General features: G+C 46.5%; 1 long non-coding RNA gene across 1 annotated transcript; it reads right to left on the bottom strand.

Annotated features, from left to right (window-relative positions):
* Positions 1-32,975: 32,975 nt before the first annotated feature.
* On the bottom strand, positions 32,976-40,054 carry LOC142567896 (uncharacterized). The gene is made up of 3 exons (XR_012825290.1): positions 39,804-40,054; positions 35,856-36,000; positions 32,976-33,063 (listed from the first exon to the last, which is right to left on the bottom strand). It is a non-coding gene; the product is annotated as an uncharacterized LOC142567896 (long non-coding RNA).
* Between the last annotated feature and the right edge of the window lie 29,201 nt (positions 40,055-69,255).

The raw sequence follows: 69,255 nt of genomic DNA on the forward strand, positions 1-69,255 counted from the left end.
TCTACCAAAAGATGCATGTGCATGCTTAAAACGCGGTTTGGCACAAATCCATGTGCAGGTGCTAAAAAGAGCAGCATCGGCATGCTTTTCACGTCGTTTGGTAGAAATCCACGTGCGCGTTCTGCCAAAAAGCACCATTTGCATGCATATCGTGTGGTTTTGCAGAAAACTGCGTCCGCGTCTATCAAAAGATGCATGTGCATGCTTAAAACGCGTTTTCGCACAAATCCATGTGCGCGTGCTAAAAAGGGCAGCATCGGCATGCTTTTCACGTCGTTTGGTAGAAATCCACGTGCGCGTTCTGCCAAAAGTACCATTTGCATGCATATCGTGTGTTTTTGCGGAAAACTGCGTCCGCGTCTACCAAAAGATGCATGTGCATGCTTAAAACGAGTTTTGGCACAAATCCATGTGCGGGTGCTATAAAGAGCAGCATCGGCATGCTTTTCACGTCGTTTGGTAGAAATCCACGTGCGCGTTCGGCCAAAAGCACCATTTGCATGCATATCGTGTGGTTTTGCAGAAAACTGCGTCCGCGTCTACCAAATGATGCATGTGCATGCTTAAAACGCGTTTGGCACAAATCCATGTGCGGGTGCTAAAAAGATCAGCATCGGCATGCTTTTCACGTCGTTTGGTAGAAATCCACGTGCGCGTTCTGCCAAAAGCACCATTTGCATGCATATCGTGCGGTTTTGCAGAAAACTGCGTCCGCGTCTACCAAAAGATGCATGTGCATGCTTAAAACGCGTTTTGGCACAAATCCATGTGCGGGTGCTAAAAAGAGAAGCATCGGCATGCTTTTCACGTCGTTTGGTAGAAATCCACGTGCGCGTTCTGCCAAAAGCACCATTTGCATGCATATCGTGTGGTTTTGAAGAAAACTGCGTCCGCGTCTACCAAAAGATGCATGTGCATGCTTAAAACGCATTTTGGCACAAATCCATGTGCGGGTGCTAAAAAGAGCAGCATCGGCATGCTTTTCACGTCGTTTGGTAGAAATCCACGTGCGCGTTCTGCCAAAAGCACCATTTGCATGCATATCGTGTGGTTTTGCAGAAAACTGCGTCCGCGTCTATCAAAAGATGCATGTGCATGCTTAAAACGCATTTTGGCACAAATCGATGTGCGGGTGCTAAAAAGAGCAGCATCGGCATGCTTTTCACGTCGTTTGGTAGAAATCCACGTGCGCGTTTTGCCAAAAGCACCATTTGCATGCATATCGTGTGGTTTTGCAGAAAACTGCGTCCGCGTCTACCAAAAGATGCATGTGCATGCTTAAAACGCGTTTTGGCACAAATCCATGTGCGGGTGCTAAAAAGAGCAGCATCGGCATGCTTTTCACGTCGTTTGGTAGAAATCCACGTGCGCGTTCTGCCAAAAGCACCATTTGCATGCATATCGTGTGGTTTTGCAGAAAACTGCGTCCGCGTCTACCAAAAGATGCATGTGCATGCTTAAAACGCGTTTTGGCAGAAATCCATGTGCGGGTGCTAAAAAGAGCAGCATCGGCATGCTTTTCACGTCGTTTGGTAGAAATCCACGTGCGCGTTCTGCCAAAAGCACCATTTGCATGCATATCGTGTGGTTTTGCAGAAAACTGCGTCCGCGTCTACCAAAAGATGCATGTGCATGCTTAAAACGCGTTTTGGCACAAATCCATGTGCGGGTGCTATAAAGAGCAGCATCGGCATGCTTTTCACGTCGTTTGGTAGAAATCCACGAGCGCGTTCTGCCAAAAGCACCATTTGCATGCATATCGTGTGGTTTTGCAGAAAACTGCGTCCGCGTCTACCAAAAGATGCATGTGCATGCTTAAAACGCGTTTTGGCACAAATCCATGTGCGGGTGCTAAAAAGAGCAGCATCGGCATGCTTTTCGCGTCGTTTGGTAGAAATCCACGTGCGCGTTCTGCCAAAAGCACCATTTGCATGCATATCGTGTGGTTTTGCAGAAAACTGCGTCCGCGTCTACCAAAGATGCATGTGCATGCTTAAAACGCGTTTTGGCAGAAATCCATGTGCGGGTGCTAAAAAGAGCAGCATCGGCATGCTTTTCACGTCGTTTGGTAGAAATCCACGTGCGCGTTCTGCCAAAAGCACCATTTGCATGCATATCGTGTGGTTTTGCAGAAAACTGCGTCCGCGTCTACCAAAAGATGCATGTGCATGCTTAAAACGCGTTTTGGCACAAATCCATGTGCGGGTGCTAAAAAGAGCAGCATCGACATGCTTTTCACGTCGTTTGGTAGAAATCCACGTGCGCGTTCTGCCAAAAAGCACCATTTGCATGCATATCGTGTGGTTTTGCAGAAAACTGCGTCCGCGTCTATCAAAAGATGCATGTGCATGCTTAAAACGAGTTTTGGCACAAATCCATGTGCGGGTGCTATAAAGAGCAGCATCGGCATGCTTTTCACGTCGTTTGGTAGAAATCCACGTGCGCGTTCGGCCAAAAGCACCATTTGCATGCATATTGTGTGGTTTTGCAGAAAACTGCGTCCGCGTCTACCAAAAGATGCATGTGCATGCTTAAAACGCGTTTTGGCACAAATCCATGTGCGGGTGCTAAAAAGAGCAGCATCGGCATGCTTTTCACGTCGTTTGGTAGAAATCCGCGTGCGCGTTCTGCCAAAAGCACTATTTGCATGCATATCGTGTGGTTTTGCAGAAAACTGCGTCCGCGTATACCAAAAGATGCATGTGCATGCCTAAAACGCTTTTTGGCACAGATCCATGTGCGGGTGCTAAAAAGAGCAGCATCGGCATGCTTTTCACGTCGTTTGGTAGAAATCCACGTGCGCGTTCTGCCAAAAGCACCATTTGCATGCATATCGTGTGGTTTTGCAGAAAACTGCGTCCGCGTCTACCAAAAGATGCATGTGCATGCTTAAAACGCGTTTTGGCAGAAATCCATGTGCGGGTGCTAAAAAGAGCAGCATCGGCATGCTTTTCACGTCGTTTGGTAGAAATCCACGTGCGCGTTCTGCCAAAAGCACCATTTGCATGCATATCGTGTGGTTTTGCAGAAAACTGCGTCCGCGTCTACCAAAAGATGCATGTGCATGCTTAAAACGCGTTTTGGCACAAATCCATGTGCGGGTGCTAAAAAGAGCAGCATCGGCATGCTTTTCACGTCGTTTGGCAGGAATCCACGTGCGCGTTCTGCCAAAAAGCACCATTTGCATGCATATCGTGTGGTTTTGCAGAAAACTGCGTCCGCGTCTATCAAAAGATGCATGTGCATGCTTAAAACGCGTTTTGGCACAAATCCATGTGCGCGTGCTAAAAAGGGCAGCATCGGCATACTTTCACGTCGTTTGGTAGAAATCCACGTGCGCGTTCTGCCAAAAGCACCATTTGCATGCATATCGTGTGGTTTTGCAGAAAACTGCGTCCGCGTCTACCAAAAGATGCATGTACATGCTTAAAACGAGTTTTGGCACAAATCCATGTGCGGGTGCTATAAAGAGCAGCATCGGCATGCTTTTCACGTCGTTTGGTAGAAATCCACGTGCGCGTTCGGCCAAAAGCACCATTTGCATGCATATCGTGTGGTTTTGCAGAAAACTGCGTCCGCGTCTACCAAAAGATGCATGTGCATGCTTAAAACGCGTTTTGGCACAAATCCATGTGCGGGTGCTAAAAAGAGCAGCATCGGCATGCTTTGCACGTCGTTTGGTAGAAATCCGCGTGCGCGTTCTGCCAAAAGCACCATTTGCATGCACATCGTGTGGTTTTGCAGAAAACTGCGTCCGCGTATACCAAAAGATGCATGTGCATGCCTAAAAGGCTTTTTGGCACAAATCCATGTGCGGGAGCTAAAAAGAGCAGCATCGGCATGCTTTTCACGTCGTTTGGTAGAAATCCACGTGCGCGTTCTGCCAAAAGCACCATTTGCATGCATATCGTGTGGTTTTGCAGAAAACTGCGTCCGCGTCTACCAAAAGATGTATGTGCATGCTTAAAACGCGTTTTGGCACAAATCCATGTGCGGGTGCTAAAAGGACCAGCATCGGCATGCTTTTCACGTCGTTTGGTAGAAATCCACGTGCGCGTTCAGCCAAAAGCACCATTTGCATGCATATCGTGCGGTTTTGCAGAAAACTGCGTCCGCGTCAACCAAAAGATGCAAGTGCATGCTTAAAACGCGTTTTGGCACAAATCCATGTGCGGGTGCTAAAAAGAGCAGCATCGGCATGCTTTTCACGTCGTTTGGTAGAAATCCACGTGCGCGTTCTGCCAAAAGCACCATTTGCATGCATATCGTGTGGTTTTGCAGAAAACTGCGTCCGCGTCTATCAAAAGATGCATGTGGATGCTTAAAACGCGTTTTGGCACAAATACATGTGCGGGTGCTAAAAAGAGCAGCATCGGCATGCTTTTCACGTCGTTTGGTAGAAATCCACGTGCGCGTTCTGCCAAAAGCACCATTTGCCTGCATATCGTGTGGTTTTGCAGAAAACGGCGTCCGCGTCTACCAAAAGATGCATGTGCATGCTTAAAACGCGTTTTGGCACAAATACATGTGCGGGTGCTAAAAAGTGCAGCATCGGCATGCTTTTCACTTCGTTTGGTAGAAATCCACGTGCGCGTTCTGCCAAAAGCACCATTTGCATGCATATCGTGTGGTTTTGCAGAAAACTGCGTCCGCGTCTACCAAAAGATGCATGTGCATGCTTAAAACGCGTTTTGGCACAAATCCATGTGCGGGTGCTAAAAAGAGCAGCATCGGCATGCTTTTCACGTCGTTTGGTAGAAATCCACGTGCGCGTTCTGCCAAAAGCACCATTTGCATGCATATCGTGTGGTTTTGCAGAAAACTGCGTCCGCGTCTACCAAAAGATGCATGTTCATGCTTAAAACGCTTTTTGGCACAAATCCATGTGCGGGTGCTAAAAAGAGCAGCATCGGCATGCTTTTCACGTCGTTTGGTAGAAATCCACGTGCGCGTTCTGCCAAAAGCACCATTTGCATGCATATCGTGTGGTTTTGCAGAAAACTGCGTCCGCGTCTACCAAAAGATGCATGTTCATGCTTAAAACGCTTTTTGGCACAAATCCATGTGCGGGTGCTAAAAAGAGCAGCATCGACATGCTTTTCACGTCGTTTGGTAGAAATCCACGTGCGCGTTCTGCCAAAAGCACCATTTGCATGCATATCGTGTGGTTTTGCAGAAAACTGCGTCCGCGTCTACCAAAAGATGCATGTGCATGCTTAAAACGCGTTTTGGCACAAATCCATGTGCGGGAGCTAAAAAGAACAGCATCGGCATGCTTTTCACGTCGTTTGGTAGAAATCCACGTGCGCGTTCTGCCAAAAGCACCATTTGCATGCATATCGTGTGGTTTTGCAGAAAACTGCGTCCGCGTCTACCAAAAGATGCATGTGCATGCTTAAAACGCGTTTTGGCACAAATCCATGTGCGGGTGCTAAAAAGAGCAGCATCGGCACGCTTTTCACGTCGTTTGGTAGAAATCCACGTGCGCGTTCTGCCAAAAGCACCATTTGCATGCATATCGTGTGGTTTTGCAGAAAACTGCGTCCGCGTCTACCAAAAGATGCATGTACATGCTTAAAACGCGTTTTGGCACAAATCCATGTGTGGGTGCTAAAAAGAGCAGCATCGGCATGCTTTTCACCTCGTTTGGTAGAAATCCACGTTTGGCGTCCTGCCAAAAGCACCATTTGCAGGCATATCGTGTGGTTTTGCAGAAAACTGCGTCCGCGTCTACCAAAAGATGCATGTGCATGCTTAAAACGCGTTTTGGCACAAATCCATGTGCGGGTGCTAAAAAGAGCAGCATCGGCATGCTTTTCACGTCGTTTGGTAGAAATCCACGTGAGCGTTAGGCCAAAAGCACCATTTGCATGCATATCGTGTGGTTTTGCAGAAAACTGCGTCCGCGTCTACCAAAAGATGCATGTGCATGCTTAAAACGCGTTTTGGCACAAATCCATGTGCGGGTGCTAAAAAGAGCAGCATCGGCATGCTTTTCACGTCGTTTGGTAGAAATCCACGTGCGCGTTCTGCCAAAAGCACCATTTGCATGCAGATCGTGTGGTTTTGCAGAAAATTGCGTCCGCGTCTACCAAAGGATGCATGTGCATGCTTAAAACGCGTTTTGGCACAAATCCATGTGCGGGTGCTAAAAAGAGCAGCATCGGCATGCTTTTCACGTCGTTTGGTAGAAATCCACGTTTCGCGTCCTGCCAAAAGCACCATTTGCATGCATATCGTGTGGTTTTGCAGAAAACTGCGTCCGCGTCTACCAAAAGATGCATGTGCATGCTTAAAACGCGTTTTGGCACAAATCCATGTGCGGGTGCTAAAAAGAGCAGCATCGGCATGCTTTTCACGTCGTTTGGTAGAAATCGACGTGCGCGTTCGGCCAAAAGCACCATTTGCATGCATAGCGTGTGGTTTTGCAGAAAACTTCGTCCGCGTCTACCAAAAGATGCATGTGCATGCTTAAAACGCGTTTTGGCACAAATCCATGTGCGGGTGCTAAAAAGAGCAGCAACGGCATGCTTTTCATGTCGTTTGGTAGAAATCCACGTGCGCGTTCTGCCAAAAGCACCATTTGCATGCAGATCGTGTGGTTTTGCAGAAAATTGCGTCCGCGTCTACCAAAGGATGCATGTGCATGCTTAAAACGCGTTTTGGCACAAATCCATGTGCGGGTGCTAAAAAGAGCAGCATCGGCATGCTTTTCACGTCGTTTGGTAGAAATCCACGTTTCGCGTCCTGCCAAAAGCACCATTTGCATGCATATCGTGTGGTTTTGCAGAAAACTGCGTCCGCGTCTACCAAAAGATGCATGTGCATGCTTAAAACGCGTTTTGGCACAAATCCATGTGCGGGTGCTAAAAAGAGCAGCATCGGCATGCTTTTCACGTTGTTTGGTAGAAATCGACGCGCGCGTTCGGCCAAAAGCACCATTTGCATGCATATCCTGTGGTTTTGCAGAAAACTGCGTCCGCGTCTACCAAAAGATGCATGTGCATGCTTAGAACGCGTTTTGGCACAAATCCATGTGCGGGTGCTAAAAAGAGCAGCATCGGCATGCTTTTCACGTGGTTTGGTAGAAATCCACGTGCGCGTTCTGCCAAAAGCACCATTTGCATGCATATCATGTGGTTTTGCAGAAAACTGCGTCCGCGTCTTCCAAATGATGCATGTGCATGCTTAAAACGCGTTTTGGCACAAATCCATGTGCGGGTGCTAAAAAGAGCGGCATCGGCATGCTTTTCACGTCGTTTGGTAGAAATCCACGTGCGCGTTCTGCCAAAAGCACCATTTGCATGCATATCGTGTGGTTTGGAGAAAACTACGTCCGCGTCTATCAAAAGATGCATGTGCATGCTTAAAACGCGTTTTGGCACAAATCGATGTGCGGGTGCTAAAAAGAGCTGCATCGGCATGCTTTTCACGTCGTTTGCTAGAAATCCACGTGCGCGTTCCGCCAAAAACACCATTTGCATGCATATCGTGTGGTTTTGCAGAAAACTGCGTCCGCGTCTACCAAATGATGCATGTGCATGCTTAAAACGCGTTTGGCACAAATCCATGTGCGGGTGCTAAAAAGAGCAGCATCGGCATGCTTTTCACGTCGTTTGGTAGAAATCCACGTGCGCGTTCTGCCAAAAGCACCATTTGCATGCATATCGTGCGGTTTTGCAGAAAACTGCGTCCGCGTCTACCAAAAGATGCATGTGCATGCTTAAAACGCGTTTTGGCACAAATCCATGTGCGGGTGCTAAAAAGAGCAGCATCGGCATGCTTTTCACCTCGTTTGGTAGAAATCCACGTGCGCGTTCTGCCAAAAGCACCATTTGCATGCATATCGTGTGTTTTTGCAGAAAACTGCGTCCGCGTCTACCAAAAGATGCATGTGCATGCTTAAAACGCGTTTTGGCACAAATCCATGTGCGGGTGCTAAAAAGAGCAGCATCGGCATGCTTTTCACGTCGTTTGGTAGAAATCCACGTGCGCGTTCTGCCAAAAGCACCATTTGCATGCATATCGTGTGGTTTTGCAGAAAACTACATCCGCGTCTACCAAATGATGCATGTGCATGCTTAAAACGCGTTTTGGCACAAATCCATGTGCGGGTGCTAAAAAGAGCAGCATCGGCATGCTTTTCACGTCGTTTGGTAGAAATGCACGTGCGCGTTCTTGCCAAAAGCACCATTTGCATGCATATCGTGTGGTTTTGCAGAAAACTGCGTCCGCGTCTACCAAAAGATGCATGTGCATGCTTAAAACGCGTTTTGGCACAAATCCATGTGCGGGTGCTAAAAAGAGCAGCATCGGCATGCTTTTCACGTCATTTGGTAGAAATCCACGTGCGCGTTCTGCCAAAAGCACCATTTGCATGCATATCGTGTGGTTTTGCAGAAAACTGCGTCCGCGTCTATCAAAAGATGCATGTGCATGCTTAAAACGCGTTTTGGCACAAATCCATGTGCGGGTGCTAAAAAGAGCAGCATCGGCATGCTTTTCATGTCGTTTGATAGAAATCCACGTGCGCGTTCTGCCAAAAGCACCATTTGCATGCATATCGTGTGGTTTTGCAGAAAACTGCGTCCGCGTCTACCAAAAGATGCATGTGCATGCTTAAAACGAGTTTTGGCACAAATCCATGTGCGGGTGCTATAAAGAGCAGCATCGGCATGCTTTTCACGTCGTTTGGTAGAAATCCACGTGCGCGTTCTGCCAAAAGCACCATTTGCATGCATATCGTGTGGTTTTGCAGAAAACTGCGTCCGCGTCTACCAAAAGATGCATGTGCATGCTTAAAACGCGTTTTGGCACAAATCCATGTGCGGGTGCTATAAAGAGCAGCATCGGCATGCTTTTCACGTCGTTTGGTAGAAATCCACGTGCGCGTTCTGCCAAAAGCACCATTTGCATGCATATCGTGTGGTTTTGCAGAAAACTGCGTCCGCGTCTACCAAAAGATGCATGTGCATGCTTAAAACGCGTTTTGGCACAAATCCATGTGCGGGTGCTAAAAAGAGCAGCATCGGCATGCTTTTCACGTCGTTTGGTAGAAATCCACGTGCGCGTTCTGCCAAAAGCACCATTTGCATGCATATCGTGTGGTTTTGCAGAAAACTGCGTCCGCGTCTACCAAAAGATGCATGTGCATGCTTAAAACGCGTTTTGGCACAAATCCATGTGCGGGTGCTAAAAAGAGCAGCATCGGCATGCTTTTCACGTCATTTGGTAGAAATCCACGTGCGCGTTCTGCCAAAAGCACCATTTGCATGCATATCGTGTGGTTTTGCAGAAAACTGCGTCCGCGTCTATCAAAAGATGCATGTGCATGCTTAAAACGCGTTTTGGCACAAATCCATGTGCGGGTGCTAAAAAGAGCAGCATCGGCATGCTTTTCATGTCGTTTGATAGAAATCCACGTGCGCGTTCTGCCAAAAGCACCATTTGCATGCATATCGTGTGGTTTTGCAGAAAACTGCGTCCGCGTCTACCAAAAGATGCATGTGCATGCTTAAAACGAGTTTTGGCACAAATCCATGTGGGGGTGCTATAAAGAGCAGCATCGGCATGCTTTTCACGTCGTTTGGTAGAAATCCACGTGCGCGTTCTGCCAAAAGCACCATTTGCATGCATATCGTGTGGTTTTGCAGAAAACTGCGTCCGCGTCTACCAAAAGATGCATGTGCATGCTTAAAACGCGTTTTGGCACAAATCCATGTGCGGGTGCTATAAAGAGCAGCATCGGCATGCTTTTCACGTCGTTTGGTAGAAATCCACGTGCGCGTTCTGCCAAAAGCACCATTTGCATGCATATCGTGTGGTTTTGCAGAAAACTGCGTCCGCGTCTACCAAAAGATGCATGTGCATGCTTAAAACGCGTTTTGGCACAAATCCATGTGCGGGTGCTAAAAAGAGCAGCATCGGCATGCTTTTCACGTCGTTTGGTAGAAATCCACGTGCGCGTTCTGCCAAAAGCACCATTTGCATGCATATCGTGTGGTTTTGCAGAAAACTGCGTCCGCGTCTACCAAAAGATGCATGTGCATGCTTAAAACGCGTTTTGGCACAAATCCATGTGCGGGTGCTAAAAAGAGCAGCATCGGCATGCTTTTCACGTCGTTTGGTAGACATCCACGTGCGCATTCTGCCAAAAGCACCATTTGCATGCATATCGTGTGGTTTTGCAGAAAACTGCGTCCGCGTCTACCAAAAGATGCATGTGCATGTTTAAAACGCGTTTTGGCACAAATCCATGTGCGGGTGCTAAAAAGAGCAGCATCGGCATGCTTTTCACGTCGTTTGGTAGAAATCCACGTGTGCGTTCTGCCAAAAGCACCATTTGCATGCATATCGTGTGGTTTTGCAGAAAAGTGCGTCCGCGTCTACCAAAAGATGCATGTGCATGTTTAAAACGCGTTTTGGCACAAATCCATGTGCGGGTGCTAAAAAGAGCAGCATCGGCATGCTTTTCACGTCGTTTGGTAGAAATCCACGTGCGCGTTCTGCCAAAAGCACCATTTGCATGCATGTCGTGTGGTTTTGCAGAAACTGCGTCCGCGTCTACCAAAAGATGCATGTGCATGCTTAACAACGCGTTTTGGCACAAATCCATGTGCGGGTGCTAAAAAGAGCTGCATCGGCATGCTTTTCACGTCGTTTGGTAGAAATCCACGTGCGCGTTCTGCCAAAAGCACCATTTGCATGCATATCGTGTGGTTTTGCAGAAAACTGCGTCCGCGTCTACCAAAAGATGCATGTGCATGCTTAAAACGCGTTTTGGCACAAATCCATGTGCGGGTGCTAAAAAGAGCAGCATCGGCATGCTTTTCACGTCGTTTGGTAGAAATCCACGTGCGCGTTCTGCCAAAAGCACCATTTGCATGCATATCGTGTGGTTTTGCAGAAAACTGCATCCGCGTCTATCAAAAGATGCATGTGGATGCTTAAAACGCGTTTTGGCACAAATTAATGTGCGGGTGCTAAAAAGAGCAGCATCGGCATGCTTTTCACGTCGTTTGGTAGAAATCCACGTGCGCGTTCTGCCAAAAGCACCATTTGCATGCATATCGTGTGGTTTTGCAGAAAACTGCATCCCCGTCTATCAAAAGATGCATGTGGATGCTGAAAACGCGTTTTGGCACAAATCCATGTGCGGGTGCTAAAAAGAGCAGCATCGGCATGCTTTTCACGTCGTTTGGTAGAAATCCACGTGCGCGTTCTGCCAAAAGCACCATTTGCATGCATATCGTGTGGTTTTGCAGAAAACTGCGTCCGCGTCTACCAAAAGATGCATGTGCATGCTTAAAACGCGTTTTGGCACAAATCCATGTGCGGGTGCTAAAAAGAGCAGCATCGGCATGCTTTTCACGTCGTTTGGTAGAAATCCACGTGCGCGTTCTGCCAAAAGCACCATTTGCATGCATATCGTGTGGTTTTGCAGAAAACTGCGTCCGCGTCTACCAAAAGATGCATGTGCATGCTTAAAACGCGTTTTGGCACAAATCCATGTGCGGGTGCTAAAAAGAGCAGCATCGGCATGCTTTTCACGTCGTTTGGTAGACATCCACGTGCGCATTCTGCCAAAAGCACCATTTGCATGCATATCGTGTGGTTTTGCAGAAAACTGCGTCCGCGTCTACCAAAAGATGCATGTGCATGTTTAAAACGCGTTTTGGCACAAATCCATGTGCGGGTGCTAAAAAGAGCAGCATCGGCATGCTTTTCACGTCGTTTGGTAGAAATCCACGTGTGCGTTCTGCCAAAAGCACCATTTGCATGCATATCGTGTGGTTTTGCAGAAAAGTGCGTCCGCGTCTACCAAAAGATGCATGTGCATGTTTAAAACGCGTTTTGGCACAAATCCATGTGCGGGTGCTAAAAAGAGCAGCATCGGCATGCTTTTCACGTCGTTTGGTAGAAATCCACGTGCGCGTTCTGCCAAAAGCACCATTTGCATGCATGTCGTGTGGTTTTGCAGAAAACTGCGTCCGCGTCTACCAAAAGATGCATGTGCATGCTTAAAACGCGTTTTGGCACAAATCCATGTGCGGGTGCTAAAAAGAGCTGCATCGGCATGCTTTTCACGTCGTTTGGTAGAAATCCACGTGCGCGTTCTGCCAAAAGCACCATTTGCATGCATATCGTGTGGTTTTGCAGAAAACTGCGTCCGCGTCTACCAAAAGATGCATGTGCATGCTTAAAACGCGTTTTGGCACAAATCCATGTGCGGGTGCTAAAAAGAGCAGCATCGGCATGCTTTTCACGTCGTTTGGTAGAAATCCACGTGCGCGTTCTGCCAAAAGCACCATTTGCATGCATATCGTGTGGTTTTGCAGAAAACTGCATCCGCGTCTATCAAAAGATGCATGTGGATGCTTAAAACGCGTTTTGGCACAAATTAATGTGCGGGTGCTAAAAAGAGCAGCATCGGCATGCTTTTCACGTCGTTTGGTAGAAATCCACGTGCGCGTTCTGCCAAAAGCACCATTTGCATGCATATCGTGTGGTTTTGCAGAAAACTGCATCCCCGTCTATCAAAAGATGCATGTGGATGCTGAAAACGCGTTTTGGCACAAATCCATGTGCGGGTGCTAAAAAGAGCAGCATCGGCATGCTTTTCACGTCGTTTGGTAGAAATCCACGTGCGCGTTCTGCCAAAAGCACCATTTGCATGCATATCGTGTGGTTTTGCAGAAAACTGCGTCCGCGTCTACCAAATGATGCATGTGCATGCTTAAAACGCGTTTTGGCACAAATCCATGTGCGGGTGCTAAAAAGAGCAGCATCGGCATGCTTTTCACGTCGTTTGGTAGAAATCCACGTGCGCGTTCTGCCAAAAGCACCATTTGCATGCATATCGTGTGGTTTTGCAGAAAACTGCGTCCGCGTCTACCAAAAGATGCATGTGCATGCTTAAAACGCGTTTTGGCACAAATCCATGTGCGGGTGCTAAAAAGAGCAGCATCGGCATGCTTTTCACGTCGGTTGGTAGAAATCCACGTGCGCGTTCTGCCAAAAGCACCATTTGCATGCATACCGTGTGGTTTTGCAGAAAACTGCGTCCGCGTCTATCAAAAGATGCATGTGGATGCTTAAAACGCGTTTTGGCACAAATCTATGTGCGGGTGCTAAAAAGAGCAGCATCGGCATGCTTTTCACGTCGTTTGGTAGAAATCCACGTGCGCGTTCTGCCAAAAGCACCATTTGCATGCATATCGTGTGGTTTTGCAGAAAGCTCCGTCCGCGTCTACCAAAAGATGCATGTGCATGTTTAAAACGCGTTTTGGCACAAATCCATGTGCGGGTGCTAAAAAGAGCAGCATCGGCATGCTTTTCACGTCGTTTGGTAGAAATCCACGTGCGCGTTCTTCCAAAAGCACCATTTGCATGCATATCGTGTGGTTTTGCAGAAAACGGCGTCCGCGTCTACCAAAAGATGCATGGGCATGCTTAAAACGCGTTTTGGCACAAATACATGTGCGGGTGCTAAAAAGAGCAGCATCGGCATGCTTTTCACGTCGTTTGGTAGAAATCCACGTGCGCGTTCTGCCAAAAGCACCATTTGCATGCATATCGTGTGGTTTTGCAAAAAACTGCGTCTGCGTCTACCAAAAGATGCATGTGCATGCTTAAAACGCGTTTTGGCACAAATCCATGTGCGGGTGCTATAAAGAGCAGCATCGGCATGCTTTTCACGTCGTTTGGTAGAAATCCACGTGCGCGTTCTGCCAAAAGCACCATTTGCATGCATATCGTGTGGTTTTGCAGAAAACTACATCCGCGTCTACCAAATGATGCATGTGCATGCTTAAAACGCGTTTTGGCACAAATCCATGTGCGGGTGCTAAAAAGAGCAGCATCGGCATGCTTTTCACGTCGTTTGGTAGAAATGCACGTGCGCGTTCTTGCCAAAAGCACCATTTGCATGCATATCGTGTGGTTTTGCAGAAAACTGCGTCCGCGTCTACCAAAAGATGCATGTGCATGCTTAAAACGCGTTTTGGCACAAATCCATGTGCGGGTGCTAAAAAGAGCAGCATCGGCATGCTTTTCACGTCATTTGGTAGAAATCCACGTGCGCGTTCTGCCAAAAGCACCATTTGCATGCATATCGTGTGGTTTTGCAGAAAACTGCGTCCGCGTCTATCAAAAGATGCATGTGCATGCTTAAAACGCGTTTTGGCACAAATCCATGTGCGGGTGCTAAAAAGAGCAGCATCGGCATGCTTTTCATGTCGTTTGATAGAAATCCACGTGCGCGTTCTGCCAAAAGCACCATTTGCATGCATATCGTGTGGTTTTGCAGAAAACTGCGTCCGCGTCTACCAAAAGATGCATGTGCATGCTTAAAACGAGTTTTGGCACAAATCCATGTGCGGGTGCTATAAAGAGCAGCATCGGCATGCTTTTCACGTCGTTTGGTAGAAATCCACGTGCGCGTTCTGCCAAAAGCACCATTTGCATGCATATCGTGTGGTTTTGCAGAAAACTGCGTCCGCGTCTACCAAAAGATGCATGTGCATGCTTAAAACGCGTTTTGGCACAAATCCATGTGCGGGTGCTATAAAGAGCAGCATCGGCATGCTTTTCACGTCGTTTGGTAGAAATCCACGTGCGCGTTCTGCCAAAAGCACCATTTGCATGCATATCGTGTGGTTTTGCAGAAAACTGCGTCCGCGTCTACCAAAAGATGCATGTGCATGCTTAAAACGCGTTTTGGCACAAATCCATGTGCGGGTGCTAAAAAGAGCAGCATCGGCATGCTTTTCACGTCGTTTGGTAGAAATCCACGTGCGCGTTCTGCCAAAAGCACCATTTGCATGCATATCGTGTGGTTTTGCAGAAAACTGCGTCCGCGTCTACCAAAAGATGCATGTGCATGCTTAAAACGCGTTTTGGCACAAATCCATGTGCGGGTGCTAAAAAGAGCAGCATCGGCATGCTTTTCACGTCATTTGGTAGAAATCCACGTGCGCGTTCTGCCAAAAGCACCATTTGCATGCATATCGTGTGGTTTTGCAGAAAACTGCGTCCGCGTCTATCAAAAGATGCATGTGCATGCTTAAAACGCGTTTTGGCACAAATCCATGTGCGGGTGCTAAAAAGAGCAGCATCGGCATGCTTTTCATGTCGTTTGATAGAAATCCACGTGCGCGTTCTGCCAAAAGCACCATTTGCATGCATATCGTGTGGTTTTGCAGAAAACTGCGTCCGCGTCTACCAAAAGATGCATGTGCATGCTTAAAACGAGTTTTGGCACAAATCCATGTGGGGGTGCTATAAAGAGCAGCATCGGCATGCTTTTCACGTCGTTTGGTAGAAATCCACGTGCGCGTTCTGCCAAAAGCACCATTTGCATGCATATCGTGTGGTTTTGCAGAAAACTGCGTCCGCGTCTACCAAAAGATGCATGTGCATGCTTAAAACGCGTTTTGGCACAAATCCATGTGCGGGTGCTATAAAGAGCAGCATCGGCATGCTTTTCACGTCGTTTGGTAGAAATCCACGTGCGCGTTCTGCCAAAAGCACCATTTGCATGCATATCGTGTGGTTTTGCAGAAAACTGCGTCCGCGTCTACCAAAAGATGCATGTGCATGCTTAAAACGCGTTTTGGCACAAATCCATGTGCGGGTGCTAAAAAGAGCAGCATCGGCATGCTTTTCACGTCGTTTGGTAGAAATCCACGTGCGCGTTCTGCCAAAAGCACCATTTGCATGCATATCGTGTGGTTTTGCAGAAAACTGCGTCCGCGTCTACCAAAAGATGCATGTGCATGCTTAAAACGCGTTTTGGCACAAATCCATGTGCGGGTGCTAAAAAGAGCAGCATCGGCATGCTTTTCACGTCGTTTGGTAGACATCCACGTGCGCATTCTGCCAAAAGCACCATTTGCATGCATATCGTGTGGTTTTGCAGAAAACTGCGTCCGCGTCTACCAAAAGATGCATGTGCATGTTTAAAACGCGTTTTGGCACAAATCCATGTGCGGGTGCTAAAAAGAGCAGCATCGGCATGCTTTTCACGTCGTTTGGTAGAAATCCACGTGTGCGTTCTGCCAAAAGCACCATTTGTATGCATATCGTGTGGTTTTGCAGAAAAGTGCGTCCGCGTCTACCAAAAGATGCATGTGCATGTTTAAAACGCGTTTTGGCACAAATCCATGTGCGGGTGCTAAAAAGAGCAGCATCGGCATGCTTTTCACGTCGTTTGGTAGAAATCCACGTGCGCGTTCTGCCAAAAGCACCATTTGCATGCATGTCGTGTGGTTTTGCAGAAAACTGCGTCCGCGTCTACCAAAAGATGCATGTGCATGCTTAAAACGCGTTTTGGCACAAATCCATGTGCGGGTGCTAAAAAGAGCTGCATCGGCATGCTTTTCACGTCGTTTGGTAGAAATCCACGTGCGCGTTCTGCCAAAAGCACCATTTGCATGCATATCGTGTGGTTTTGCAGAAAACTGCGTCCGCGTCTACCAAAAGATGCATGTGCATGCTTAAAACGCGTTTTGGCACAAATCCATGTGCGGGTGCTAAAAAGAGCAGCATCGGCATGCTTTTCACGTCGTTTGGTAGAAATCCACGTGCGCGTTCTGCCAAAAGCACCATTTGCATGCATATCGTGTGGTTTTGCAGAAAACTGCATCCGCGTCTATCAAAAGATGCATGTGGATGCTTAAAACGCGTTTTGGCACAAATTAATGTGCGGGTGCTAAAAAGAGCAGCATCGGCATGCTTTTCACGTCGTTTGGTAGAAATCCACGTGCGCGTTCTGCCAAAAGCACCATTTGCATGCATATCGTGTGGTTTTGCAGAAAACTGCATCCCCGTCTATCAAAAGATGCATGTGGATGCTGAAAACGCGTTTTGGCACAAATCCATGTGCGGGTGCTAAAAAGAGCAGCATCGGCATGCTTTTCACCTCGTTTGGTAGAAATCCACGTGCGCGTTCTGCCAAAAGCACCATTTGCATGCATATCGTGTGGTTTTGCAGAAAACTGCGTCCGCGTCTACCAAAAGATGCATGTGCATGCTTAAAACGCGTTTTGGCACAAATCCATGTGCGGGTGCTAAAAAGAGCAGCATCGGCATGCTTTTCACGTCGTTTGGTAGAAATCCACGTGCGCGTTCTGCCAAAAGCACCATTTGCATGCATATCGTGTGGTTTTGCAGAAAACTGCGTCCGCGTCTACCAAAAGATGCATGTGCATGCTTAAAACGCGTTTTGGCACAAATCCATGTGCGGGTGCTAAAAAGAGCAGCATCGGCATGCTTTTCACGTCGTTTGGTAGACATCCACGTGCGCATTCTGCCAAAAGCACCATTTGCATGCATATCGTGTGGTTTTGCAGAAAACTGCGTCCGCGTCTACCAAAAGATGCATGTGCATGTTTAAAACGCGTTTTGGCACAAATCCATGTGCGGGTGCTAAAAAGAGCAGCATCGGCATGCTTTTCACGTCGTTTGGTAGAAATCCACGTGTGCGTTCTGCCAAAAGCACCATTTGCATGCATATCGTGTGGTTTTGCAGAAAAGTGCGTCCGCGTCTACCAAAAGATGCATGTGCATGTTTAAAACGCGTTTTGGCACAAATCCATGTGCGGGTGCTAAAAAGAGCAGCATCGGCATGCTTTTCACGTCGTTTGGTAGAAATCCACGTGCGCGTTCTGCCAAAAGCACCATTTGCATGCATGTCGTGTGGTTTTGCAGAAAACTGCGTCCGCGTCTACCAAAAGATGCATGTGCATGCTTAAAACGCGTTTTGGCACAAATCCATGTGCGGGTGCTAAAAAGAGCTGCATCGGCATGCTTTTCACGTCGTTTGGTAGAAATCCACGTGCGCGTTCTGCCAAAAGCACCATTTGCATGCATATCGTGTGGTTTTGCAGAAAACTGCGTCCGCGTCTACCAAAAGATGCATGTGCATGCTTAAAACGCGTTTTGGCACAAATCCATGTGCGGGTGCTAAAAAGAGCAGCATCGGCATGCTTTTCACGTCGTTTGGTAGAAATCCACGTGCGCGTTCTGCCAAAAGCACCATTTGCATGCATATCGTGTGGTTTTGCAGAAAACTGCATCCGCGTCTATCAAAAGATGCATGTGGATGCTTAAAACGCGTTTTGGCACAAATTAATGTGCGGGTGCTAAAAAGAGCAGCATCGGCATGCTTTTCACGTCGTTTGGTAGAAATCCACGTGCGCGTTCTGCCAAAAGCACCATTTGCATGCATATCGTGTGGTTTTGCAGAAAACTGCATCCCCGTCTATCAAAAGATGCATGTGGATGCTGAAAACGCGTTTTGGCACAAATCCATGTGCGGGTGCTAAAAAGAGCAGCATCGGCATGCTTTTCACGTCGTTTGGTAGAAATCCACGTGCGCGTTCTGCCAAAAGCACCATTTGCATGCATATCGTGTGGTTTTGCAGAAAACTGCGTCCGCGTCTACCAAATGATGCATGTGCATGCTTAAAACGCGTTTTGGCACAAATCCATGTGCGGGTGCTAAAAAGAGCAGCATCGGCATGCTTTTCACGTCGTTTGGTAGAAATCCACGTGCGCGTTCTGCCAAAAGCACCATTTGCATGCATATCGTGTGGTTTTGCAGAAAACTGCGTCCGCGTCTACCAAAAGATGCATGTGCATGCTTAAAACGCGTTTTGGCACAAATCCATGTGCGGGTGCTAAAAAGAGCAGCATCGGCATGCTTTTCACGTCGGTTGGTAGAAATCCACGTGCGCGTTCTGCCAAAAGCACCATTTGCATGCATACCGTGTGGTTTTGCAGAAAACTGCGTCCGCGTCTATCAAAAGATGCATGTGGATGCTTAAAACGCGTTTTGGCACAAATCTATGTGCGGGTGCTAAAAAGAGCAGCATCGGCATGCTTTTCACGTCGTTTGGTAGAAATCCACGTGCGCGTTCTGCCAAAAGCACCATTTGCATGCATATCGTGTGGTTTTGCAGAAAGCTCCGTCCGCGTCTACCAAAAGATGCATGTGCATGTTTAAAACGCGTTTTGGCACAAATCCATGTGCGGGTGCTAAAAAGAGCAGCATCGGCATGCTTTTCACGTCGTTTGGTAGAAATCCACGTGCGCGTTCTTCCAAAAGCACCATTTGCATGCATATCGTGTGGTTTTGCAGAAAACGGCGTCCGCGTCTACCAAAAGATGCATGGGCATGCTTAAAACGCGTTTTGGCACAAATACATGTGCGGGTGCTAAAAAGAGCAGCATCGGCATGCTTTTCACGTCGTTTGGTAGAAATCCACGTGCGCGTTCTGCCAAAAGCACCATTTGCATGCATATCGTGTGGTTTTGCAAAAAACTGCGTCTGCGTCTACCAAAAGATGCATGTGCATGCTTAAAACGCGTTTTGGCACAAATCCATGTGCGGGTGCTAAAAAGAGCAGCATCGGCATGCTTTTCACGTCGTTTGGTAGAAATCCACGTGCGCGTTCTGCCAAAATTACCATTTGCATGCATATTTTTATTTTTTTTATTTATTTATTGATACTGTTGACCCTCGCTTGAGGGTCGTTACAGGGAGGGAATACAATGTACAACAATGTACAATTTTGTACAACATACAAAATTCATATATCATAATCATCAAGTTGGGTGCTCCTGACAAAAGATGTCGATAGAACGTTCGAACTTGTGCACGTCCGATTGCTCGACAACTTCAGCAGGCAAACCATTCCAAATTTCGATCACCTCAGGAAAAAAAGAAAAACGAAAAGCATCAACACGTGACTCGTAAGGCTTGATGGATCGTGTGTGGTTTGTTCTCGCGCTCCGTTTTCCCGGAGGCTGAATATATCTATTTGATTTAATCTTAAAGTGCCCTTGAATTATTTGAAATAAAAGCTTTAGTCTTGATTTTTTCCTTCGATTTTCAAGTGACTCGAGCCCACATGAGTTCAGCATTTCCGTCACTGAATCCCTTCTTCTGTATCTTGACGAAATAAAACGAGCGGCCATTCTTTGAATTCGTTCCAGTTTATCTTTTAGGACTTTTTGGTGCGGGCTCCAGACAACACAAGCGTACTCCAAGGATGGGCGGATGAATGTTTTGTAAGCTATCAGCTTGACTTCTTTTGTTGCATGTTCCAATTTCTTCCGCAGAAAGTAAAGTTTTTGGGAAGCTGTCGAGCACACATTATTAATATGTTTATGCCACTGCAGATTATGTGCAATTGTAACACCTAGATACTTGAAGGTATCAACTTTTTTTAGATTATTTTTTCCAATATTATAAGAAAATAGCTGCACAGTCTTCTTATTAGTTATATGCGTAAAAGTTGATTTTGTGTAATTAATTTCCATGTCCCATTTTTCGCACCAAAGATGCAAGGAATGAAGGACACGGTTTATTCTAATTTGGTCGGTAGCTTGTGTTATTCGAGAATAAATTAAACAGTCGTCTGCAAAAAGCTTCAATTCTACGGGAGATTCGGTAACCTCGTTAATATCATTAATATAAATTAGGAACAGTAATGGAGCTAAAACCGATCCTTGAGGAACGCCAGAAAGTACTTCTAGTGTAGAAGAAAAACAATCATCCACATGCACAACCTGCCTGCGATTGTTCAAATAGGCTTTAATCCACTTAAGAATGGTTTCGCTAATTCCTGCTCTGTATAACTTGAAAAGTAATTTACTGTGTGGAACCTTGTCAAATGCTTTTGCAAAATCTATGCAAATGACATCTATTTGTTCTTGGGCATCTATGGCTGAACTAAAATCATGTATCGTTTCTATGAGCTGTGTTATGGTAGATAGCCCTCTTCGGAATCCGTGCTGATACTGATAAAAGAACGCGTTATCCTCGAGGAAAGTTAGTATATGTTTACTTATGATATGTTCTAATAGTTTACAGCTGATACTTGTCAGGGAAATTGGGCGATAATTATTTGCGAGTAGTCGGTCGCCGTTTTTAAAAACAGGTGTTACGACTGCGCACCGCCAATCTTGTGGCAACGAGTTAGTGTGTAGGGACTTTGTAAAGATTATTGTCAAGAAAAATGATATCCACTCAGCGTATCGCTTTAAAAACTGGGTTGGAATCCCATCCGGCCCGCTAGCCTTTTTAGAATCCAAAAGTAACAATTGATTAAACACGCCGGCCTGAGTCACGACCAGGTCTTCCATCGAACATGAGAGGGAGGAAGGCGGGTACGCGTCAAAGTCGTCATTGCTTGGTTTAGAAAAAACAGACTGGAAAAAGTTATTGAAATGATCTGCTATTTTTGTTTTTTCTGTTACTATGTTGTCACTAATTTGAATTCTATTTATTTCCTCTTTGTTGCCACTAAGGTAAAGCCAAAACTTCCGAGGTGCCGTTTTAACGAAGCTACATAGTTTTTTATTAAAAAATTGCTCTTTTGATTCCATCAGAGCCGTTTTTAAACTCTTTCGTAATTTCGATACCTCAGCTGAGCTGTCTTTTCTCCTGCGCAGCCTCTTTATCTTGCGCTTGATGTGTATAATAGGTCGATTAATCCAAGGGTTACGTGGTTTTATTTTCTTTTGTCGAGTTGGAATGAATCTGTCAACGCAATGTTTTATGATATTCTTGAAACGTAGCCATAGATCTTCAACTGGTTCACAATCGCAGGCAAGTTCGAATTCACTATATGACATTTCTAGAAAATCTTGAATGGATGTGTCGTCTGCCTGCCTATAATCCTTAAATTGTACAGGTACAAAGGGTTGGCCACGAGTGTTTGTTCTGACCGTAATGTGCACAGAAACCATTTTATGGTCAGATATCCCGTCTTTAACAGACACAGTATAGTCACCCACTCTGCCCGAGAGAAACACCAAGTCCAAAAGTGACCGGGATTCGAGTGTTACCCTCGTGTCTTCTTCCACGATTTGTTTAAGATTGTGCGAAAACATTATTTGCAGCAGTGCTTCGGAACTAGAAATTTCAATGTTCCCAGGTATCAGTCTGTCCCAGTTGATGCTTGGCAAATTAAAATCTCCGGTCATTATTAGTCTGGTGGTACGGTTCAAGTGAGTGCATAAGAACATATTAAGGTCATCCAAAAACTCTGGTGAAGTGGCAGGCGGCCTATACACTGCACCAACAAGGTAAGTAACACTCGCATAAGTAATTTTGCACCAAACTGTTTCAGGCAAAGTGCACTCGACCGTTACTGCATCTATAGATCTTTTGACAATGATTGCAACACCCCCACCACGAGTATCCCTGTCCCATCTGAACATCTGGTAATTTGGGGGTACCATACAGTGACTAGGCACACCGTTGTTTAGCCATGTTTCGCTTACGACGAGTACGTGTGGACTTTCTGTCAGTAATACATATTCTAATTCGGTTACTTTGTTAAAAAGGCTACGAGCATTCAAAGATAAGATTCGTAGCTATGACGGGGTGAGTTCAGGCATTGATTCGCTGGAATTATCCGAGATGTCAGAGCCATCATGCGAGTTGCCTGCTTTTCTAGTGCGTTGCTTGAACTTATCTCGGGAGTTCAGGAGCGAGCGTGCGTTCTTCTCGTTGTCCCATGTGTATAACTTGTCATTTATTTTGAGCTTGTCGTCGATCAAAAAGACTTTCTTGCCTTGCGCCCTTTCAGCAGAGGCACTTTCCCACAACTTCCTTCGCACCGCTACCGTTTCCTTTGCATAATCATTGCTTACACTAACCGATTGTCCTTTCAGTTTATTGCAGTTCTTTAGCACTTGTTGCTTTTCTCTGCTGTCATAAAATTTCATAATAATTGGCCTAGGTCGTTCTTTGTTCTTTTTCCCTATACGATGAATTTTTTCGACGGTTTTTACTTCAACTCCCAGCGTGTCGTGAAAAATTTTATCTATGACAGCTGCCTTTAACTCCGTCTCTGAATCGCCGATTTTTTCAGAAACACCAAAAACCAGCAGATTGTTACGACGACTATAGTTTTCATATTCAGTCAATTTCCTGGCCTGTTGCTGAACTGTTACCTCAAGATATTCAATTCTTTTGTTCAATTCTTGTATCACTGCCAAGGAATCAGTCAGTCTATCAGTCTTTTCATTAAGTTGACCAATATCCTTGCTGATATTAGTCAACCGGCAGTCAGACGCGGCTTGATTATCAATAATCGTCTGTAACAGTTCAGCTGTCTTAGGCCCGGGGTTTTCTTCTATGTCTCCCGACATCAACAGCATCAGCACGGACCAACAGTCAATAGCAATGCAATGAAGCCTACCAGGGCACGGCAGGACAACTAAAAATCTATTGTCACTATGGTAACAGCAGTCTGTGGATGGGGAACCAACCTGCACAAACAGCAGCAGCGGGTGAGCCATGCTGTCCGCAGGCCAGATGCCGTGCCCTCTGATCTGGTCGGTGTCGCGTCGTTCCTTAAGTAGATCGGCTGCTGGTGACGTCACACCTCGTGGTCGATATCCCTTGAATGTGCTGTTGCTTGTAACGTGGCCCGCGCAAAGCATCAATGGTTGTATCACGGTGATGTTGGTCGTTGATACCGGGGTGGGCGTTGCATGCAAAATCCACGGCAGAACCTGCACAAACAGCAGCAGCGGGTGAGCCATGCTGTCCGCAGGCCAGATGCCGTGCCCTCTGATCTGGTCGGTGTCGCGTCGTTCCTTAAGTAGATCGGCTGCTGGTGACGTCACACCTCGTGGTCGATATCCCTTGAATGTGCTGTTGCTTGTAACGTGGCCCGCGCAAAGCATCAATGGTTGTATCACGGTGATGTTGGTCGTTGATACCGGGGTGGGCGTTGCATGCAAAATCCACGGCAGAACCTGCACAAACAGCAGCAGCGGGTGAGCCATGCTGTCCGCAGGCCAGATGCCGTGCCCTCTATCGTGTGGTTTTGCAGAAAACTGCGTCCGCGTCTACCAAAAGATGCATGTGCATGCTTAAAACGCTTTTTGGCACAAATCCATGTGCGGGTGCTAAAAAGAGCAGCATCGGCATGCTTTTCACGTCGTTTGGTAGAAATCCACGTGCGCGTTCTGCCAAAAGCACCATTTGCATGCATATCGTGTGGTTTTGCAGAAAACTGCGTCCGCGTCTACCAAAGATGCATGTGCATGCTTAAAACGCGTTTTGGCACAAATCCATGTGCGGGTGCTAAAAAGAGCAGCATCGGCATTCTTTTCACGTCGTTTGGTAGAAATCCACGTGCGCGTTCTGCCAAATGCACCATTTGCATGCATATCGTGTGGTTTTGCAGAAAACTGCGTCCGCGTCTACCAAAAGATGCATGTGCATGCTTAAAACGCGTTTTGGCACAAATCCATGTGCGGGAGCTAAAAAGAGCAGCATCGGCATGCTCTTCACGTCGTTTGGTAGAAATCCACGTGCGCGTTCTGCCAAAAGCACCATTTGCATGCATATCGTGTGGTTTTGCAGAAAACTGCGTCCGCGTCTACCAAAAGATGCATGTGCATGCTTAAAACGCGTTTTGACACAAATCCATGTGCGGGTGCTAAAAAGAGCAGCATCGGCATGCTTTTCACGTCGTTTGGTAGAAATCCACGTGCGCGTTCTGCCAAAAGCACCATTTGCATGCATATCGTGTGGTTTTGCAGAAAACTGCGTCCGCGTCTACCAAAAGATGCATGTACGTGCTTAAAACGCGTTTTGGCACAAATTCATGTGCGGGTGCTAAAAAGAGCAGCATCAGCATGCTTTTCACGTCGTTTGGTAGAAATCCACGTTTGGCGTCCTGCCAAAAGCACCATTTGCATGCATATCGTGTGGTTTTGCAGAAAACTGCGTCCGCGTCTACCAAAGATGCATGTGCATGCTTAAAACGCGTTTTGGCACAAATCCATGTGCGGGTGCTAAAAAGAGCAGCATCGGCATTCTTTTCACGTCGTTTGGTAGAAATCCACGTGCGCGTTCTGCCAAATGCACCATTTGCATGCATATCGTGTGGTTTTGCAGAAAACTGCGTCCGCGTCTACCAAAAGATGCATGTGCATGCTTAAAACGCGTTTTGGCACAAATCCATGTGCGGGTGCTAAAAAGAGCAGCATCGGCATGCTTTTCACGTCGTTTGGTAGAAATCCACGTGCGCGTTCTGCCAAAAGCACCATTTGCATGCATATCGCGTGGTTTTGCAGAAAACTGCGTCCGCGTCTACCAAAAGATGCATGTACGTGCTTAAAACGCGTTTTGGCACAAATCCATGTGCGGGTGCTAAAAAGAGCAGCATCGGCATGCTTTTCACGTCGTTTGGTAGAAATCCACGTTTGGCGTCCTGCCAAAAGCACCATTTGCATGCATATCGTGTGGTTTTGCAGAAAACTGCGTCCGCGTCTACCAAAAGATGCATGTGCATGCTTAAAACGCGTTTTGGCACAAATCCATGTGCGGGTGCTAAAAAGAGCAGCATCGGCATGCTTTTCACGTCGTTTGGTAGAAATTCACGTGAGCGTTCGGCCAAAAGCACCATTTGCATGCATATCGTGTGGTTTTGCAGAAAACTGCGTCCGCGTCTACCAAAAGATGCATGTGCATGCTTAAAACGCGTTTTGGCACAAATCCATGTGCGGGTGCTAAAAAGAGCAGCATCGGCATGCTTTTCACGTCGTTTGGTAGAAATCCACGTGCGCGTTCTGCCAAAAGCACCATTTGCATGCAGATCGTGTGGTTTTGCAGAAAATTGCGTCCGCGTCTACCAAAGGATGCATGTGCATGCTTAAAACGCGTTTTGGCACAAATCCATGTGCGGGTGCTAAAAAGGGCAGCATCGGCATGCTTTTCACGTCGTTTGGTAGAAATCGACGTGCGCGTTCGGCCAAAAGCACCATTTGCATGCATATCGTGTGGTTTTGCAGAAAACTGCGTCCGCGTCTACCAAAAGATGTATGTGCATGCTCAAAACGCGTTTTGGCACAAATCCATGTGCGGGTGCTAAAAAGAACAGCATCGGCATGCTTTTCACGTCGTTTGGTAGAAATCGACGTGCGCGTTCGGCCAAAAGCACCATTTGAATGCATATCGTGTGGTTTTGCAGAAAACTGCGTCCGCGTCTACCAAAAGATGCATGTGCATGCTTAAAACGCGTTTTGGCACAAATCCATGTGCGGGTGCTAAAAAGAGCAGCATCGGCATGCTTTTCACGTGGTTTGGTAGAAATCCACGTGCGCGTTCTGCCAAAAGCACCATTTGCATGCATATCGTGTGGTTTTGCAGAAAACTGCGTCCGCGTCTACCAAAAGATGCATGTGCATGCCTAAAACGCGTTTTGGCACAAATCCATGTGCGGGTGCTAAAAAGAGCAGCATCGGCATGATTTTCACGTCGTTTGGTAGAAATCCACGTGCGCGTTCTGCCAAAAGCACCATTTGCATGCATATCGTGTGGTTTTGCAGAAAACTGCGTCCGCGTCTACCAAATGATGCATGTGCATGCTTAAAACGCGTTTTGGCACAAATCCATGTGCGGGTGCTAAAAAGAGCAGCATCGGCATGCTTTTCACGTCGTTTGGTAGAAATCCACGTGCGCGTTCTGCCAAAAGCACCATTTGCATGCATATCGTGTGGTTTTGCAGAAAACTGCGTCCGCGTCTACCAAAAGATGCATGTGCATGCTTAAAACGCGTTTTGGCACAAATCCATGTGCGGGTGCTAAAAAGAGCAGCATCGGCATGCTTTTCACGTCGTTTGGTAGAAATCCACGTGCGCGTTCTGCCAAAAGCACCATTTGCATGCATATCGTGTGGTTTTGCAGAAAACTGCGTCCGCGTCTACCAAAAGATGCATGTGCATGCTTAAAACGCGTTTTGGCACAAATCCATGTGCGGGTGCTAAAAAGAGCAGCATCGGCATGCTTTTCACGTCGTTTGGTAGAAATCCACGTGCGCGTTCTGCCAAAAGCACCATTTGCATGCATATCGTGTGGTTTTGCAGAAAACTGCGTCCGCGTCTACCAAAAGATGCATGTGCATGCTTAAAACGCGTTTTGGCACAAATCCATGTGCGGGTGCTAAAAAGAGCAGCATCGGCATGCTTTTCACGTCGTTTGGTAGAAATCCACGTGCGCGTTCTGCCAAAAGCACCATTTGCATGCATATCGTGTGGTTTTGCAGAAAACTGCGTCCGTGTCTACCAAATGATGCATGTGCATGCTTAAAACGCGTTTTGGCACAAATCCATGTGCGGGTGCTAAAAAGAGCAGCATCGGCATGCTTTTCACGTCGTTTGGTAGAAATCCACGTGCGCGTTCTGCCAAAAGCACCATTTGCATGCATATCGTGTGGTTTTGCAGAAAACTGCGTCCGCGTCTACCGAAAGATGCATGTGCATGCTTAAAACGCGTTTTGGCACAAATCCATGTGCGGGTGCTAAAAAGAGCAGCATCGGCATGCATTTCACGTGGTTTGGTAGAAATCCACGTGCGCGTTCTGCCAAAAGCACCATTTGCATGCATATCGTGTGGTTTTGCAGAAAACTGCGTCCGCGTCTACCAAAAGATGCATGTGCATGCTTAAAACGCGTTTTGGCACAAATCCATGTGCGGGTGCTAAAAAGAGCAGCATCGGCATGATTTTCACGTCGTTTGGTAGAAATCCACGTGCGCGTTCTGCCAAAAGCACCATTTGCATGCATGTCGTGTGGTTTTGCAGAAAACTGCGTCCGCGTCGACCAAAAGATGCATGTGCATGCTTAAAACGCGATTTGGCACAAATCCATGTGCGGGTGCTAAAAAGAGCAGCATCGGCAAGCTTTTCACGTCGTTTGGTAGAAATCCACGTGCGCGTTCTGCCAAAAGCACCATTTGCATGCATAGCCTGTGGTTTTGCAGAAAACTGCGTCCGCGTCTGCCAAAAGATGCATGTGCATGCTTAAAACGCGTTTTGGCACAAATCCATGTGCGGGTGCTAAAAAGAGCAGCATCGGCATGCTTTTCACGTCGTTTGGTAGAAATCCACGTGCGCGTTCTGCCAAAAGCACCATTTGCATGCATATCGTGTGGTTTTGCAGAAAACTGCGTCCGCGTCTACCAAAAGATGCATGTGCATGCTTAAAACGCGTTTTGGCACAAATCCATGTGCGGGTGCTAAAAAGAGCAGCATCGGCATGTTTTTCACGTCGTTTGGTAGAAATCCACGTGTGCGTTCTGCCAAAAGCACCATTTGCATGCATATCGTGTGGTTTTGCAGAAAACTGCGTCCGCGTCTACCAAAAGATGCATGTACATGCTTAAAACGCGTTTTGGCACAAATCCATGTGCGGGTGCTAAAAAGAGCAGCATCGGCATGCTTTTCACGTCGTTTGGTAGAAATCCACGTTTCGCGTCCTGCCAAAAGCACCATTTGCGTGCATATCGTGTGGTTTTGCAGAAAACGGCGTCCGCGTCTACCAAAAGATGCATGTGCATGCTTAAAACGCGTTTTGGCACAAATCCATGTGCGGGTGCTAAAAAGAGCAGCATCGGCATGCTTTTCACGTCGTTTGGTAGAAATCCACGTGCGCGTTCTGCCAAAAGCACCATTTGCATGCATATCGTGTGGTTTTGCAGAAAACTGCGTCCGCGTCTACCAAAAGATGCATGTGCATGCTTAAAACGCGTTTTGGCACAAATCCATGTGCGGGTGCTAAAAAGAGCAGTATCGGCATGCTTTTCACGTCGTTTGGTAGAAATCCACGTGCGCGTTCTCCCAAAAGCACCATTTGCATGCATATCGTGTGGTTTTGCAGAAAACTGCGTCCGCGTCTACCAAAAGATGCATGTGCATGCTTAAAACGCGTTTTGGCACAAATCCATGTGCGGCTGCTAAAAAAAGCAGCATCGGCATGCTTTTCACGTCGTTTGGTAGAAATCCACGTGCGCGTTCTGCCAAAAGCACCATTTGCATGCATATCGTGTGGTTTTGCAGAAAACTGCGTCCGCGTGTACCAAAAGATGCATGTGCATGCTTAAAACGCGTTTTGGCACAAATTCATGTGCGGGTGCTAAAAAGAGCAGCATCGGCATGCTTTTCACGTCGTTTGGTAGAAATCCACGCGCGCGTTCTGCCAAAAGCACCATTTGCATGCATATCGTGTGGTTTTGCAGAAAACTGCGTCCGCGTCTACCAAAAGATGCATGTGCATGCTTAAAACGCGTTTTGGCACAAATCCATGTGCGGGTGCTAAAAAGAGCAGCATCGGCATGCTTTTCACGTCGTTTGGTAGAAATTCACGTGAGCGTTCGGCCAAAAGCACCATTTGCATGCATATCGTGTGGTTTTGCAGAAAACTGCGTCCGCGTCTACCAAAAGATGCATGTGCATGCTTAAAACGCGTTTTGGCACAAATCCATGTGCGGGTGCTAAAAAGAGCAGCATCGGCATGCTTTTCACGTCGTTTGGTAGAAATCCACGTGCGCGTTCTGCCAAAAGCACCATTTGCATGCAGATCGTGTGGTTTTGCAGAAAATTGCGTCCGCGTCTACCAAAGGATGCATGTGCATGCTTAAAACGCGTTTTGGCACAAATCCATGTGCGGGTGCTAAAAAGGGCAGCATCGGCATGCTTTTCACGTCGTTTGGTAGAAATCGACGTGCGCGTTCGGCCAAAAGCACCATTTGCATGCATATCGTGTGGTTTTGCAGAAAACTGCGTCCGCGTCTACCAAAAGATGCATGTGCATGCTCAAAACGCGTTTTGGCACAAATCCATGTGCGGGTGCTAAAAAGAACAGCATCGGCATGCTTTTCACGTCGTTCGGTAGAAATCGACGTGCGCGTTCGGCCAAAAGCACCATTTGAATGCATATCGTGTGGTTTTGCAGAAAACTGCGTCCGCGTCTACCAAAAGATGCATGTGCATGCTTAAAACGCGTTTTGGCACAAATCCATGTGCGGGTGCTAAAAAGAGCAGCATCGGCATGCTTTTCACGTGGTTTGGTAGAAATCCACGTGCGCGTTCTGCCAAAAGCACCATTTGCATGCATATCGTGTGGTTTTGCAGAAAACTGCGTCCGCGTCTACCAAAAGATGCATGTGCATGCCTAAAACGCGTTTTGGCACAAATCCATGTGCGGGTGCTAAAAAGAGCAGCATCGGCATGATTTTCACGTCGTTTGGTAGAAATCCACGTGCGCGTTCTGCCAAAAGCACCATTTGCATGCATGTCGTGTGGTTTTGCAGAAAACTGCGTCCGCGTCGACCAAAAGATGCATGTGCATGCTTAAAACGCGTTTTGGCACAAATCCATGTGCGGGTGCTAAAAAGAGCAGCATCGGCATGCTTTTCACGTCGTTTGGTAGAAATCCACGTGCGCGTTCTGCCAAAAGCACCATTTGCATGCATATCGTGTGGTTTTGCAGAAAACTGCGTCCGCGTCTACCAAATGATGCATGTGCATGCTTAAAACGCGTTTTGGCACAAATCCATGTGCGGGTGCTAAAAAGAGCAGCATCGGCATGCTTTTCACGTCGTTTGGTAGAAATCCACGTGCGCGTTCTGCCAAAAGCACCATTTGCATGCATATCGTGTGGTTTTGCAGAAAACTGCGTCCGCGTCTACCAAAAGATGCATGTGCATGCTTAAAACGCGTTTTGGCACAAATCCATGTGCGGGTGCTAAAAAGAGCAGCATCGGCATGCTTTTCACGTCGTTTGGTAGAAATCCACGTTCGCGTTCTGCCAAAAGCACCATTTGCATGCATATCGTGTGGTTTTGCAGAAAACTGCGTCCGCGTCTACCAAAAGATGCATGTGCATGCTTAAAACGCGTTTTGGCACAAATCCATGTGCGGGTGCTAAAAAGAGCAGCATCGGCATGCTTTTCACGTCGTTTGGTAGAAATCCACGTGCGCGTTCTGCCAAAAGCACCATTTGCATGCATATCGTGTGGTTTTGCAGAAAACTGCGTCCGCGTCTACCAAAAGATGCATGTGCATGCTTAAAACGCGTTTTGGCACAAATCCATGTGCGGGTGCTAAAAAGAGCAGCATCGGCATGCTTTTCACGTCGTTTGGTAGAAATCCACGTGCGCGTTCTGCCAAAAGCACCATTTGCATGCATATCGTGTGGTTTTGCAGAAAACTGCGTCCGTGTCTACCAAATGATGCATGTGCATGCTTAAAACGCGTTTTGGCACAAATCCATGTGCGGGTGCTAAAAAGAGCAGCATCGGCATGCTTTTCACGTCGTTTGGTAGAAATCCACGTTTCGCGTCCTGCCAAAAGCACCATTTGCGTGCATATCGTGTGGTTTTGCAGAAAACTGCGTCCGCGTCTACCAAAAGATGCATGTGCATGCTTAAAACGCGTTTTGGCACAAATCCATGTGCGGGTGCTAAAAAGAGCAGCATCGGCATGCTTTTCACGTCGTTTGGTAGAAATCCACGTGCGCGTTCTGCCAAAAGCACCATTTGCATGCATATCGTGTGGTTTTGCAGAAAACTGCGTCCGCGTGTACCAAAAGATGCATGTGCATGCTTAAAACGCGTTTTGGCACAAATTCATGTGCGGGTGCTAAAAAGAGCAGCATCGGCATGCTTTTCACGTCGTTTGGTAGAAATCCACGCGCGCGTTCTGCCAAAAGCACCATTTGCATGCATATCGTGTGGTTTTGCAGAAAACTGCGTCCGCGTCTACCAAAAGATGCATGTGCATGCTTAAAACGCGTTTTGGCACAAATCCATGTGCGGGTGCTAAAAAGAGCAGCATCGGCATGCTTTTCACGTCGTTTGGTAGAAATCCACGTGCGCGTTCTGCCAAAAGCACCATTTGCTGCATATCGTGTGGTTTTGCAGAAAACTGCGTCCGCGTCTACCAAATGATGCATGTGCATGCTTAAAACGCGTTTTGGCACAAATCCATGTGCGGGTGCTAAAAAGAGCAGCATCGGCATGCTTTTCACGTCGTTTGGTAGAAATCCACGTGCGCGTTCTGCCAAAAGCACCATTTGCATGCATATCCTGCGGTTTTGCAGAAAACTGCGTCCGCGTCTACCAAAAGATGCGTGTGCATGCTTAAAACGCGTTTTGGCACAAATCCATGTGCGGGTGCTAAAAAGAGCAGCATCGGCATGCTTTTCACGTCGTTTGGTAGAAATCCACGCGCGCGTTCTGCCAAAAGCACCATTTGCATGCATATCGTGTGGTTTTGCAGAAAACTGCGTCCGCGTCTACCAAAAGATGCATCCCTACTAGAAAATCCTATTTGTTTTCAAACGGGTTTCATCAAATAGGGTTATGGAACGGGACCCCGTTTGATCCTGTTCAATCCTGACCTGTTTACATCCTGTTTATTCCTGTTTAAACCTGACCCGTTTAAATCCTATTTAATCCTGACCCGTTTAAATCCTGTTTAATCCTGACCCGTTTAATTCCGTCCTATCTAACCCAGACCTGTTTGCCCCTGTTCAGACCTATATTTTGCTACTTTCATACCAGGTCCTTTCAGAATGGATTGATGGTGCTTAATATAATTTACTCTTTAAACCTATTATGTACACTTGTGTATTTGCGATCAGCATTGAAGAGAAGTAGATCTGCATTATGTTTGCAACAAGAATGCCACTTTGACATGTAGGTTTGCCTGGTAGATTGCTTGACACGAAGATGAACACAATTTTCGGCATAGATTGATTAGCACTACCAACACTGATGTGATACATCATGAACAAGTTTTGTATGACCCACGAGTACGTTCTCTATGTATGACCTACAAGAAAATGCAACCTGAAGAAGACTGTACCTCATTTTCATATTTACTACAAGTATGCAAATGTAATTCTTGCAAGTTTAATATATGTTCGATTACTTGTACTCGTCTTAATGCAGTGCTTTTTGCTGTAATGGTTTGTTCACAAATCCACAGTAAAGCGTGATTTTGGGGTGAAAAATGTCAGGCAAAGTATTGGCATGTACTTGTAAGTGAAAAAGACAAGTATACTTTATGTAGGTATTTCTGTACACCCACTTGAGCTTTGATTAAGCCTGAAGTCCTCCGGCTTAAGTAAAAGCATGTCATAAATGTCCCAAGCACTGTTTATTGGACCTTCTAACGGTAGTTCGATGCATCCAGTCTGCCGAGAGAAGACCGCTGGAGTGGGTTGCTTGGGTGAGAGCGAGCAGGGCACCTGAAAAAGTAAAGCCAATAATTTATCTTGACTCATGCAACAGGTTGGCACATAGGCAAATTTGCCTATGTTCCCACAGATAAGAAAGGTTCAGCATTCCGGTCATAGGAGATAATGAATAAATCTTATTGAAAAAATATGTGGTTTCATGCACTGCCTATGTTTCAAGGGAACATGGATTACTGTGGGAGAATAAGCTGTCATAATTAGCAGGCGATTGAAGCAAGTGTTATAGGAAAAAGATGGACACATCGTTTGATTTACAATAATTACTAGTATTGAAGCAACAGAATACAAACACGAAATACCTTTAAAAACAACACCGACACGTTGAGATAATAAATTATTCAGAAACTAAACCCTTCTGCCAGCAAAATACCGTAGTGTACTGGCTTTGACATTGCGCTGCTCAAGCAGAGGGCATGAGATTGAATCCCAGCCACAATGGCTGCATTTAGATGGCAGGGAAATGCCAAAACCCCTATGTAAGGTCTATTGGGCACACGTTAAAGGAGACTAGGGATCCCGCCAACTTGAAGTTATAAAAACCGCGGTAAATTTCGAGATAAGCAAACTCACAAAAGTAGAAGGCCCTGGCCATGGGAAGACCATATAAAGCCTTTTAAGCTAGGTGCCAGCAGCCGCAAAATTTCTTGCAAAAGCGAAATATAGCAGAAGCGGTATTTTTCTGTAGATCACTTTTGCAAGGTATTTTACAATTTGACACCCGACATGTTGGGCATCTACGGGCAACAGCAATTCTTGCACAGATCATAGCAAATACTGTTGCACCTAGGTATAAATAGACACATAGGTATAGGTACAGTCACCGACTGACTTTCCGGACTCCGAAAATTCGGACATGATTACTCGGTCTGCTTCACGGCACCGCCATTCTCCCCATGGACCATAATGTATAACAACTTCCGAAAGTTCGGACGCCTTGCAACCTCTCTGATTTTTCGGACACTCCTTGAGCCAACTTGATCGAGAGCACCATGCACCGACTCGGATTGTTGCATGGTTCTACTTGCTGAACGCCATTTTTGTTTTGAACGGAGCCTCCTTGCTGCCCCACGAAGTGGCGCTACTGCAAATCCCTGCTCATCATCCATCGTTTCTGCCTGGTTTATAGCTACAGCAGTTCCGGTCTCAGCTTAGTATGCCATGTCAAGACAATCCAGCAGCTGATTTGTTTGTTTCTTCGTGCATGACGCTGCGAGTCGGCCAGGTTTTTGTTTGTGCAACTTATGTCGGCGTGACGATGTTTGACGAAGCAAGATGGGCCAATTCATTTCACTAATATCTAGAATAGCTACCTGTAAGCACCATCTACCTTTCAACAACATTTGCAAAGCAAAAAACCTCATCCTGAAAAGTCTGCACATGAAGACATCAGTAGCATCATCAGCGTGGGGCCTCAAGATAATTCGGCAAGCCAAGAAATTGCTGACAGCACGAGTGCAAGCATGCCAACAGGAAATCAGTGGCTGAATAATGCACCTTCTACCAATTGGTAGACAGTGCATTTTCGCAAAGCCCTAACTACAGCAGATCATTGTTCAGGAGTTCCCGAATGCACAACTCTATGCCATTATCACGCCGACTCTAGGGAAGCACCTCTGCACAGTTGCAAGGAAAAAAGCTAGATGCCCCAAGAGAAATGAGCCCACTCAAGCCATGGAAGTTATGTTTACCTTGTCTTCCTACAACTACTCAAAACCTAGGACTGCTGTTTTGCACAAGGGAACAAAAGTCAACATTGGTGCCTCGCCCAACACAAGTGGTCTGCGCCGTAGAAGGTGCCATCAGTCAGCCCACAGATGAGGCCCACATCAGTGCTGTCAGTGTGCTGTACAAATTGCAGAAGCACAGCCTACAAGCTTGTCTGCCTTAGTGTGATCGCACCAATGAACGAAAACCAACGAATCAAGTTTGTTTCGTGCCGAGAACAGTTGCCTCATGCTGGATTTTCCTACAATTCTTTCTAAGCACAGATAATGCTTGGTTTGTTGTGTAGGCATGTAAATAATGAAAAGGCCTGCATCACTATCTCTGAAAAAAATCATGTAACAAAGCACGTACAGTACACAGGTGCAGTGTCTATGACATACGATTTCGTGCAGTAGAGGCTACATCGGATAAACCGGCCAATGTATAAATGACTGGCAGCGTGACCAAGCAAACTTGATGCGTGGGTCAGTTAGCAGTGGTAGTGCACTCCTCTCGGCGCACATGCACCTATGTTTGAAAGCTGCTTGATCGTGACAAAATATAAAGACAAAAGCGCTGGAGAGATATCTGAGGCTTTTCTTATATGTATGACGAGGAACCTAGCACTAGCTCCCCAAGCAGAGAATTACTAGACAGTGAAACTGCTTCTTATCATTGTAAAACAAGTGTCACGCTCACCATGTGATGCATCCTTTTCGTTTCTGTGCGAACAGCATGTATTCAGATCTATTCTCCCCCTTTCACCTTTTGCACAATATCACTGTGCGAGCAATAATACTGAACTGTTAGTAGCAGTCTGTCATGTTGCCTCCTTTCTTTCCTTGTGAATTGTGTGCTAAATAAGGCTTTTTTTGGTGAAAGAGTGTTAGTTTAACACATGAACTAGCGCCATGGCACTTTGCAATAAAGGAGTTATAATTATCTAAAAATATGTCCATGCAGAACAGTGTCAAAAGAACACCTTAAAGAAAGAACATGAGCGTATCTATCATAAAGACCAATCCTTGTCTTTTTTCCTTAACATAATTTTCAATACCGATATTGAAGTACAAGCTCACCATATTATATCACCTTGTCAATGAAGCAAGGCACAATTGTGCCCAACTGTCGCGGGACCAACTTGGATGTGGAGATCAGCGCAGATCAGCAACATAGCATGGTCTGTTTACACTTCTTCTCCAGGTCCAGCAATACCTATAGCAGCTATAAAACAAGTGAGCTTAGAATCAGAAGCGAAACAATATAAAAAGTGACACTGAACAACGCAACTGTCGTTGAGCATAAATAGGATCGAAATGCTGACATTATGCCCATAAATAACTTCACTTTGAGCAACAAAGCATCCAATTTAAGAAAGATTATATGTATGAGCTATCTATGTGAGAAAGATTAATCGAACGCCCTCTATTTGCCATACCCCTCCCTTTATGCATGGATGTCTTCCTGACTGAGTGAGCTGGGCTGATCCCAAGTATAGTGTAATTAAAGGTTGTCACTTGGTGGGCTAATCCCGATACCATTGCATGACTTGTACAATAATTTTAATGTGAAGCATAACTGCGAGTCGGCCTAGTTGGAACATATTCATATTTATACTTTTTGTGCGCAAACAAACAGGGACGAAGAATAGGGGCAACACAAGGACGAGCGCTTTCTAACAACTGGTTTCATTTTTGAAGAACTACTTACTTAAATACCCACAGAACTGCGCGATCTAGAGAAACAGAGCACGCCTACAGCGCATATGATACCCGCTGATCTGCGCGATCAAGTCAAAAGAGCAACGTCAATATTACATATAACACTTGTGATAAAAAAGAAGGCGTGGACAAAAGCCATAACTACCATAACTTCATAACTACCAGCCACCAAAAGGTGGCTGGTAGTTATGAAGTAAAAGTGGTATTTTCGGCAAAAAACAAAATAGGCAGTGTGTGTTCCAAGGTTAAAAAGAAGTTCGAAAGTAAGGATGATGTACAGAAAGAATGCACTGTTAAACATCCGCGCAAGAACCAATTTGTTGCTTGCGCGAAGAACGTTGTTTACCAGATTCCTATGACGTGTGGTCATGTGTACGTAGGGCAGACTGGGAGATGCATTAACACTAGGTTAAGGGAGCACTTGTCTAGCCTGAAAGGTCGCCCTAGTACGCATTTGGCAATGCATTGCCAAGAACATGGTTGCTCCCCTTGTGTTACTAGCACAGACATTTTGTACAGGCATAGGAATCAAACCGCTAGGGAAATCGTGGAAGCATACTGGATTGAAAAACAAAAAGAAAAATGCATCAGCCATCCTTCTCTTTCATTGTTAGATAAAGAAAATTCGCTTCTATCATCACATCTTTAACGCATGTTATTGTAAGTGGTTGTTTTTATGCACTTTGCTTTTTTTAGTATGACTGGGGGGCTTTTGTCCACGCCTTCTTTTTTATCACAAGTGTTATATGTAATATTGACGTTGCTCTTTTGACTTGATCGCGCAGATCAGCGGGTATCATATGCGCTGTAGGCGTGCTCTGTTTCTCTAGATCGCGCAGTTCTGTGGGTATTTAAGTAAGTAGTTCTTCAAAAATGAAACCAGTTGTTAGAAAGCGCTCGTCCTTGTGTTGCCCCTATTCTTCGTCCCTGTTTGTTTGCGCACAAAAAGTATAAATATGAATTTTAATGTGTAGTGTAATGCTGGCCATCCTGCAGGCACTGCAACATTATAGCACCCATAAGGCTAATGGTATTACCTGATAAGGTTAACTAGTAAGTGTCCCCAGAAGCATAACTCGGCATGTATACTCGAAGGCCATTATTATAAGAGAAGCAATACCAGAGGTGAAGCTTTATCCTGTGCCATATGCAAAATGGCTGAGCACACCCAGCTTTTTGGTTACATTCTCACTTGTGACCACTGCAACAGGCTGACTGACATGCGTAACCAGCAGTTTGTAGGACCACATTTTCATAACCTGCAATTTTTTTTACATCTGAAGAGATCAGCCTCAAGCTCCATGATGCGCTGCACTCGAGAAGCATTATAAACTGGCAACATTTAAATGCTATGCTGCATGGTTTGTTGCATGCTTTAGGAATTTACTTATTTATTATACACATAGCTCATAGGCTCCAGTTCGAGTATTGCATGAGGTGGCAAGAAAACAAATTCTGAACAAACAAGGAGAACATTCAACAAAACAAGTCAGACCAAAGAAGAAAAAATAACATACTCTCATAATAGGACTATGTATCTGGCAGCTAGCTTATAAAAAAGACAATTAGGAATGTTTTACTACTGGTAGCGCTTTAGGGGATGGAATGTAGAATTCCAAGCTTCGTACACTTTTAAGCCACCTTTCGTGGCTTTTTGTTTTGAAGTCCTATTCTCTGTACTATTATAGAAATGAATACCCCCCTCCAAAATTAAACGAAGAAAAACATGTAATGCACAGTAATGTAACACAATAATGTAATGCACAACAGTGAATACTTGGAAAAATGTAATTAAGAACATGGAGTCTATGTGGGCACAGATGTTAGAAGTCTACATGAAAGCATAATAATAAAGGTGGGCAAAGCATTTATGCTTTTGTCGGGCAACCTGCAGCAAGACATACAGTTAAAAGGATATGCATGCCTCACAACACAGTCCCTAAAAATATCTGTCACAATACAGTGAGTAGGTATATCATGCATATCTACAATAGCCCCTAATTATATTTAACTCAGAGGGGGCTACCTATGTAACTTGATCAAACTGAAGGTGGGCCAAATTCTAAATATACGATTCAAGTAGACAGAAAATGGACATATGAAAATGCATCTACAGCAAAAGTGTTGTAGATTATGTCATACCTGCCAACCTGTGAACGTAATATTTTGTAAAAATGCTGCAGACACTAAATTCTTTGTTGGGGACATAGCACACATTATTTTAAAGCTTGCTCTCAGCACCCCCATTGTTGCATACACACACACATTATTAATAAAGGGAAAATCGCACATCTACCCACTCGTAGCAATTGCTACAAAAGAAACCCGTACGGATTCCTCGAAAGGAAAGCCTCACATTTGAAAAAAAGAAACCGTCAAGGTCTGGGACTCAAACCCGGGACCACCGCCTTTCCGGGACAGCCGCTTTACCATCTAAGATAACCAGGCGGCTAGCAGATGGCCCGGCGAAGTCGAATTTGTCGACAACATGAAGCAAAGGCAAGGGTCTGACGTAATAGTTCTGCGGAAACGCGCAAGGTGTAGAGAAGTAATGAATAAAGGCGAAAAAAATATTACGTCAAACCCTTGCCTTTGCTTCGTGTTGTCAACTAATTCGACTTCGCCCTGCCATGTGCTAGCCACCTGGTTATCTCAGATGGTAGAGTGGCTGCCTCGGAAAGGCGGTAGTCCCGGGTTCGAGTCCCGGACCAGGACGAATTTTTCTTCAACCTGTGCGGCTTTCCTTTTGAGGAACACATACCGGTTTCCTTTGTAGCAAATGGTACGAGCGGGTGGCTGTCTGATTTTCCCTTTATTAATTACTTCTCTCCACCTCGTGTGTTTGCGCAGAACTATTATGTCACACACACATTATCAACCATTATTTAACTTGTCGTGCAGCACAAAAAGCAGCAGCGAACTTGAAACCAGTAACTGACAACATTGTTTTTTTTAGACTACAGAGCTTTACGCTGCTTCAGGAATTTATCTGACAAAACTTCCCAAAAGCAAGTGCCCCTCTGATGTACTCGTTAGAGATATTGCATCGTTAATAATAAAGCAGTACAAGTACCATTACAATTACTTTTTTACATGCATTTTAACAATGTCATGCCATCAATCTCTCAACAGCTTCAAAACATCTTAACCAACACAACTTCATTGTCTTTCTAAAGTGACATTCATAAAATTGTAAAATGAGCCCACATTTGTAAACCCACGCAAAATTCAGGAGAGTTTCCAAACATGGATGATACCAACAAAATCTGCAGCTCGTGTAAGTGGCAGCAACTGCTTTGCACACACCTTGTCACAGCATGCACATCAGGTACTTTTCCGTGCTGTTGAGGCTGCAGAAGTGCCGCAGGTGCATATGTGGAGGTGCCTCTGGTTCACAAAATCTTGCCATCCCTAAAAAATAATAAATGCTTAATTTATTGTAATCCCTGCTGAAACTGCAAACTTGTGATATAAAAAGATCACGTCACATTTTGAAAAAAGTCTCATACAACCAGTTACATGAAGCTGCAACTGGTTGTGCAAATATCTGATTGTAACATCACAGGCGGTTAAATAACGCGTAAATCGAACTGTAGCAAACATGAATCTACTATGAAAAGATTTACACAAACGTACAGCTGTATAACGTGAAATGTGAATTGTACTATCAAAAAATTCCGTAGGATATGAAAAGCGTTCCAAAACCTAATTTGTTTATGCGGCGCAACAAAGCACTGCTCCCAAAGGACGACGCGCTCAAAATTACAACAGACCACCTCTTTTTCTGGAGAGACAATCCAGAAAAGAGAAAGATTTTTCGATCAAAAAGAAACATTGCTTATGTAATTTCGGCTTCTCTGCAAGATCGGAACCCTTTACAAGTACACGAAAACACACAGGACATAAATACACGTCATCTGACGACACTCTATAAACAGAAGAATTTCCATACAAGCTAAAAATCTGGCCATGCGTCGACGAAGGAATCGGGTGCTATCTCGCGCAGCTGTTAGCTGTGAAGACGACACATCGACGTACTACTTCTAGAAATGCTTATACCATTTCTCAATGAAAAATTATGTACACAAACAATAACTTTCTTTGCTTGAATTTTTGTGCCCATTTATATCAAAGAACCACGCGCGCTAGCGTGCTTCATAGGTGAAAGTAAATAAACCACAGATAGAGCTGTTGGTAATATGAATACGTTTTAGGGCAATTTCCATGGAACTTTTTGCTAAATGTGCACTGCGGCATGAAGAACAACCATTTGAAAAGCACATTTATAATTCTTACTGCTTTACGAATCCGGATTCGGTTGTTGTACGGATCTTGCGATACGTACAACAGCGCACACTTCACGAACCATAGACAGGAAGAATGCGCGCAAGCGCCGGACTAACCTTTCTCGGCGAACTCGGAAAACGCTCCCTCTAGTGTCACAGGTGCCGCGGCATCGACTGCACCAACGGTTCTTCCGGCGCACGCAGTTGAATTGCGGATCAACTACAGGACGTAAGAGCACAACTTTCACCAAATTCTTCCGTACAGTGCGATACGATGCGACAGTGCCAGAGGAGGAGATCCTTTTCATGAGCCCGGAACAAAGGAAGCGCGAAGGGTCATATCTTCGACATCGGCGCACCACACGAAGAATACTGCGGGCTACATTACGCGGTCCCAGGGGTTTTGTGATTCTCAATGCATACAAAATGCACCACAATTTCTCTCGGCACAGCGTACACACGAATAAACAACTACATCTGACGGCGTCAATACACAGCAAGCACTCACATGTAGCGACAACTGCAGACGGCAAAATAATATCACCTGTAACTATACCGGCGCTACCTGTGGTGTCATCTGTAGGCCGCCACCGAAAGCGACCGTGCTTTCGGTGATCTCATGGATGGTGACGGCGTTGTATTTCGATGTTATGCGAGTCGTACAGCGTCTTGTACGACGTGTTTCAGCAACGTTGCTTTTAATAGAGAGGACAGCAATCTGCGTATACGCGGTATAAACGTCTTACCCACTTGAAAAACACAACAGGAAATTTTCAGTCTGTCGTATTTTGGGACGTTGTGACTGTCGTTCTGTTCTCTGTAGTGTGACGTCCTGTAGTCGAAAATTCTGTAGTTCCTGATCAATATTTGATGAAAAATTGACAGAGACCACTTTAAGGATATGTAAAATTATTAATACGAAAAAAAAATTAAAAAAAAAGAAGTAGAGAAAAAAATGCTTTCGCCTACGATTCGAACTTCGGATCTACCGGTCCCGAGACAAGCATCTTACCACTGCACCAAGCCGAGCATAACTGCTATTAAATTGTTTAAGCTATGCCAACAGTGTAAATCGCTGTCTGGGTTGCAGTTTACATTTATATTTTAAAAGCCAAGATGCGCTTTCACTTCACCGCGTCAACTGCCGCATCTCTAGATGAGCAACAGTGTTGTTACCATCGACAGGTACATCGTGGAGTGCTAGACCATCGATTTTGCTGTAACGATATCCATATTTGATAAGAAATTCAGAAGTAGACAACGGTGACCGGAGACACTGAGGGTTGTTACTGCTAATTTCGACAGTTGTCTCTTGCTCTTTACACTTTTGAGCTCGCATATAATTCGTGTTCAATGCTATATAGCTACATAAACACTCGTGGTTGAGTCTTCATCCCGACAGAATACTGGCTTCTCACGGCAGCGCTGTACCAGATTAATGAGACCCGAGCGAGACAGCTTTTCACGCAACTTTGTGGAACAATCCGAAACTTCCTTTCCGCTTCGCATAGGCTTGTGCAATATTTCTGGGAAATTAACTAATGTGTCAGTGTAACCGCACATGTAAGTCCACAGGCCTGTGTGCCCCATCTTACCAAATAAAACAAAGCGGATACGCAGCCATTCCCGCAGATGGTATGATTTTGATCAGCGGCCGATTTTGAGGAGGCCGGTAGGGCGTTGCTGGTGCCGCGTCGTCACGGCACAATTATAACAATTGGCCACGTCGACTTTAATACCAGTGTCGGTGCTATCAATATTGCCGCCTTCAGAGAAGCACGATTGAATACCGCGCAAGAGAAAAGTACAGTGCACACCACCGATGCGAAGCTGACATTTTAAAGGGCCGCGACGGAAAGTGCTTCTGTTGCGACTTCAGAACTCTTGGCCGTCGCGACCGAATGTTTCTGTTGCGACGTCAGCATTGCTGTCGTAACGCCAGAAATGTCTGTCGCAACTACAAAAACGTTAGGAACTTCTGTCGTACAACAGAAATTTCTGTAGTTGCAGCAGGAATTCCTGTTGTCTTTTTCAACTGGGCACGACCGGGAATCGGTGTGAAATTCGCAGCTAGCATATCGCAGTTTGGTCTGTGAATGTTCCGAGGTTGTCACGCAATTTCGGTAGAGCTTGATAATGGCCCCAATTTAGCACAAGGGGCTAAATTGTCAGGATGTAGAACAATAAAAAAGTTCCTCCCCAGTTCTATTCAAGCATTAAACTGGTATGCATGATACCATCCAGTGTGGTTGCCACAAAGCTCCAGATTAAACCAGCTTTTGTGCCAAACAGGCGACCCTATATGGTGCCACTGCGTCCAGTATAAGCCAGTTTAGTTGCGAACAGGGCCCCTGTTAAGACCCATTTCTGCGTGAACTGGTCGTGCCTATACCTGCTTGCATGCCAAACGGGACCCCGCTCAGACGTGTTCGTGTGTGAACTGGTCCTGTTTATACCTCTTTGCATGCCAAACGGGACCCCGTTCAGACCTGTTCGTGTGTAAACTGGTCCAGTTTACCCCTGTTTGCATGCCAAACGGGACCCCGTTCAGACCTGTTCGTGTGTAAACTTGTCCTGTTTATACCTGTTTGTTGCTAAACAGGTCCCTGTTAAAACCAGTTTAAACCTGTATAACCCAGTTTGAATTTAAATAGGATTTTCTAATAGGGATGTGCATGCTTAAAACGCGTTTTGGCACAAATCCATGTGCGGGTGCTAAAAAGAGCAGCATCGGCATGCTTTTCACGTCGTTTGGTAGAAATCCACGTACGCGTTCTGCCAAAAGCACCATTTGCATGCATATCGTGTGGTTTTGCAGAAAACTGCGTCCGCGTCTACCAAAAGATGCATGTGCATGCTTAAAACGCGTTTTGGCACAAATCCATGTGCGGGTGCTAAAAAGAGCAGCATCGGCATGCTTTTCACGTCGTTTGGAACAAATACACGTGCGTGTTCTGCCAAAAGCACCATTTGCATGCATATCGTGTGGTTTTGTAGAAAACTGCGTCCGCGTCTACCAAAAGGTGCATGTGCATGCTTAAAACGCGTTTTGGCACAAATCCATGTGCGGGTGCTAAAAAGAGCAGCATCGGCATGCTTTTCACGACGTTTGGTAGAAATCCACGTTTCGCGTTCTGCCAAAAGCACCATTTGCATGCATATCGTGTGGTTTTGCAGAAAACTGCGTCCGCGTCTACCAAAAGATGCATGTGCATGCTTAAAACGCGTTTTGGCACAAATCCATGTGCGGGTGCTAAAAAGAGCAGCATCGGCATGCTTTTCACGTCGTTTGGTAGAAATCCACGTGCGCGTTCTGCCAAAAGCACCATTTGCATGCATATCGTGTGGTTTTGCAGAAAACTGCGTCCGCGTCTACCAAAAGATGCATGTGCATGCTTAAAACGCGTTTTGCACCAATCCATGTGCGGGTGCTAAAAAGAGCAGCATCGGCATGCTTTTCACGTCGTTTGGTAGAAATCCACGTGCGCGTTCTGCCAAAAGCACCATTTGCATGCATATCGTGTGGTTTTACAGAAAACTGCGTCCGCGTCTACCAAAAGATGCATGTGCATGCTTAAAACGCGTTTTGGCACAAATCCATGTGCGGGTGCTAAAAAGAGCAGCATCGGCATGCTTTTCACGTCGTTTGGTAGAAATCCACGTGCGCGTTCTGCCAAAAGCACCATTTGCATGCATATCGTGTGGTTTTGCAGAAAACTGCGTCCGCGTCTATCAAAAGATGCATGTGCATGCTTAAAACGCGTTTTGGCACAAATCCATGTGCGGGTGCTAAAAAGAGCAGCATCGGCATGCTTTTCAAGTCGTTTGGTAGAAATCCACGTGCGCGTTCTGCCAAAAGCACCATTTGCATGCATATCGTGTGGTTTTGCAGAAAACTGCATCCGCGTCTACCAAATGATGCATGTGCATGCTTAAAACGCGTTTTGGCACAAATCCATGTGCGGGTGCTAAAAAGAGCAGCATCGGCATGCTTTTCACGTCGTTTGGTAGAAATCCACGTGCGCGTTCTGCCAAAAGCACCATTTGCATGCATATCGTGTGGTTTGGAGAAAACTGCGTCCGCGTCTACCAAAAGATGCATGTGCATGCTTAAAACGCGTTTTGGCACAAATCCATGTGCGGGTGCTAAAAAGAGCAGCATCGGCATGCTTTTCACGTCGTTTGGTAGAAATCCACGTGCGCGTTCTGCCAAAAGCACCATTTGCATGCATATCGTTTGGTTTTGCAGAAAACTGCGTCCGCGTCTAGCAAAAGATGCATGTGCATGCTTAAAACGCGTTTTGGCACAAATCGATGGGCGGGTGCTAAAAAGAGCAGCATCGGCATGCTTTTCACGTCGTTTGGTAGAAATCCACGTGCGCGTTCTGCCAAAAGCACCATTTGCATGCATATCGTGTGGTTTTGCAGAAAACTGCGTCCGCGTCTACCAAATGATGCATGTGCATGCTTAAAACGCGTTTTGGCACAAATCCATGTGCGGGTGCTAAAAAGAGCAGCATCGGCATGCTTTTCACTTCGTTTGGTAGAAATCCACGTGCGCGTTCTGCCAAAAGCACCATTTGCATGCATATCCTGCGGTTTTGCAGAAAACTGCGTCCGCGTCTACCAAAAGATGCATGTGCATGCTTAAAACGCGTTTTGGCACAAATCCATGTGCGGGTGCTAAAAAGAGCAGCATCGGCATGCTTTTCACGTCGTTTGGTAGAAATCCACGTGCGCGTTCTGCCAAAAGCACCATTTGCATGCATATCGTGTGGTTTTGCAGAAAACTGCGTCCGCGTCTAGCAAAAGATGCATGTGCATGCTTAAAACGCGTTTTGGCACAAATCGATGGGCGGGTGCTAAAAAGAGCAGCATCGGCATGCTTTTCACGTCGTTTGGTAGAAATCCACGTGCGCGTTTTGCCAAAAGCACCATTTGCATGCATATCGTGTGGTTTTGCAGAAAACTGCGTCCGCGTCTACCAAAAGATGCATGTGCATGCTTAAAACGCGTTTTGGCACAAATCCATGTGCGGGTGCTAAAAAGAGCAGCATCAGCATGCTTTTCACGTCGTTTGGTAGAAATCCACGTGCGCGTTCTGCCAAAAGCACCATTTGCATGCATATCGTGCGGTTTTGCAGAAAACTGCGTCCGCGTCTACCAAAAGATGCATGTGCATGCTTAAAACGCGTTTTGGCACAAATCCATGTGCGGGTGCTAAAAAGAGCAGCATCGGCATGCTTTTCACGTCGTTTGGTGGAAATCCACGTGCGCGTTCTGCCAAAAGCACCATTTGCATGCATATCGTGTGGTTTTGCAGAAAACTGCATCCGCGTCTACCAAATGATGCATGTGCATGCTTAAAACGCGTTTTGGCACAAATCCATGTGCGGGTGCTAAAAAGAGCAGCATCGGCATGCTTTTCACGTCGTTTGGTAGAAATCCACGTGCGCGTTCTGCCAAAAGCACCATTTGCATGCATATCGTGTGGTTTTGCAGAAAACTGCGTCCGCGTCTACCAAAAGATGCATGTCCATGCTTAAAACGCGTTTTGGCACAAATCCATGTGCGGGTGCTAAAAAGAGCAGCATCGGCATGCTTTTCACGTCATTTGGTAGAAATCCACGTGCGCGTTCTGCCAAAAGCACCATTTGCATGCATATCGTGTGGTTTTGCAGAAAACTGCGTCCGCGTCTATCAAAAGATGCATGTGCATGCTTAAAACGCGTTTTGGCACAAATCCATGTGCGGGTGCTAAAAAGAGCAGCATCGGCATGCTTTTCACGTCGTTTGGTAGAAATCCACGTGCGCGTTCTGCCAAAAGCACCGTTTGCATGCATATCGTGTGGTTTTGCAGAAAACTGCGTCCGCGTCTACCAAAAGATGCATGTGCATGCTTAAAACGCGTTTTGGCGCAAATCCATGTGCGGGTGCTAAAAAGAGAAGCATCGGCATGCTTTTCACGTCGTTTGGTAGAAATCCACGTGCGCGTTCTGCCAAAAGCACCATTTGCATGCATATCGTGTGGTTTTCCAGAAAACTGCGTCCGCGTCTACCAAAAGATGCATGTGCATGCTTAAAATGCGTTTTGGCACAACTCCATGTGCGGGTGCTAAAAAGAGCAGCATCGGCATGCTTTTCACGTCGTTTGGTAGAAATCCACGTGCGCGTTCTGCCAAAAGCACCATTTGCATGCATATCGTGTGGTTTTGCAGAAAACTGCGTCCGCGTCTACCAAAAGATGCATGTGCATGCTTAAAACGCGTTTTGGCACAAATCCATGTGCGGGTGCTAAAAAGAGCAGCATCGGCATGCTTTTCACGTCGTTTGGTAGAAATCCACGAGCGCGTTATGCCAAAAGTACCATTTGCATGCATATCGTGTGGTTTTGCAGAAAACTGCGTCCGCGTCTACCAAAAGATGCATGTGCATGCTTAAAACGCGTTTTGGCACAAATCCATGTGCGGGTGCTAAAAAGAGCAACATCGGCATGCTTTTCACGTCGTTTGGTAGAAATCCACGTGCGCGTTCTCCCAAAAGCACCATTTGCATGCATATCGTGTGGTTTTGCAGAAAACTGCGTCCGCGTCTACCAAAAGATGCATGTGCATGCTTAACACGCATTTTGGCACAAATCCATGTGCGGGTGCTAAAAAGAGCAGCATCGGCATGCTTTTCACGTCGTTTGGTAGAAATCCACGTGCGCGTTCTGCCAAAAGCACCATTTGCATGCATATCGTGTGGTTTTGCAGAAAACTGCGTCCGCGTCTACCAAAAGATGCATGTGCATGCTTAAAACGCGTTTTGGCACAAATCCATGTGCGGGTGCTAAAAAGAGCAGCATCGGCATGCTTTTCACGTCGTTTGGTAGAAATCCACGTGCGCGTTCTGCCAAAAGCACCATTTGCATGCATATCGTGTGGTTTTGCAGAAAACTGCGTCCGCGTCTATCAAAAGATGCATGTGCATGCTTAAAACGCGTTTTGGCACAAATCCATGTGCGGGTGCTAAAAAGAGCAGCATCGGCATGCTTTTCAAGTCGTTTGGTAGAAATCCACGTGCGCGTTCTGCCAAAAGCACCATTTGCATACATATCGTGTGGTTTTGCAGAAAACTGCATCCGCGTCTACCAAATGATGCATGTGCATGCTTAAAACGCGTTTTGGCACAAATCCATGTGCGGGTGCTAAAAAGAGCAGCATCGGCATGCTTTTCACGTCGTTTGGTAGAAATCCACGTGCGCGTTCTGCCAAAAGCACCATTTGCATGCATATCGTGTGGTTTTGCAGAAAACTGCGTCCGCGTCTACCAAAAGATGCATGTGCATGCTTAAAACGCGTTTTGGCACAAATCCATGTGCGGGTGCTAAAAAGAGCAGCATCGGCATGCTTTTCACGTCGTTTGGTAGAAATCCACGTGCGAGTTCTGCCAAAAGCACCATTTGCATGCATATCGTGTGGTTTTGCAGAAAACTGCGTCCGCGTCTAGCAAAAGATGCATGTGCATGCTTAAAACGCGTTTTGGCACAAATCGATGGGCGGGTGCTAAAAAGAGCAGCATCGGCATGCTTTTCACGTCGTTTGGTAGAAATCCACGTGCGCGTTCTGCCAAAAGCACCATTTGCATGCATATCGTGTGGTTTTGCAGAAAACTGCGTCCGCGTCTACCAAATGATGCATGTGCATGCTTAAAACGCGTTTTGGCACAAATCCATGTGCGGGTGCTAAAAAGAGCAGCATCGGCATGCTTTTCACGTCGTTTGGTAGAAATCCACGTGCGCGTTCTGCCAAAAGCACCATTTGCATGCATGTCGTGCGGTTTTGCTGAAAACTGCGTCCGCGTCTACCAAAAGATGCATGTGCATGCTTAAAACGCGTTTTGGCACAAATCCATGTGCGGGTGCTAAAAAGAGCAGCATCGGCATGCTTTTCACGTCGTTTGGTAGAAATCCACGTGCGCGTTCTGCCAAAAGCACCATTTGCATGCATATCGTGTGGTTTTGCAGAAAACTGCGTCCGCGTCTACCAAAAGATGCATGTGCATGCTTAAAACGCGTTTTGGCACAAATCCATGTGCGGGTGCTAAAAAGAGCAGCATCAGCATGCTTTTCACGTCGTTTGGTAGAAATCCACGTGCGCGTTCTGCCAAAAGCACCATTTGCATGCATATCGTGTGGTTTTGCAGAAAACTGCGTCCGCGTCTACCAAAAGATGCATGTGCATGCTTAAAACGCGTTTTGGCGCAAATCCATGTGCGGGTGCTAAAAAGAGAAGCATCGGCATGCTTTTCACGTCGTTTGGTAGAAATCCACGTGCGCGTTCTGCCAAAAGCACCATTTGCATGCATATCGTGTGGTTTTCCAGAAAACTGCGTCCGCGTCTACCAAAAGATGCATGTGCATGCTTAAAACGCGTTTTGGCACAACTCCATGTGCGGGTGCTAAAAAGAGCAGCATCGGCATGCTTTTCACGTCGTTTGGTAGTAATCCACGTGCGCGTTCTGCCAAAAGCACCATTTGCATGCATATCGTGCGGTTTTGCAGAAAACTGCGTCCGCGTCTACCAAAAGATGCATGTGCATGCTTAAAACGCGTTTTGGCACAAATCCATGTGCGGGTGCTAAAAAGAGCAGCATCGGCATGCTTTTCACGTCGTTTGGTGGAAATCCACGTGCGCGTTCTGCCAAAAGCACCATTTGCATGCATATCGTGTGGTTTTGCAGAAAACTGCATCCGCGTCTACCAAATGATGCATGTGCATGCTTAAAACGCGTTTTGGCACAAATCCATGTGCGGGTGCTAAAAAGAGCAGCATCGGCATGCTTTTCACGTCGTTTGGTAGAAATCCACGTGCGCGTTCTGCCAAAAGCACCATTTGCATGCATATCGTGTGGTTTTGCAGAAAACTGCGTCCGCGTCTACCAAAAGATGCATGTCCATGCTTAAAACGCGTTTTGGCACAAATCCATGTGCGGGTGCTAAAAAGAGCAGCATCGGCATGCTTTTCACGTCATTTGGTAGAAATCCACGTGCGCGTTCTGCCAAAAGCACCATTTGCATGCATATCGTGTGGTTTTGCAGAAAACTGCGTCCGCGTCTATCAAAAGATGCATGTGCATGCTTAAAACGCGTTTTGGCACAAATCCATGTGCGGGTGCTAAAAAGAGCAGCATCGGCATGCTTTTCACGTCGTTTGGTAGAAATCCACGTGCGCGTTCTGCCAAAAGCACCGTTTGCATGCATATCGTGTGGTTTTCCAGAAAACTGCGTCCGCGTCTACCAAAAGATGCATGTGCATGCTTAAAACGCGTTTTGGCACAACTCCATGTGCGGGTGCTAAAAAGAGCAGCATCGGCATGCTTTTCACGTCGTTTGGTAGAAATCCACGTGCGCGTTCTGCCAAAAGCACCATTTGCATGCATATCGTGTGGTTTTGCAGAAAACTGCGTCCGCGTCTACCAAAAGATGCATGTGCATGCTTAAAACGCGTTTTGGCACAAATCCATGTGCGGGTGCTAAAAAGAGCAGCATCGGCATGCTTTTCACGTCGTTTGGTAGAAATCCACGAGCGCGTTATGCCAAAAGTACCATTTGCATGCATATCGTGTGGTTTTGCAGAAAACTGCGTCCGCGTCTACCAAAAGATGCATGTGCATGCTTAAAACGCGTTTTGGCACAAATCCATGTGCGGGTGCTAAAAAGAGCAACATCGGCATGCTTTTCACGTCGTTTGGTAGAAATCCACGTGCGCGTTCTCCCAAAAGCACCATTTGCATGCATATCGTGTGGTTTTGCAGAAAACTGCGTCCGCGTCTACCAAAAGATGCATGTGCATGCTTAAAACGCGTTTTGGCACAAATCCATGTGCGGGTGCTAAAAAGAGCAGCATCGGCATGCTTTTCACGTCGTTTGGTAGAAATCCACGTGCGAGTTCTGCCAAAAGCACCATTTGCATGCATATCGTGTGGTTTTGCAGAAAACTGCGTCCGCGTCTAGCAAAAGATGCATGTGCATGCTTAAAACGCGTTTTGGCACAAATCGATGGGCGGGTGCTAAAAAGAGCAGCATCGGCATGCTTTTCACGTCGTTTGGTAGAAATCCACGTGCGCGTTCTGCCAAAAGCACCATTTGCATGCATATCGTGTGGTTTTGCAGAAAACTGCGTCCGCGTCTACCAAATGATGCATGTGCATGCTTAAAACGCGTTTTGGCACAAATCCATGTGCGGGTGCTAAAAAGAGCAGCATCGGCATGCTTTTCACGTCGTTTGGTAGAAATCCACGTGCGCGTTCTGCCAAAAGCACCATTTGCATGCATATCGTGCGGTTTTGCAGAAAACTGCGTCCGCGTCTACCAAAAGATGCATGTGCATGCTTAAAACGCGTTTTGGCACAAATCCATGTGCGGGTGCTAAAAAGAGCAGCATCGGCATGCTTTTCACGTCGTTTGGTAGAAATCCACGTGCGCGTTCTGCCAAAAGCACCATTTGCATGCATATCGTGTGGTTTTGCAGAAAACTGCGTCCGCGTCTACCAAAAGATGCATGTGCATGCTTAAAACGCGTTTTGGCACAAATCCATGTGCGGGTGCTAAAAAGAGCAGCATCAGCATGCTTTTCACGTCGTTTGGTAGAAATCCACGTGCGCGTTCTGCCAAAAGCACCATTTGCATGCATATCGTGTGGTTTTGCAGAAAACTGCGTCCGCGTCTACCAAAAGATGCATGTGCATGCTTAAAACGCGTTTTGGCGCAAATCCATGTGCGGGTGCTAAAAAGAGAAGCATCGGCATGCTTTTCACGTCGTTTGGTAGAAATCCACGTGCGCGTTCTGCCAAAAGCACCATTTGCATGCATATCGTGTGGTTTTCCAGAAAACTGCGTCCGCGTCTACCAAAAGATGCATGTGCATGCTTAAAACGCGTTTTGGCACAACTCCATGTGCGGGTGCTAAAAAGAGCAGCATCGGCATGCTTTTCACGTCGTTTGGTAGTAATCCACGTGCGCGTTCTGCCAAAAGCACCATTTGCATGCATATCGTGCGGTTTTGCAGAAAACTGCGTCCGCGTCTACCAAAAGATGCATGTGCATGCTTAAAACGCGTTTTGGCACAAATCCATGTGCGGGTGCTAAAAAGAGCAGCATCGGCATGCTTTTCACGTCGTTTGGTGGAAATCCACGTGCGCGTTCTGCCAAAAGCACCATTTGCATGCATATCGTGTGGTTTTGCAGAAAACTGCATCCGCGTCTACCAAATGATGCATGTGCATGCTTAAAACGCGTTTTGGCACAAATCCATGTGCGGGTGCTAAAAAGAGCAGCATCGGCATGCTTTTCACGTCGTTTGGTAGAAATCCACGTGCGCGTTCTGCCAAAAGCACCATTTGCATGCATATCGTGTGGTTTTGCAGAAAACTGCGTCCGCGTCTACCAAAAGATGCATGTCCATGCTTAAAACGCGTTTTGGCACAAATCCATGTGCGGGTGCTAAAAAGAGCAGCATCGGCATGCTTTTCACGTCATTTGGTAGAAATCCACGTGCGCGTTCTGCCAAAAGCACCATTTGCATGCATATCGTGTGGTTTTGCAGAAAACTGCGTCCGCATCTATCAAAAGATGCATGTGCATGCTTAAAACGCGTTTTGGCACAAATCCATGTGCGGGTGCTAAAAAGAGCAGCATCGGCATGCTTTTCACGTCGTTTGGTAGAAATCCACGTGCGCGTTCTGCCAAAAGCACCGTTTGCATGCATATCGTGTGGTTTTCCAGAAAACTGCGTCCGCGTCTACCAAAAGATGCATGTGCATGCTTAAAACGCGTTTTGGCACAACTCCATGTGCGGGTGCTAAAAAGAGCAGCATCGGCATGCTTTTCACGTCGTTTGGTAGAAATCCACGTGCGCGTTCTGCCAAAAGCACCATTTGCATGCATATCGTGTGGTTTTGCAGAAAACTGCGTCCGCGTCTACCAAAAGATGCATGTGCATGCTTAAAACGCGTTTTGGCACAAATCCATGTGCGGGTGCTAAAAAGAGCAGCATCGGCATGCTTTTCACGTCGTTTGGTAGAAATCCACGAGCGCGTTATGCCAAAAGTACCATTTGCATGCATATCGTGTGGTTTTGCAGAAAACTGCGTCCGCGTCTACCAAAAGATGCATGTGCATGCTTAAAACGCGTTTTGGCACAAATCCATGTGCGGGTGCTAAAAAGAGCAACATCGGCATGCTTTTCACGTCGTTTGGTAGAAATCCACGTGCGCGTTCTCCCAAAAGCACCATTTGCATGCATATCGTGTGGTTTTGCAGAAAACTGCGTCCGCGTCTACCAAAAGATGCATGTGCATGCTTAACACGCGTTTTGGCACAAATCCATGTGCGGGTGCTAAAAAGAGCAGCATCGGCATGCTTTTCACGTCGTTTGGTAGAAATCCACGTGCGCGTTCTGCCAAAAGCACCATTTGCATGCATATCGTGTGGTTTTGCAGAAAACTGCGTCCGCGTCTACCAAAAGATGCATGTGCATGCTTAAAACGCGTTTTGGCACAAATCCATGTGCGGGTGCTAAAAAGAGCAGCATCGGCATGCTTTTCACGTCGTTTGGTAGAAATCCACGTGCGCGTTCTGCCAAAAGCACCATTTGCATGCATATCGTGTGCTTTTGCAGAAAACTGCGTCCGCGTCTATCAAAAGATGCATGTGCATGCTTAAAACGCGTTTTGGCACAAATCCATGTGCGGGTGCTAAAAAGAGCAGCATCGGCATGCTTTTCAAGTCGTTTGGTAGAAATCCACGTGCGCGTTCTGCCAAAAGCACCATTTGCATGCATATCGTGTGGTTTTGCAGAAAACTGCATCCGCGTCTACCAAATGATGCATGTGCATGCTTAAAACGCGTTTTGGCACAAATCCATGTGCGGGTGCTAAAAAGAGCAGCATCGGCATGCTTTTCACGTCGTTTGGTAGAAATCCACGTGCGCGTTCTGCCAAAAGCACCATTTGCATGCATATCGTGTGGTTTTGCAGAAAACTGCGTCCGCGTCTACCAAAAGATGCATGTGCATGCTTAAAACGCGTTTTGGCACAAATCCATGTGCGGGTGCTAAAAAGAGCAGCATCGGCATGCTTTTCACGTCGTTTGGTAGAAATCCACGTGCGAGTTCTGCCAAAAGCACCATTTGCATGCATATCGTGTGGTTTTGCAGAAAACTGCGTCCGCGTCTAGCAAAAGATGCATGTGCATGCTTAAAACGCGTTTTGGCACAAATCGATGGGCGGGTGCTAAAAAGAGCAGCATCGGCATGCTTTTCACGTCGTTTGGTAGAAATCCACGTGCGCGTTCTGCCAAAAGCACCATTTGCATGCATATCGTGTGGTTTTGCAGAAAACTGCGTCCGCGTCTACCAAATGATGCATGTGCATGCTTAAAACGCGTTTTGGCACAAATACATGTGCGGGTGCTAAAAAGAGCAGCATCGGCATGCTTTTCACGTCGTTTGGTAGAAATCCACGTGCGCGTTCTGCCAAAAGCACCATTTGCATGCATATCGTGCGGTTTTGCAGAAAACTGCGTCCGCGTCTACCAAAAGATGCATGTGCATGCTTAAAACGCGTTTTGGCACAAATCCATGTGCGGGTGCTAAAAAGAGCAGCATCGGCATGCTTTTCACGTCGTTTGGTAGAAATCCACGTGCGCGTTCTGCCAAAAGCACCATTTGCATGCATATCGTGTGGTTTTGCAGAAAACTGCGTCCGCGTCTACCAAAAGATGCATGTGCATGCTTAAAACGCGTTTTGGCACAAATCCATGTGCGGGTGCTAAAAAGAGCAGCATCAGCATGCTTTTCACGTCGTTTGGTAGAAATCCACGTGCGCGTTCTGCCAAAAGCACCATTTGCATGCATATCGTGTGGTTTTGCAGAAAACTGCGTCCGCGTCTACCAAAAGATGCATGTGCATGCTTAAAACGCGTTTTGGCGCAAATCCATGTGCGGGTGCTAAAAAGAGAAGCATCGGCATGCTTTTCACGTCGTTTGGTAGAAATCCACGTGCGCGTTCTGCCAAAAGCACCATTTGCATGCCTATCGTGTGGTTTTCCAGAAAACTGCGTCCGCGTCTACCAAAAGATGCATGTGCATGCTTAAAACGCGTTTTGGCACAACTCCATGTGCGGGTGCTAAAAAGAGCAGCATCGGCATGCTTTTCACGTCGTTTGGTAGAAATCCACGTGCGCGTTCTGCCAAAAGCACCATTTGCATGCATATCGTGTGGTTTTGCAGAAAACTGCGTCCGCGTCTACCAAAAGATGCATGTGCATGCTTAAAACGCGTTTTGGCACAAATCCATGTGCGGGTGCTAAAAAGAGCAGCATCGGCATGCTTTTCACGTCGTTTGGTAGAAATCCACGAGCGCGTTATGCCAAAAGTACCATTTGCATGCATATCGTGTGGTTTTGCAGAAAACTGCGTCCGCGTCTACCAAAAGATGCATGTGCATGCTTAAAACGCGTTTTGGCACAAATCCATGTGCGGGTGCTAAAAAGAGCAACATCGGCATGCTTTTCACGTCGTTTGGTAGAAATCCACGTGCGCGTTCTCCCAAAAGCACCATTTGCATGCATATCGTGTGGTTTTGCAGAAAACTGCGTCCGCGTCTACCAAAAGATGCATGTGCATGCTTAACATGCGTTTTGGCACAAATCCATGTGCGGGTGCTAAAAAGAGCAGCATCGGCATGCTTTTCACGTCGTTTGGTAGAAATCCACGTGCGCGTTCTGCCAAAAGCACCATTTGCATGCATATCGTGTGGTTTTGCAGAAAACTGCGTCCGCGTCTACCAAAAGATGCATGTGCATGCTTAAAACGCGTTTTGGCACAAATCCATGTGCGGGTGCTAAAAAGAGCAGCATCGGCATGCTTTTCACGTCGTTTGGTAGAAATCCACGTGCGCGTTCTGCCAAAAGCACCATTTGCATGCATATCGTGTGGTTTTGCAGAAAACTGCGTCCGCGTCTATCAAAAGATGCATGTGCATGCTTAAAACGCGTTTTGGCACAAATCCATGTGCGGGTGCTAAAAAGAGCAGCATCGGCATGCTTTTCAAGTCGTTTGGTAGAAATCCACGTGCGCGTTCTGCCAAAAGCACCATTTGCATGCATATCGTGTGGTTTTGCAGAAAACTGCATCCGCGTCTACCAAATGATGCATGTGCATGCTTAAAACGCGTTTTGGCACAAATCCATGTGCGGGTGCTAAAAAGAGCAGCATCGGCATGCTTTTCACGTCGTTTGGTAGAAATCCACGTGCGCGTTCTGCCAAAAGCACCATTTGCATGCATATCGTGTGGTTTTGCAGAAAACTGCGTCCGCGTCTACCAAAAGATGCATGTGCATGCTTAAAACGCGTTTTGGCACAAATCCATGTGCGGGTGCTAAAAAGAGCAGCATCGGCATGCTTTTCACGTCGTTTGGTAGAAATCCACGTGCGCGTTCTGCCAAAAGCACCATTTGCATGCATATCGTGTGGTTTTGCAGAAAACTGCGTCCGCGTCTAGCAAAAGATGCATGTGCATGCTTAAAACGCGTTTTGGCACAAATTGATGGGCGGGTGCTAAAAAGAGCAGCATCGGCATGCTTTTCACGTCGTTTGGTAGAAATCCACGTGCGCGTTCTGCCAAAAGCACCATTTGCATGCATATCGTGTGGTTTTGCAGAAAACTGCGTCCGCGTCTACCAAATGATGCATGTGCATGCTTAAAACGCGTTTTGGCACAAATTCATGTGCGGGTGCTAAAAAGAGCAGCATCGGCATGCTTTTCACGTCGTTTGGTAGAAATCCACGTGCGCGTTCTGCCAAAAGCACCATTTGCATGCATATCGTGCGGTTTTGCAGAAAACTGCGTCCGCGTCTACCAAAAGATGCATGTGCATGCTTAAAACGCGTTTTGGCACAAATCCATGTGCGGGTGCTAAAAAGAGCAGCATCGGCATGCTTTTCACGTCGTTTGGTAGAAATCCACGTGCGCGTTCTGCCAAAAGCACCATTTGCATGCATATCGTGTGGTTTTGCAGAAAACTGCGTCCGCGTCTACCAAAAGATGCATGTGCATGCTTAAAACGCGTTTTGGCACAAATCCATGTGCGGGTGCTAAAAAGAGCAGCATCAGCATGCTTTTCACGTCGTTTGGTAGAAATCCACGTGCGCGTTCTGCCAAAAGCACCATTTGCATGCATATCGTGTGGTTTTGCAGAAAACTGCGTCCGCGTCTACCAAAAGATGCATGTGCATGCTTAAAACGCGTTTTGGCACAAATCCATGTGCGGGTGCTAAAAAGAGCAGCATCGGCATGCTTTTCACGTCGTTTGGTAGAAATCCACGTGCGCGTTCTGCCAAAAGCACCATTTGCATGCATATCGTGTGGTTTTGCAGAAAACTGCATCCGCGTCTACCAAATGATGCATGTGCATGCTTAAAACGCGTTTTGGCACAAATCCATGTGCGGGTGCTAAAAAGAGCAGCATCGGCATGCTTTTCACGTCGTTTGGTAGAAATCCACGTGCGCGTTCTGCCAAAAGCACCATTTGCATGCATATCGTGTGGTTTTGCAGAAAACTGCGTCCGCGTCCACCAAAAGATGCATGTGCATGCTTAAAACGCGTTTTGGCACAAATCCATGTGCGGGTGCTAAAAAGAGCAGCATCGGCATGCTTTTCACGTCGTTTGGTAGAAATCCACGTTTCACGTTCTGCCAAAAGCACCATTTGCATGCATATCGTGTGTTTTTGCAGAAAACTGCGTGCGCGTCTACCAAAAGATGCATGTGCATGATTTAAACGCGTTTTGGCACAAATCCATGTGCGGGTGCTAAAAAGAGCAGCATCGGCATGCTTTTCACGTCGTTTGGTAGAAATCCACGTGCGCGTTCTGCCAAAAGCACCATTTGCATGCATATCATGTGGTTTTGCAGAAAACTGCGTCCGCGTCTACCAAAAGATGCATGTGCATGCTTAAAACGCGTTTTGGCACAAATCCATGTGCGGGTGCTAAAAAGAGCAGCATCGGCATGCTTTTCACGTCGTTTGGTAGAAATCCACGTGCGCGTTCTGCCAAAAGCACCATTTGCATGCATATCGTGTGGTTTTGCAGAAAACTGTGTCCGCGTCTACCAAAAGATGCATGTGCATGCTTAAAACGCGTTTTGGCACAAATCCATGTGCGGGTGCTAAAAAGAGCAGCATCGGCATGCTTTTCACGTCGTTTGGTAGAAATCCACGTGCGCGTTCTGCCAAAAGCACCATTTGCATGCATATCGTGCGGTTTTGCAGAAAACTGCGTCCGCGTCTACCAAAAGATGCATGTGCATGCTTAAAACGCGTTTTGGCACAAATCCATGTGCGGGTGCTAAAAAGAGCAGCATCGGCATGCTTTTCACGTCGTTTGGTAGAAATCCACGTGCGCGTTCTGCCAAAAGCACCATTTGCATGCATATCGTGTGGTTTTGCAGAAAACTGCGTCCGCGTCTACCAAAAGATGCATGTGCATGCTTAAAACGCGTTTTGGCACAAATCCATGTGCGGGTGCTAAAAAGAGCAGCATCAGCATGCTTTTCACGTCGTTTGGTAGAAATCCACATGCGCGTTCTGCCAAAAGCACCATTTGCATGCATATCGTGTGGTTTTGCAGAAAACTGCGTCCGCGTCTACCAAAAGATGCATGTGCATGCTTAAAACGCGTTTTGGCACAAATCCATGTGCGGGTGCTAAAAAGAGCAGCATCGGCATGCTTTTCACGTCGTTTGGTAGAAATCCACGTGCGCGTTCTGCCAAAAGCACCATTTGCATGCATATCGTGTGGTTTTGCAGAAAACTGCATCCGCGTCTACCAAATGATGCATGTGCATGCTTAAAACGCGTTTTGGCACAAATCAATGTGCGGGTGCTAAAAAGAGCAGCATCGGCATGCTTTTCACGTCGTTTGGTAGAAATCCACGTGCGCGTTCTGCCAAAAGCACCATTTGCATGCATATCGTGTGGTTTTGCAGAAAACTGCGTCCGCGTCCACCAAAAGATGCATGTGCATGCTTAAAACGCGTTTTGGCACAAATCCATGTGCGGGTGCTAAAAAGAGCAGCATCGGCATGCTTTTCACGTCGTTTGGTAGAAATCCACGTTTCACGTTCTGCCAAAAGCACCATTTGCATGCATATCGTGTGTTTTTGCAGAAAACTGCGTGCGCGTCTAGCAAAAGATGCATGTGCATGATTAAAACGCGTTTTGGCACAAATCCATGTGCGGGTGCTAAAAAGAGCAGCATCGGCATGCTTTTCACGTCGTTTGGTAGAAATCCACGTGCGCGTTCTGCCAAAAGCACCATTTGCATGCATGTCGTGTGGTTTTGCAGAAAACTGCGTCCGCGTCTACCAAAAGATGCATGTGCATGCTTAAAACGCGTTTTGGCACAAATCCATGTGCGGGTGCTAAAAAGAGCAGCATCGGCATGCTTTTCACGTCGTTTGGTAGAAATCCACGTGCGCGTTCTGCCAAAAGCACCATTTGCATGCATATCGTGTGGTTTTGCAGAAAACTGCGTCCGCGTCTACCAAAAGATGCATGTGCATGCTTAAAACGCGTTTTGGCACAAATCCATGTGCTGGTGCTAAAAAGAGCAGCATCGGCATGCTTTTTACGTCGTTTGGTAGAAATCCACGTGCGCGTTCTGCCAAAAGCACCATTTGCATGCATATCGTGTGGTTTTGCAGAAAACTGCGTCCGCGTCTACCAAAAGATGCATGTGCATGCTTAAAACGCGTTTCGGCACAAATCCATGTGCGGGTGCTAAAAAGAGCAGCATCGGCATGCTTTTCACGTCGTTTGGTAGAAATCCACGTGCGCGTTCTGCCAAAAGCACCATTTGCATGCATATCGTGTGGTTTTGCAGAAAACTGCGTCCGCGTCTATCAAAAGAAGCATGTGCATGCTTAAAACGCGTTTTGGCACAAATTCATGTGCGGGTGCTAAAAAGAGCAGCATCGGCATGCTTTTCACGTCGTTTGGTAGAAATCCACGTGCGCGTTCTGCCAAAAGCACCATTTGCATGCATATCGTGTGGTTTTGCAGAAAACTGCGTCCGCGTCTACCAAAAGATGCATGTGCATGCTTAAAACGCGTTTTGGCACAAATCCATGGGCGGGTGCTAAAAAGAGGAGCATCGGCATGCTTTTCACGTCGTTTGGTAGAAATCCACGTGCGCGTTCTGCCAAAAGCACCATTTGCATGCATATCGTGTGGTTTTGCAGAAAACTGCGTCCGCGTCTACCAAAAGATGCATGTGCATGCTTAAAACGCGTTTTGGCACAAATCCATGTGCGTGTGCTAAAAAGAGCAGCATCGGCATGCTTTTCACGTCGTTTGGTAGAAATCCACGTGCGCGTTCTGCCAAAAGCACCATTTGCATGCATATCGTGTGGTTTTGCAGAAAACTGCGTCCGCGTCTACCAAAAGATGCATGTGCATGCTTAAAACGCGTTTTGGCACAAATCCATGTGCGGGTGCTAAAAAGAGCAGCATCGGCATGCTTTTCACGTCGTTTGGTAGAAATCCACGTGCGCGTTCTGTCAAAAGCACCATTTGCATGCATATCGTGTGGTTTTGCAGAAAACTGTGTCCGCGTCTACCAAAAGATGCATGTGCATGCTTAAAACGAGTTTTGGCACAAATCTATGTGCGGGTGCTAAAAAGAGCAGCATCGGCATGCTTTTCGCGTCGTTTGGTAGAAATCCACGTTTCACGTTCTGCCAAAAGCACCATTTGCATGCATATCGTGTGTTTTTGCAGAAAACTGCGTGCGCGTCTACCAAAAGATGCATGTGCATGCTTAAAACGTGTTTTGGCACAAATCCATGTGCGGGTGCTAAAAAGAGCAGCATCGGCATGCTTTTCACGTCGTTTGGTAGAAATCCACGTGCGCGTTCTGCCAAAAGCACCATTTGCATGCATATCGTGTGGTTTTGCAGAAAACTGCGTCCGCGTCTACCAAAAGATGCATGTGCATGCTTAAAACGCGTTTTGGCACAAATCCATGTGCGGGTGCTAAAAAGAGCAGCATCGGCATGCTTTTCACGTCGTTTGGTAGAAATCCACGTGCGCGTTCTGCCAAAAGCACCATTTGCATGCATATCGTGCGGTTTTGCAGAAAACTGCGTCCGCGTCTACCAAAAGATGCATGTGCATGCTTAAAACGCGTTTTGGCACAAATCCATGTGCGGGTGCTAAAAAGAGCAGCATCGGCATGCTTTTCACGTCGTTTGGTAGAAATCCACGTGCGCGTTCTGCCAAAAGCACCATTTGCATGCATATCGTGTGGTTTTGCAGAAAACTGCGTCCGCGTCTACCAAAAGATGCATGTGCATGCTTAAAACGCGTTTTGGCACAAATCCATGTGCGGGTGCTAAAAAGAGCAGCATCAGCATGCTTTTCACGTCGTTTGGTAGAAATCCACATGCGCGTTCTGCCAAAAGCACCATTTGCATGCATATCGTGTGGTTTTGCAGAAAACTGCGTCCGCGTCTACCAAAAGATGCATGTGCATGCTTAAAACGCGTTTTGGCACAAATCCATGTGCGGGTGCTGAAAAGAGCAGCATCGGCATGCTTTTCACGTCGTTTGGTAGAAATCCACGTGCGCGTTCTGCCAAAAGCACCATTTGCATGCATATCGTGTGGTTTTGCAGAAAACTGCATCCGCGTCTACCAAATGATGCATGTGCATGCTTAAAACGCGTTTTGGCACAAATCAATGTGCGGGTGCTAAAAAGAGCAGCATCGGCATGCTTTTCACGTCGTTTGGTAGAAATCCACGTGCGCGTTCTGCCAAAAGCACCATTTGCATGCATATCGTGTGGTTTTGCAGAAAACTGCGTCCGCGTCCACCAAAAGATGCATGTGCATGCTTAAAACGCGTTTTGGCACAAATCCATGTGCGGGTGCTAAAAAGAGCAGCATCGGCATGCTTTTCACGTCGTTTGGTAGAAATCCACGTTTCACGTTCTGCCAAAAGCACCATTTGCATGCATATCGTGTGTTTTTGCAGAAAACTGCGTGCGCGTCTAGCAAAAGATGCATGTGCATGATTAAAACGCGTTTTGGCACAAATCCATGTGCGGGTGCTAAAAAGAGCAGCATCGGCATGCTTTTCACGTCGTTTGGTAGAAATCCACGTGCGCGTTCTGCCAAAAGCACCATTTGCATGCATATCGTGTGGTTTTGCAGAAAACTGCGTCCGCGTCTACCAAAAGATGCATGTGCATGCTTAAAACGCGTTTTGGCACAAATCCATGTGCGGGTGCTAAAAAGAGCAGCATCGGCATGCTTTTCACGTCGTTTGGTAGAAATCCACGTGCGCGTTCTGCCAAAAGCACCATTTGCATGCATATCGTGTGGTTTTGCAGAAAACTGCGTCCGCGTCTACCAAAAGATGCATGTGCATGCTTAAAACGCGTTTTGGCACAAATCCATGTGCTGGTGCTAAAAAGAGCAGCATCGGCATGCTTTTTACGTCGTTTGGTAGAAATCCACGTGCGCGTTCTGCCAAAAGCACCATTTGCATGCATATCGTGTGGTTTTGCAGAAAACTGCGTCCGCGTCTACCAAAAGATGCATGTGCATGCTTAAAACGCGTTTCGGCACAAATCCATGTGCGGGTGCTAAAAAGAGCAGCATCGGCATGCTTTTCACGTCGTTTGGTAGAAATCCACGTGCGCGTTCTGCCAAAAGCACCATTTGCATGCATATCGTGTGGTTTTGCAGAAAACTGCGTCCGCGTCTATCAAAAGAAGCATGTGCATGCTTAAAACGCGTTTTGGCACAAATTCATGTGCGGGTGCTAAAAAGAGCAGCATCGGCATGCTTTTCACGTCGTTTGGTAGAAATCCACGTGCGCGTTCTGCCAAAAGCACCATTTGCATGCATATCGTGTGGTTTTGCAGAAAACTGCGTCCGCGTCTACCAAAAGATCCATGTGCATGCTTAAAACGCGTTTTGGCACAAATCCATGGGCGGGTGCTAAAAAGAGGAGCATCGGCATGCTTTTCACGTCGTTTGGTAGAAATCCACGTGCGCGTTCTGCCAAAAGCACCATTTGCATGCATATCGTGTGGTTTTGCAGAAAACTGCGTCCGCGTCTACCAAAAGATGCATGTGCATGCTTAAAACGCGTTTTGGCACAAATCCATGTGCGTGTGCTAAAAAGAGCAGCATCGGCATGCTTTTCACGTCGTTTGGTAGAAATCCACGTGCGCGTTCTGCCAAAAGCACCATTTGCATGCATATCGTGTGGTTTTGCAGAAAACTGCGTCCGCGTCTACCAAAAGATGCATGTGCATGCTTAAAACGCGTTTTGGCACAAATCCATGTGCGGGTGCTAAAAAGAGCAGCATCGGCATGCTTTTCACGTCGTTTGGTAGAAATCCACGTGCGCGTTCTGTCAAAAGCACCATTTGCATGCATATCGTGTGGTTTTGCAGAAAACTGTGTCCGCGTCTACCAAAAGATGCATGTGCATGCTTAAAACGAGTTTTGGCACAAATCTATGTGCGGGTGCTAAAAAGAGCAGCATCGGCATGCTTTTCACGTCGTTTGGTAGAAATCCACGTTTCACGTTCTGCCAAAAGCACCATTTGCATGCATATCGTGTGTTTTTGCAGAAAACTGCGTGCGCGTCTACCAAAAGATGCATGTGCATGCTTAAAACGCGTTTTGGCACAAATCCATGTGCGGGTGCTAAAAAGAGCAGCATCGGCATGCTTTTCACGTCGTTTGGTAGAAATGCACGTGCGCGTTCTTGCCAAAAGCACCATTTGCATGCATATCGTGTGGTTTTGCAGAAAACTGCGTCCGCGTCTACCAAAAGATGCATGTGCATGCTTAAAACGCGTTTTGGCACAAATCCATGTGCGGGTGCTAAAAAGAGCAGCATCGGCATGCTTTTCACGTCATTTGGTAGAAATCCACGTGCGCGTTCTGCCAAAAGCACCATTTGCATGCATATCGTGTGGTTTTGCAGAAAACTGCGTCCGCGTCTATCAAAAGATGCATGTGCATGCTTAAAACGCGTTTTGGCACAAATCCATGTGCGGGTGCTAAAAAGAGCAGCATCGGCATGCTTTTCATGTCGTTTGATAGAAATCCACGTGCGCGTTCTGCCAAAAGCACCATTTGCATGCATATCGTGTGGTTTTGCAGAAAAACTGCGTCCGCGTCTACCAAAAGATGCATGTGCATGCTTAAAACGAGTTTTGGCACAAATCCATGTGCGGGTGCTATAAAGAGCAGCATCGCCATGCTTTTCACGTCGTTTGGTAGAAATCCACGTGCGCGTTCTGCCAAAAGCACCATTTGCATGCATATCGTGTGGTTTTGCAGAAAACTGCGTCCGCGTCTACCAAAAGATGCATGTGCATGCTTAAAACGCGTTTTGGCACAAATCCATGTGCGGGTGCTATAAAGAGCAGCATCGGCATGCTTTTCACGTCGTTTGGTAGAAATCCACGTGCGCATTCTGCCAAAAGCACCATTTGCATGCATATCGTGTGGTTTTGCAGAAAACTGCGTCCGCGTCTACCAAAAGATGCATGTGCATGTTTAAAACGCGTTTTGGCACAAATCCATGTGCGGGTGCTAAAAAGAGCAGCATCGGCATGCTTTTCACGTCGTTTGGTAGAAATCCACGTGTGCGTTCTGCCAAAAGCACCATTTGCATGCATATCGTGTGGTTTTGCAGAAAAGTGCGTCCGCGTCTACCAAAAGATGCATGTGCATGTTTAAAACGCGTTTTGGCACAAATCCATGTGCGGGTGCTAAAAAGAGCAGCATCGGCATGCTTTTCACGTCGTTTGGTAGAAATCCACGTGCGCGTTCTGCCAAAAGCACCATTTGCATGCATATCGTGTGGTTTGGAGAAAACTACGTCCGCGTCTATCAAAAGATGCATGTGCATGCTTAAAACGCGTTTTGGCACAAATCGATGTGCGGGTGCTAAAAAGAGCTGCATCGGCATGCTTTTCACGTCGTTTGCTAGAAATCCACGTGCGCGTTCTGCCAAAAGCACCATTTGCATGCATATCGTGTGGTTTTGCAGAAAACTGCGTCCGCGTCTACCAAATGATGCATGTGCATGCTTAAAACGCGTTTGGAACAATTCCATGTGCGGGTGCTAAAAAGAGCAGCATCGGCATGCTTTTCACGTCGTTTGGTAGAAATCCACGTGCGCGTTCTGCCAAAAGCACTATTTGCATGCATATCGTGCGGTTTTGCAGAAAACTGCGTCCGCGTCTACCAAAAGATGCATGTGCATGCTTAAAACGCGTTTTGGCACAAATCCATGTGCGGGTGCTAAAAAGAGCAGCATCGGCATGCTTTTCACCTCGTTTGGTAGAAATCCACGTGCGCGTTCTGCCAAAAGCACCATTTGCATGCATATCGTGTGTTTTTGCAGAAAACTGCGTCCGCGTCTACCAAAAGATGCATGTGCATGCTTAAAACGCGTTTTGGCACAAATCCATGGGCGGGTGCTAAAAAGAGGGAGCATCGGCATGCTTTTCACGTCGTTTGGTAGAAATCCACGTGCGCGTTCTGCCAAAAGCACCATTTGCATGCATATCGTGTGGTTTTGCAGAAAACTGCGCCCGCGTCTACCAAAAGATGCATGTGCATGCTTAAAACGCGTTTTGGCACAAATCCATGTGCGTGTGCTAAAAAGAGCAGCATCGGCATGCTTTTCACGTCGTTTGGTAGAAATCCACGTGCGCGTTCTGCCAAAAGCACCATTTGCATGCATATCGTGTGGTTTTGCAGAAAACTGCGTCCGCGTCTACCAAAAGATGCATGTGCATGCTTAAAACGCGTTTTGGCACAAATCCATGTGCGGGTGCTAAAAAGAGCAGCATCGGCATGCTTTTCACGTCGTTTGGTAGAAATCCACGTGCGCGTTCTGTCAAAAGCACCATTTGCATGCATATCGTGTGGTTTTGCAGAAAACTGTGTCCGCGTCTTCCAAAAGATGCATGTGCATGCTTAAAACGAGTTTTGGCACAAATCTATGTGCGGGTGCTAAAAAGAGCAGCATCGGCATGCTTTTCACGTCGTTTGGTAGAAATCCACGTTTCACGTTCTGCCAAAAGCACCATTTGCATGCATATCGTGTGTTTTTGCAGAAAACTGCGTGCGCGTCTACCAAAAGATGCATGTGCATGCTTAAAACGCGTTTTGGCACAAATCCATGTGCGGGTGCTAAAAAGAGCAGCATCGGCATGCTTTTCACGTCGTTTGGTAGAAATCCACGTGCGCGTTCTGCCAAAAGCACCATTTGCATGCATATCGTGTGGTTTTGCAGAAAACTGCGTCCACGTCTACCAAAAGATGCATGTGCAAGCTTAAAACGCGTTTTCGCACAAATCCATGTGCGGGTGCTAAAAAGAGCAGCATCGGCATGCTTTTCACGTCGTTTGGTAGAAATCCACGTGCGCGTTCTGCCAAAAGCACCATTTGCATGCATATCGTGTGGTTTTGCAGAAAACTGCGTCCGCGTCTACCAAAAGATGCATGTGCATGCTTAAAACGCGTTTTGGCACAAATCCATGTGCTGGTGCTAAAAAGAGCAGCATCGGCATGCTTTTTACGTCGTTTGGTAGAAATCCACGTGCGCGTTCTGCCAAAAGCACCATTTGCATGCATATCGTGTGGTTTTGCAGAAAACTGCATCCGCGTCTACCAAATGATGCATGTGCATGCTTAAAACGCGTTTTGGCACAAATCCATGTGCGTGTGCTAAAAAGAGCAGCAATCGGCATGCTTTTCACGTCGTTTGGTAGAAATCCACGTGCGCGTTCTGCCAAAAGCACCATTTGCTTGCATAACGTGTGGTTTTGCAGAAAACTGCGTCCGCGTCTACCAAAAGATGCATGTGCATGCTTAAAACGCGTTTTGGCACAACTCCATGTGCGGGTGCTAAAAAGAGCAGCATTGGCATGCTTTTCACGTCGTTTGGTAGAAATCCACGTGCGCGTTCTGCCAAAAGCACCATTTGCATGCATATCGTGTGGTTTTGCAGAAAACTGGGTCCGCGTCTACCAAAAGATGCATGTGCATGCTTAAAACGCGTTTTGGCACAAATCCATGTGCGGGTGCTAAAAAGAGGAGCATCGGCATGCTTTTCACGTCGTTTGGTAGAAATCCACGTGCGCGTTCTGCCAAAAGCACCATTTGCATGCATATCGTGTGGTTTTGCAGAAAACTGCGTCCGCGTCTACCAAAAGATGCATGTGCATGCTTAAAACGCGTTTTGGCACAAATCCATGTGCGGGTGCTAAAAAGAGCAGCATCGGCATGCTTTTCACGTCGTTTGGTAGAAATCCACGTGCGCGTTCTGTCAAAAGCACCATTTGCATGCATATCGTGTGGTTTTGCAGAAAACTGTCCCCGTCTACCAAAATATGCATGTGCATGCTTAAAACGCGTTTCGGCACAAATCCATGTGCGGGTGCTAAAAAGAGCAGCATCGGCATGCTTTTCACGTCGTTTGGTAGAAATCCACGTGCGCGTTCTGCCAAAAGCACCATTTGCATGCATATCGTGTGGTTTTGCAGAAAACTGCGTCCGCGTCTATCAAAAGAAGCATGTGCATGCTTAAAACGCGTTTTGGCACAAATTCATGTGCGGGTGCTAAAAAGAGCAGCATCGGCATGCTTTTCACGTCGTTTGGTAGAAATCCACGTGCGCGTTCTGCCAAAAGCACCATTTGCATGCATATCGTGTGGTTTTGCAGAAAACTGCGTCCGCGTCTACCAAAAGATGCATGTGCATGCTTAAAACGCGTTTTGGCACAAATCCATGGGCGGGTGCTAAAAAGAGGAGCATCGGCATGCTTTTCACGTCGTTTGGTAGAAATCCACGTGCGCGTTCTGCCAAAAGCACCATTTGCATGCATATCGTGTGGTTTTGCAGAAAACTGCGTCCGCGTCTACCAAAAGATGCATGTGCATGCTTAAAACGCGTTTTGGCACAAATCCATGTGCGTGTGCTAAAAAGAGCAGCATCGGCATGCTTTTCACGTCGTTTGGTAGAAATCCACGTGCGCGTTCTGCCAAAAGCACCATTTGCATGCATATCGTGTGGTTTTGCAGAAAACTGCGTCCGCGTCTACCAAAAGATGCATGTGCATGCTTAAAACGCGTTTTGGCACAAATCCATGTGCGGGTGCTAAAAAGAGCAGCATCGGCATGCTTTTTCACGTCGTTTGGTAGAAATCCACGTGCGCGTTCTGTCAAAAGCACCATTTGCATGCATATCGTGTGGTTTTGCAGAAAACTGTGTCCGCGTCTACCAAAAGATGCATGTGCATGCTTAAAACGAGTTTTGGCACAAATCTATGTGCGGGTGCTAAAAAGAGCAGCATCGGCATGCTTTTCGCGTCGTTTGGTAGAAATCCACGTTTCACGTTCTGCCAAAAGCACCATTTGCATGCATATCGTGTGTTTTTGCAGAAAACTGCGTGCGCGTCTACCAAAAGATGCATGTGCATGCTTAAAACGCGTTTTGGCACAAATCCATGTGCGGGTGCTAAAAAGAGCAGCATCGGCATGCTTTTCACGTCGTTTGGTAGAAATCCACGTGCGCGTTCTGCCAAAAGCACCATTTGCATGCATATCGTGTGGTTTTGCAGAAAACTGCGTCCGCGTCTACCAAAAGATGCATGTGCATGCTTAAAACGCGTTTTGGCACAAATCCATGTGCGGGTGCTAAAAAGAGCAGCATCGGCATGCTTTTCACGTCGTTTGGTAGAAATCCACGTGCGCGTTCTGCCAAAAGCACCATTTGCATGCATATCGTGCGGTTTTGCAGAAAACTGCGTCCGCGTCTACCAAAAGATGCATGTGCATGCTTAAAACGCGTTTTGGCACAAATCCATGTGCGGGTGCTAAAAAGAGCAGCATCGGCATGCTTTTCACGTCGTTTGGTAGAAATCCACGTGCGCGTTCTGCCAAAAGCACCATTTGCATGCATATCGTGTGGTTTTGCAGAAAACTGCGTCCGCGTCTACCAAAAGATGCATGTGCATGCTTAAAACGCGTTTTGGCACAAATCCATGTGCGGGTGCTAAAAAGAGCAGCATCAGCATGCTTTTCACGTCGTTTGGTAGAAATCCACATGCGCGTTCTGCCAAAAGCACCATTTGCATGCATATCGTGTGGTTTTGCAGAAAACTGCGTCCGCGTCTACCAAAAGATGCATGTGCATGCTTAAAACGCGTTTTGGCACAAATCCATGTGCGGGTGCTAAAAAGAGCAGCATCGGCATGCTTTTCACGTCGTTTGGTAGAAATCCACGTGCGCGTTCTGCCAAAAGCACCATTTGCATGCATATCGTGTGGTTTTGCAGAAAACTGCATCCGCGTCTACCAAATGATGCATGTGCATGCTTAAAACGCG

This window comes from Dermacentor variabilis, unplaced genomic scaffold (genome assembly GCF_050947875.1).
Source record: "Dermacentor variabilis isolate Ectoservices unplaced genomic scaffold, ASM5094787v1 scaffold_142, whole genome shotgun sequence".
Lineage (NCBI taxonomy): Eukaryota > Metazoa > Arthropoda > Arachnida > Ixodida > Ixodidae > Dermacentor > Dermacentor variabilis.